Here is a 72,089-nt window from a genome sequence, read left to right as displayed (position 1 = left end):
TGATGGAGTGGTATAGCTTCCCATTGCAGTACACCACCTCCACAGCATGTGGGACTACCAACTCCACGTGGGTGCAGTCGAGGGCACCAGTTACATTGGGCATGCCTGCCAGTGCATGGAATGCTATTTTGGTGTCATTTGCCTCATGTGGTGTCGGAGGTAGGGCTATGTAGGCCCCTGGTTGCTTTAGGAGTGCATCCATCACTTGGTTTAGCACAACAGAGAAACATGGCGGAGTTTGGCAGCATAGTTGAAGCTGCAGTCTGTGGCAGTCTACCCTGTCAGAACTGAGTCTCTCTTCAGTTGCAGTCACCAGCATTTCCAGTGTGAGTGGGAGGTGCATAAAACCCCACCACAACCGCGGAGCGGCCGCGGAGTTTGGCAGCAGAGTTGAAGCTGCAGTCTGTGGCAGTCTACCCTGTCAGAACTGAGTCTCTCTTCAGTTGCAGTCACCAGCATTTCCAGTGTGAGTGGGAGGTGCATAAAACCCCACCACAACCGCGGAGTGGCCGCGGAGTTTGGCAGCAGAGTTGAAGCTGCAGTCTGTGGCAGTCTACCCTGTCAGAACTGAGTCTCTCTTCAGTTGCAGTCACCAGCATTTCCAGTGTGAGTGGGAGGTGCATAAAACCCCACCACAACCGCGGAGCGGCCGCGGAGTTTGGCAGCAGAGTTGAAGCTGCAGTCTGTGGCAGTCCGTGGACAGGACGAGCAGCACAGCAGGATGGTACCTAAACCACCGTCGGGCCGGGACCGGGAAGATGGACGAAGACTGACGAGGAGTGTGAGTGTATCGCTAAGCAAATTAGAGCCAGCCAGGGGTGCCTTATCCCGAGGCTGCCCGCCCCATACCCTATCCCTCACCAAAGACTCCAGATACGCTAATCAATCTAACTCTTCTGGAGAAATCTCGTCGGCAGACAAAACATTCACACAACTGGGGTCTCCTACCCCAGTTAATAAGTTCACTTTTCCGCAAGCTATCTCGCCTAAGCCTGTGGCCGACGACACTTACGTGAAGATGGCACCGGAGGATGTTCCTGCGCTTACAGCGTCTCCAGCATCTCCAAGCGGCGAAGCCGAGCTCACACAGCTACCACTGCCCGCAGCGGCATATACTCCCGGCTCGCCCCCAGTGCAGTCTGCCGAAGGGCTGACTGCGAGGGACTCGCCTGCCGGTTCGAGTTGCGCTGCTGAGGGGCAAGACGGTCGCCCTCGGAGAGGCGCTGGGTTCCCACTCGGCGTGCCTCGGCTGGGACCCGCGGAGTCGAGTGTCTCGACGGTGGAGGTGGTGCTCCCCACGGCCGACATCCCGCCGATGAACTCTATAGAGGAGCCGCGGGTGCCGGATACGGTGGAGGAGCCAGATTCTTCATCAGAGCTGCGGCGGATTGCCGTGTTATTCCAGGCTGCGGAAAATGCTGCCCTGCCTCCAGGGGAAGGTGGAGTCAAGAGCCACTTAGAAGAAGAGGAAAATGAAAGAGGAGGAGAGAGAGAGAAAAAACAAAATAAAATGTTTTGGTCAGCGCCGGAAGGGCAAAAGCCCCGTACTTTGATCTCGGAGTCCAGCGTCCAAATAGATGACTCCATTGTTGAAATTAATACCACGGAGGACTCTACCTCCTCCATTGTGACCCCTCCTCCAAAGAAAAAAATCAACAAAGGAAAGCAAGGGCCAAAAGTGTCTAATTCAGCAGTGCTAAAAAAAACTAAAAGCATGCAGCAAAACGCCCAAAAAAAAAACAACAATACAAAAAAGAAACCGCCTGCTCTAAAGACTATGTCGAAAGCAGTGCTATGCAACTCCCTGAAGGAATACTTCACCAGCCAAGGGAAAAGGAAATACGACGTCCTAAAAGAACTTACGGACGCAGAGATACTAGAAGTCTCTTGTGAGCATCTAACAGAACCATCTCAGAGCGTGGCTGATTCAATTGGCTTCAACAACTATAACAAAGTCCTTGGGCCGTTTAATTTTTCAAGTGTAGTAGAGGTTCCCCTGAAGGCCGTGTGCCCGATTACCTTACCGGCCCCGGCAAGTCCAGTTCTTAATGTTAACCCTACGGTTAACACCAACGACAAAACCTGTGGTCTTGTTTGTCCAGATTTTTTACCACAGATTCCGTTATCATCGCTTACTTCAACAATATTGCTGAAACCGCAATCCCTTTCGCCAAACACGTCTCAATTGGAAAGCGTGACGGATCCAGAAAGTCCAACAGATCTTTACAACGGAACCCCACTTCAAGGAAACGCTAAGAGAAACCAGACCAGTTCCCCAAGAACTTGCTCCCCACCTCAAGGGACTGTATCCCCGATAGCTAAGGCCCCGAGTTGTAGAGCGGGGAAAAAGAGTCAGGAGCAAAACCCTCAGCTTCCCTCAATTCCCCACTTAGCAACCCCAAGGAGAAAAAGTAAATCGGGAGAACAGCCTCAACAAGAAAATCAGAAAGACTAAGCGGCTGGATCTAGCAACGCTGATGTCTGCAATCACTATTGCCCTAGCCCCGTTTGGCAAACTCTACGAGGCATTAAGTGATTCATCAAAAGACCATACTACCTTACTAGCAATGATCCACACAAAACTGATTTACCTGGAAGGTTATATCGCAGCAAAGGAAAAACTGGATTCTGAACTCTTTAATAAAATCCTGCTGACATCCTCTAAAACTGTCTCGACGCCAAAACAACCAAGCCAGAGACCGATTGAAATTAAAGACTCTACAGACCAAGGTTCACAAACTGAACCTGTTCTTCAGCCGACGCATCAGTTGACAACTAACCTCTGTGGGGCGGCCAGTAACCTACCCGAGGCCAATTCTCTCGTGTCCCAGCTTAAACATAAAAAGAACACGTCCTTCTCTGTTTTGGCGGGTACAAATGATTCATTTTCGTCGGCAAACGGGGGGAGGGGTCCCTCCACCATTCAACCGCTTCCTAAAGAACGTCCTGTGAAAACGAACATCCCCAAAAAACCTATGGATACTCCGAACAGCTTGTTACTCCCTTCAACAAGGAGGGACACAGCGAAGGTCCTGGTACACAGAGATAAAAATACAGATTACCGAGAACAAGAGACCACTACTCCGCAATCACCTTTAACGGGACCTTCGACCAGGCCCAAAAATAATCACCTTAAGGTCAAAGAACTTCCATTTCGAAATTCGGCTGTAGAAAACCCAGCAATTCCATCTAATCAAAGAAAGTCCCCAATCACAACGGAAGATTTCATGAGTGACCACCACTTCATGAACCTCACCACCCATTCATCACCGGCAAGTGAAGTGGAACTACAAAATTGGCACCAGGAAAAACAGGATTTGTCACTTGAAAAGAACAAATCTGCCTCTTCCCTACCGCTAAAACGAAGAAGACGGAGTGGTACATGCATTGATGACTATCCGCGAAGATACCCAAGAGGTCCGAAGGAAGGAGGCCAAGTCCCATCTCCAACAAAACACCGCCGGAAAGAACCAGATTCAAAGGAAGACAATCGCTGCGACTCAAACAGGAGATCTTCTACTAGTCCTAGAAGATACCGCACTTCAAAAAAACAAAATAGCCCAATTAGACAAAAAGTCTTTTCAAGAGTCCATAGATCCGAAAAAAAACTTCCTCCATCTACTATCTTCAAAATTGAACAAATCCCACAAAACTCAGAAGTAATAACATTGAACAGAGGTACAATCCTAAAAATTCTGAAGCATTCCAAGATTTTAAAACACCTGACAACGGCAGACTTAACCCTAGTGGAACCCTATCATAAAGGAAACAAAGCTAAGGCTTTTTTTCATGTCAAACACCAAGCGGTAAGGAGAAGTAATAGTGACGATTCCAGCGATCTCCGCAAATGCGGGTATACCATCACTGAATGGTTATGCACAGCAGATAAAGAAACCAAGTCTGGGCAACACCGACGAGCTACTCAAGGCAAATCAGAAAGAGAAAGAAACAGGAGTACCGGTGACTACAGTAAATCTTCAGGTCAACAGACACTCTTCAGACTTGACAACGATAAAGAGGGGGGAGGCCCAAAAGAGAAAGTAAACCAAACACCTGTGGCAGTAGTAAACGATAAAAGAGAAGAACATAGTACAAGCCCAGTTCCAAAAGATTTATCGGCGACATCAAGAACCGAGATAAACACAACAGCTGAAAAGTCAAGGTCAAGGCCCCAACAAGCAGGAAACACCAAATCATCATTTGCCCCTCTAAAACAACTTCTTGCGTGGCTCCCTCAGGCACCAAAGCCATCAACGAAAAAATAGCAATCATCATCAGTGAGTCCGAGAAATAATGACTCCATCTCTCAACTACTCTCGAGAGACTCACAAGCCTTAACGCCCGAAGAACGCTCGGATATTACTCTGATGTCTTGGAACACAAGAGGATTTAACCACCTTACAAAACCTGGTGAGGTTAATCTTGCAGATTATGACATTATCACCCTGCAAGAAACATGGCTCCTAGAAAAACCAGGAATCGATGGATTCTCAGTCATGGTAGCACCAGCTAGAAAGGGTTGTGTGGGACGCCCCTCTTCCGGTCTGCTGATAGCAGTACGAAACGGAGTAGGTCTCACAATCAAGAAGCGTTTGGGAGCCACTCAAAATCATCTAGCAGTGCTTGTCGAATGGTCACAATCCTCTGAAGCAACGACTGATGAAAATAAAAATAGAAAAAACAAACAAAAAGAGACACATTGCCTCGCCATTATCACGACGTACTGGAACCCACAGTCCATTACGGACGAGAAATTCCTTAACATCATTGAAGCTGAGATAGATCGAATTCTAACAACCCAAGAAGATACGCTGATTATAATAACGGGAGACCTGAATGCAAGATGCCCAAGAAAGGGACAAGACAACATCTCCACAAAAGAAAAAATCAAGGCAGATTCTCGAGGGGATAAATGGCAGTCACTTATAAACACCAGAAACCTTCACAACATCGAGGAAGCACTCCTCCCAACGAAGTTGATCCCGTCTTGGGAAAGAGGCAGGCAAAAGGGGACAATAGATTACATTTTTACATCAGAGGCCCTGTTAGCCCGGATGACCTCGTTTGAAACTTTGCGCTCTGGGGCGAGCGACCATAACATCTTAAAAACCAGCTGGCCATCCAAGCGAGACGCAAGACTTTTTCTATCTGAAGCCTCTGAACCTACCCTGCAAGGAAACCGACTCAAACTCACGAGCGAAAGGATTAGAGAACTGACGAGTGCGTATGAAAGGCAGCAGTATAGAGAAGTGGATCCTCTAAACCATCTAGCAGACTACCAACCTCTGCTAATTCCATATTATTCTAAAACTCAAACAAAAAGAACTGCAATTAATCCTTTTCACGAGTACAACCGAGAATTAGTACTTAAAAGACGAGAGCTCCGGAAATTGAAAAGACAGGCGACAAACTGAAGAACGACTGACGCTGTGAAACTTTATATCCAAGAGCAAAAAATCTACAAAGCCTGGTTACGATTCCATCGATTTGCTTTATACCAAAAGGACGCCGAAGAAATGCTTAAGAAATTAGCAGACAAAAATTCGGGAGCGTTTTGGCAACTGATAAAAAAAAACGACGGCACCGATATGTCATCTACAACCTTAAATTGTATTGGAGAGGCAGCATGGATATCCCACTTCTCGTCCATTTTCAAACCCCCTGAGACGAATGTTAAGAACAGAATATCGCCAGTTGCAAATAACATCTGGGAGGATCTTTCTGACATTGACGACATCAGGCTAGCCATAAAAAGGCTAAAACCATCCAGAGCGCCGGGCCCCGACGGAATTACTAACATCGACCTAAAAAACCATCCCGCAGAATGGGCCTTGTTTATTAGCAAAGTGTTCAAGAACTGTACTCTGTCTAGATCAATTCCGGAGTCCTGGTCTACTTCAGTTGTTGCCCCCATATATAAGAAAGGGGACAGGTCGGCCCCGGTCAATTACCGCCCAATCGCCTTGTTGGACACTATTGGAAAGATCTACAGGTCGCTTCTCCAAAAAAGCTTTCAATCGTGGTCCAAATCAGCAGAATGTAACGATCCCTTCCAAGCGGGCTTTATGAAAAACTGCGGCACCCAAGTCAACATATTGATTCTCAGCATTTTGAAGAGCAAAGTCATCGAAGGGTCCGGGAAGATCTATTTAGCCTTCATAGACCTTACTCAGGCTTTTGACCAAGTCGATCGAGAGCTGCTATGGACCAAACTATCTGCCTGGAACAGCCCGCCATCATTATTGGCACCGATTAAAGCTCTCCATACAGCAACTTCTATGAGAGTAAAATTGAACCGTCAAGGGTTACTTTCTGAAGCCATATCGACCTTCAGAGGGGTAAAGCAGGGCTGTCCCCTTGCACCGGCCCTGTTTATCTCCTTTATGGGGGACTTCAAAGAAAGCGCAAGCCAAATAAGATCTTTTCCACCTAAAATTGGCCAAACACCTTTAGCCAGGCTTCTCTACGCCGACGATATTATCCTTCTCGATCAAACAGAAATTGGCCTACAAAGGCAACTTAACAACTTGGCCTCGTATATATCCGCTAACAACTTGGAAATCAATAAGGAGAAGACGAAAATCTTGATAATAGAAAAATGCCAGGGGAAGAAGAAAAGAAAAAAACCAAGCTGGAACATTGACAAAGTACCCTTGGAGAGTATTAAAACCTATAAATATCTCGGCGTAATGATTGACAGCTCCAAATCTGAACTCGCCATGCAGCACCATCTGTGGGACAAAACCCGAAAACTAACAACACAGGCGAGGATCATAGATAGGAAGTTCGGACGCTTCTCGTTGATACCGGTGCTCAAATTCTACAAGGGTAAGGTAGTTCGTTGCCTGGTCTACGGAGGCGATGCCCTTCCTACCCTCCCGATGGCTTTATGGGGAAAACTGGAGGGGTACTCCTGGCGGAAGGTCCTCCAGCTTCCGAACTCGGCACCGATTGCAGGTATCAGAAGGGAGCTAGGTCTTCGATCGCTGAAAGCAGCTAAAGAGGCAGGAGAAATGTCACTATTTAGGAAAATACTTATGCCCGAGTCACCTCCGCTATACAACCTGTTAAATACAGAAATGAGCAGCAACACCTGTAAGATGCTGACCACATGGGCGTCTAAACAAAGAGCTATTCTTGAGAACATCGCATGCACAGAAGAGACATTGATTGGTAACCCAGTCAAAGTAAAAAAAAAATGGACCAAGAGGACTGGGTTGAAACCCACACAATGGCCGAAAAGAACAAACTTCTAAAACATCTCACGTCTCAACCTAAAAAATTGGATGCGATTCCCGAAATAATCAAAAGATTTCCGAACAGAGCTCTCCGCACAACCCTTCTAAGGGCGAGATTGAATCTTTTGCCTACCAACGAAATACGGGCCATAAGAGGCCTTTCTGACTCAAACCTCTGTCGACTGTGTAACACACAATCCGAAAAGGAGTCAGTGAAACACCTTCTCATGAGTTGCCCTAAGACCATCAAATGGAGAAGAGCGTTTTTAGGTCCTCTATTAAAACCCGTTTAATGAGTGGCTCACGGACCACGTGGTCTATAGCAACAGCCAAAATTCTTAATGCCGCGCTGGACGAGTGCGCGAAGAAAGGTTTGGTCAACGTCAGTGAATAGTACTGAATCGAACTGAAACGAACTGCTAACTGAAAATACCCACAAACGGACGGGCTAACAAGAAATAAACAATCGAAAAAAGGAAATTAAGTGAAAAGAAATGAAACGTAACAACAATCTTGCAAAATCGTAAAAATGATAAAAGCAGCAAAAAAAAAAAAAAAAAAAAAAAAAAAAAGAAACATGGAGATGCTATGCAGCTGGCCCACTGTGTGCTGGTAGGTGCCTGTGGCCAGGAAGTGGAGCACAGATGCCACCTTCAGCAGAGGGGGCATGGCAGTGCGGATGTTGATCAGGCTGACCAAGTCTTCATGTATTAATTCCACTATGGTGGTGATGGTGTCCCTGTCCAGGCGGTACAGGGTGTGGATCTGTGTGGGGTTAAGTTGAATGGATTGGCCCTTATGTGTGGTATTGGTGGCTGCCTGTGGGGTACAACTGCCTGCACTGGTGGGATTTGCTGGCCCAGTCTCACCCTCCTTCTCCTCCTGCATCTCCTCTGTGTTACCTGTTGTACTGCCTGCTCAAGGAGTAGCAGTGCAGGCATGTCCTCCAGCTCCAGTATGGCGAGTGCAAGTGGTATCATTTTGGTCTTGGAAAGGGTGTGGTGTGTGGGTGTGCTCCTTTTGTGCAGGGCCTGGCTCCATTGCCTCCACCTGTGCTAATTGTGTGCACCTGTGGCAGTTGGGAGCACAGCAGTTTCCTATTAACGGGTAATCCGTGATGCTGGTATTGACGGCATCATTGTAGCTATTCTTACCGGCATCTGGATGCCGGTATGTGCATGTCTGTGCAACTCGTGATGTCCTCTTCCTTGTGGCATGCCAGGATTACGGACACAGCGCACGCACGCATGCCGGTACAGTGGTGCACAACCACAGCGGGTCCTTGTTGATGCCGGTAAGACCGGCATTGCGGGTCGTGAGGCCCATTGCCTGCAGCTGTGTAGTAGTCTTCCTCTCCTGAAACATTGCCTGCAGCTGCGTAGAAGGCGTCCTCTCCTGACACATTCCCTGCAGCTTTTTGCTAAAGCTTGTGATGAAAATGAATTAAGACATTTCATTAAGGTGTTTTTTCCCATTCCTGAAGAGGACATGTGCTGAAAATAAAGAAACTTATTTATAAAATGTGTATTTTTAGAGCAAACCTGCACAATTTAGGGAACTAATGAAAGACACTTTGGGCCTCATTACACGGTAGGCGGTAAGGGTTTACCGCCTTACTACGAGGTCCCTTTGCGGGACCCGACCTTAACGGCTGGTGTAGACCAGCCGTTAAAGTTGGGAACTGCGAGGGGACCTTGGTGCTAATTAAGGTACCGCAATTTGCAGTACCGTAATTAGCTCCTTCCCCATTCCCATTGAGCCCTATGGGGCAAAAATGGGAATGGGGAAGGGCCATGGAGAAAGGGGGAATTACCGCCCCGCCAACCTTGGAATGGGGTAGTAATTCCCCTTTTCTCCATGGTGGTACCTGTATGGTACCGGCGGCAACCAATAGCGCCATGGTTTACCGCATAACGTGTAATGAGGCCCTTTGTCCCTGAAAAATAAAAAATTGCCACTAAATCGACAGATTTTTAGACTCATGATTTCTTAAATTAACTAAGTTTTTCTGAAATATGATTGTGAATGTGTGGGGACATCACGTGATCGCGGGAGCGTGTTCTCGCGAGATCTCGATACACGGGATCTCGCGAGCCCACGCTCCGCGGGAAAACGTTCCCGCTTCAGAGTTGGCGCCCTGCCAGCTAGAGCGGTCGTACAGGAGCGCTGCTCCTGATTACACAAAAAGGAGAATCAACTCCAGAACCATCACTACAGCTCATAGGGCATAACGCCACAGCCACTGGAGGCTTCATGGGGGCCCTATGAGTTTACGGCGTGCCACCGGTGAGCACAACCCTTCCTCAGTGAAGTAACTGGGGAAGCACAGGACCTGGTCAGTTTAACAGTGAGTAAGCGCCCTGCGCCACCAGTCCGCCTTAAGACATTCTCCCTTGTTCTCAGTCAATAAAGACTGTCAGAAACCCTACTGCGTCCTGTCGTCCATTCAGGCCACAACATAACTGGCGACGAGGATACCTGAAGTCCCACGGACCCACCATGCAAGGCGCCACGCCACCCCCTGCGTTTCTCCCCCTGCCAGGGACACCGGCGATTCCGTGGATGCAATGGGAACCCCTTTTTTCCACCTACTTGGAAGCGGTGGGCGGCACGCGATATGCCCCCATCAGGAAGAGGGCGATGCTGTTGAATGCGCTAGGGGTTGAAGGTCAGCGTATCTTTGCAGGCCTCAAAGAAATACCGGCGGCCGACGAAGACGCCGATGACGACGACGTGTACAAAGAAGCCACGCGTCGCATCATGAAGAGGTTCACTAATAAGGAGAATATTGTACTGCATAGGTTGAGATTCTACACTCGCAAACAGGAAGGGAGCGAAACCGTGGATGACTACATCACCAGGATGAGGGAACTCGCTTCTCTGTGCGCCTTCGGAGAAAATGCAGAACAGGTCATCTGCGACATGCTCGTCGTCCACACCAACTCTAGGAAAGTGCAGGACAAATTCATCCGGGAGAAGGAGGTCACCCTCGATAAAGCCATCCAGATTGCCAGGGCGGAGGAAGAAACCTCCAGCAGACGCAAGGAGGCGGGAAGTCACCTGCCTGTGCCCGAAATGGCGGCGCTACAATGGAGAGGTCGCAGAGACAAGCAATCCCGCGACGGCCCCAAGGACAAAAGTCCCAGGAAAAAGGAGGCACCGAAATGCTACAGATGCGCCAGTCTCAAGCACATGGCGAACGACCGCGACTGTCCCGCCAGGAATAAAGAATGCTCCAAGTGCGGACGCATTGGCCACGTGGCTCCAGCATGCATGTGGCGGGAGAAAACCGTGTCCCGTGTCGACGGTGACTGCACCTCCACCGATGAGGATGAACTGCTGGACAGACCCATGGTTGTCATGGTCAATGCCCCCCATGCCAGGAGAGAAAAGCCCCACTGCACCATTAAAGTGGACGGAATGGAAACGCGCGTCATGGCTGATTCGGGATCCGACCTCACCATTCTGCCCATCGACACGTACAAGGAGATGATGGGACAAGAAAGAGTGGAGATTAGATCCACCAGGCAAAAACCCACCGTGTTTGGAGGGGCAACGGTCGACCTGTTGGGCTACATCAAGGCCCGCATCGATTTCAAGGGGAGGTCTACCACCACCAAGGTGTATTTTTCCCCCAAAGGTCCAGCCGTGCTGGGGTGGGATGACCAACACAAACTCAGCATGAAACTAGATCCCAGCACTCCGGAACAGGTGCTCATGATCTCGTCAGGAGCAGCGCAAAACTATAAGGAGATCTTTCCAAACCTGTTCTCCGAGAGACCGGGAAAAGTGAGAAACTTCGTACACAAAATTCGACTGAAACCCAACGCCACCCCAGTCAAGCACAAAGTAAGGGCGGTACCTGCCACCGCAAGACCAGCTTTGGACGCTCACCTGAGGAAGATGGTCGAGGAAGGAACCATTGAAACCGTGGAATCCTCGCAATGGCTGAGTCCGGTGGTACTAGTTAAGAAGAAGTCCAGCAACGACCTCAGGATCTGCATCGACCTGAGAAGCCTGAACTTGGAGGTGATCACGGATAGCTTCCCGCTCCCCAGCATCAATGAGATTGTCCTCATGATGAAAGAGGCGGCCATTTTCTCGAAGCTGGACATGCGTGATGCCTATCACCAGATTCCCCTACACAAGTCCTCCCGCCCCCTGACGGCGTTCATCACTCCTTTCGGCATCTTCCAATACACCCGCATGCCTTTCGGGTTATCGTCCGCAGCATCCGCATTCCAGAGGATGATGAACTCCCTATTGAAAGGCCTCACCAATGTCTCATTCTTCCAAGACGACATTCTGGTATACGCCAAGGACAGCGAGACCCATGACAAGGCGCTCAAGTCAGTCCTAAGCAGACTTCAGGAGGAAGGCATTCACCTACGCCATGAAAAGTGTGTCTTCGGGGTGAACAAAGTAGAGTATCTTGGGTACTGCATCTCGAGTGATGGAGTGAGCCCCAAAAGGAACCTCATGGAGGCCATTACTGAGGCGCCGGCGCCGATGTCTAAAGAGGAACTGCGCTCATTCTTAGGCCTAGCTGAGTACTATGCCAAATTCGTCCCCAGGTTCTCTGAGACCATGTCTCCCATGAGGGAGCTTCTGAAGAAGGGGGCAGCATACTCTTGGGGCCCAGAACAAGATGAGGCTTTCGGCGAAATCAAGAATAGGATTCTACACGCGCCGTGCCTTAAACCATACAACCCTGAATGGGACACCTACATCACCACTGACGCCAGCGCATACGGCCTAGGGGCCACCTTGACCCAGAAAAAGGGCGACACAGAGAACATTGTGGCGTTTGCATCCAAGGCATTATCCTCATCCGAGAAGAATTACTCTACGGTAGAGAAAGAGATGTTGGCATGCGCTTGGGCCGTCGACTACTTCAGATCATACGTATGGGGGACAAGATTCAAGTTGATCACCGATCACAAGCCGCTAATCCACATGCTGAGCCCGGGCGGCACCAAGACGGCCACCCCCAGACTGGCCAGGATCGCTGCGAAGCTCCAAGAGTATACCTACGAGATACAACACATTGCGGGCTGGAAAAACGCACAAGCGGACTGCATGTCCAGGCTCCTCAACCAAAGCGCCCCCGGCACCACATTCCTGGAAGACGAATGTGTCGTTGCGTCCATCGGCGACCTGAGGAACGTCGAGTACATGGAAATGAGCGAGCGCCACTGGCAAGAAGAGTTCGAGCAGGACTTGGCTCTAAGGCACGTAAGCACCTGGGTTCGAAATGGATGGCCCAACGAGAGAGCGATCCCTGAAGGCCTTCGTCCCTACTGGAAGGTGAATGAGGAAATTACCGCCATGAACGGTCTCATTCTCAGAGGTGATCAAATCATCCCACCCAGCGGAATCCGTAAAGTCATACTGTGCAGAGCACACTCGGGCCACTTAGGGTGCAACATGACCAGAAGAAGGATACGCGACGCATACTGGTGGCCAGGTATGGACCAGGACGTTCGGCAGATGGTCGATAGGTGTCACGAATGCTCCAACAGCGACAAGCGCCTAGCCGTGAGGCAAGCCCCCATGCTGCCCACCGAAGTCCCCAAAGGGGTGTGGCGAAAACTGGGGCTGTATTTCATAGGGCCGCTGGACAACATGCCCCCTGAGCACAGATACGGGATAGTCTTGGTCGACTACTTTTCCAAATGGGTGGAAGCTGACTTCACCCCGGACATCACTACGGGAACAGTCATTGAAACTCTCACCGCCATATTTCAGCGGGAGGGCCTGCCCGAAGAACTCGTCACTGACAACGGAGTCCAACTAGTATCCAGGGAAATGGAAAAATTTCTCAAGCTTAACAACATCAAACAGCAGAAAGCAAGTCTATACCACCCACAGGCAAATGGCCTAGTCGAGCGGGCCAACCGCTTCATCAAAGGGGCGCTGCAACTGGCCCACGCCTAGGGCCTAGACCCATACAAGACGGTCAAAGAAGCCGTAGCGGCTCACCGTCTCACCCCCAACGCCGTCACAAGTGTTTCTCCGTTCCATCTGCTGAGGGGGAGAAGGGCGGCATCCTCACTGGTACCACCATGGCTTCAGCAAGTGAGGGCCGACGAAGACGTCGACATGGCTGACGTAACGTGCCATATGCAGCGCAACAAAGAAGCAATGAAAGCACAGGGGGACTTGCGCCGAGCCGCTCGACACACACAAGTCAACAAAGGGGATCTGGTGAAGATACGACTTCCCCACAAGGACACCACCACAGGTTCCAGATACAGCAGTCCCATAGAAGTCATGGAGAGAGGGACAAACCACATCCGCACCAGCGATGGCAGGAGATGGAATCTAGAGAGGGTAGCCATGTACCGCAGGAAAGATGATACTGTACACTCCCCTGGAGACACTGGAGATCAGGTCTGCCAAGAGCCATACGAGAACCATCATCTCCCGAGTGGAGACATCATAGAGCCGCAACATCGCAACGACTTCGCAAGCTCCCTTTTCCCAACCACACCCAGGGGATCACAGCAAGGAGCTGGACAAAGAGATCCCGATTCACCAGCACCCTCCCAAGGACACTTCATCGATCCCGCTACATACCCGGATCCTGGCAGGCCCCAGAGAGAGAGAAGGAAGCCCGGGAAATATGCGGACTTCATCATGGAGTGACCTCCCATTCCTTTTTCCCAGCAGAGGAGGTGTGTGGGGACATCACGTGATCGCGGGAGCGTGTTCTCGCGAGATCTTGATACACGGGATCTCGCGAGCCCACGCTCCGCGGGAAAACGTTCCCGCTTCAGAGTTGGCGCCCTGCCAGCTAGAGCGGTCGTACAGGAGCGCTGCTCCTGATTACACAAAAAGGAGAATCAACTACAGAACCATCACTACAGCTCATAGGGCATAACGCCACAGCCACTGGAGGCTTCATGGGGGCCCTATGAGTTTACGGCGTGCCACCGGTGAGCACAACCCTTCCTCAGTGAAGTAACTGGGGAAGCACAGGACCTGGTCAGTTTAACAGTGAGTAAACGCCCTGCGCCACCAGTCCGCCTTAAGACATTCTCCCTTGTTCTCAGTCAATAAAGACTGTCAGAAACCCTACTGCGTCCTGTCGTCCATTCAGGCCACAACAGAATGTTTCTGCAATTGATGAGTACTTTCATATCAAATACGATTGCACATTTAATTTGGTGGGTTTCTCTTTGGTTGGTTTCTCTTGTTATCTGTACAAGGGGAGGATTTATGGGAAAACAGTGGAGGAAACTGTTATGAGGGAGAAGGAAGAGCGCAAAGGGTTAAGGAAATGTGAGGCGGGAGGAGGAGGAGGAGGATGAGCCCGCCAAGGGAAGTGAATGTTAGTTCAAGAATAAATGTTAAAAGAAGCACATGTGTCATGTCATTCATCCATCCCACGCAAGGGACATATCCTTGTAACAACTGGAAACAAGGGTAAAACGAAGAAAAACGTGTTCTCTTTTAATGCGGCATAACGCTGTTTTTTCCGTGCGTGCCACATGTATCACACCGGGATTCGGCGTCTTTTAGCCCGCAGGGCCGTCCTTATGGCCTCCGAGCCAGCCCTATCTGCAGCACCCACGAGGGGGAAAGAGACCGCAGAGGAGCAGCAGCGCCGCCCCGCGGATTCCTCATGGTGAGCAAGCCGCCCGCATGCAGGGGCCCGCGCAGCATAACTGTGGAAGCTGGCACCGGTAGCATTACAGCAATAAACCACGCTCCTGCAGGCTTGAGGCACAGTGATAAGCCCCGCCCCCACAGGCCCGAGTGAAACCGGGAAACCACCACAACAGGAACACCGTCACCGCTAGCATTGCACTGCACCCAAAGGAGCCATTCACATAGGTGGCAGATTGATCCACGGCTTGGTTGGTTGCAGGTGCACATCACCATGTCTCCTTCGCTGCGTGGCTTGTGAGCTGGCTGCTCTGCAATTGTGAGCTTGACTTTGATATATATATATATATATATATATATATATATATATATATATATATATATACATTTATATATTTTTTTGGTTTTTTGCGCCCAGCATTGGTGGGGGGTTGCCCCTCAGTCACTGGTGCTGGGGCTGACAGCTGTGCAAATGTGATCCCCGCTCAAGGGCTGGGTAAACTAAAAGGAACGGTAATCGGACTCCACATCAACAGTCAAACCAAGCCCGTCCCACAACACCCGCGCAGAGAACCATCCAAAAGGCAGCCATCGAGGCGATGCCAATCCAAAAGGCCCTATGCTGCATGCTCCGCCACTACCGAAATACACCACATTCTGTGACCAGATCGCCACCCGGGATTTGATGAGGACATACCAAGCCAAGACACGTCTACCCCAAGGGGCCATCAGGATCAGGAAGACCCCGGAAGATCGAGTAGCACTTACAAGACAAAGTCAGAGAGCGGGATGCTGCGGAATAGGAAGTAGCCAAAGAAAGGACAGACCAGACCCCGGAAGCGAAGGAGAAGATCTTTGAAGAAGGAGAAGAAGTGTTAGTGAAACAACGCATGCAGAGGAAAACAGACACACAGTACGACAGCAACCCACTATGGGTGACAGAAATAAAAAGGACCATGATAACAGCCGCCAACGCACAAAAGACCATTACAACGAATCCGTCATTCTTTAGACATTTCAAGCCTGAAGATGACACAGGGCAAGGGACGAATACATCCGTAGGTGAGATTGAAGCGGCAGAGAGAAATCCCCCGACCCCACCGGGAGTAGGGGAAGGAGACCCAGCCAAAGTCTACCCCCGGCGACTCATCAAGAGACCATGCAGACTTATCGAAGAAGTGCAACATGGACGTAAGGAGATATGTGAGGGGGAGGTGTTATGAGTGAGAAGGAAGAGCGCAAAGGGTTAAGGAAATGTGAGGCGGGAGGATGAAGAGGAGGAGGCCTCCAAGGGAAGTGAAAGTTAGTTCATGAATACATGTTAAAAGAAGCAGACGTGTGCTGTCATCCGTCTGTCCCATGCAAGGGACATATCCTTGTAACAGGAACCTTTGAGGTTGAGCATGGTATCTGCATTCTATTCATCCTGAAGTTAATGAAAGTGGGACAACATCAGGGAATGTAATCTACATGTGCCACCATGGTGAACAAAGTTTAGCCAGATTAAAGACCACCTATGGAATAGTTAATTGGCTGGAAACGATACCGCACATAACATTTTTTGTTTAAATGGACTGCTAATTTTGACAGCTTTCAAGTACTGATTAATTGTTAAAACATTATTAACAAATGGATCAAAAAATACTTACAAATTACAGAATACATTGTTTTAACCACTTTTTGTAATGGGTGTAGTCCTGACAATACCAGAGTGCAATACTGGATGGAACGTCTACTTTCTGTGTTTCACATAATGTACTGGAAAGTCACAATTTCAAATACTGGTGGGGTCAATTCATACTTTTAGTCTGCCAATTTCAGCACAGTAGTACGAATATTGCAATCTCATTGAACATTGAGTCGGCCACCTGCACGTTAAAAAGATCCCTGCATCAGGTGCTCAACCAACTGGTCTATCTTACAAAGATTTGACCCACTGCCCTGCAGATTTTTCTATCTCTCTCTCTTTTCCACTTTCTTTTATTTTGTTCCTGCAGGTGCTTAATCTAGTTAGTGATCTAAAACTCATTGAAACCTTCTATTATCCATAAGCCCATTGCTTGAAACAACTACGAGCAACTGTAATGCCCTCTCTAATCTGCTGGTGTCTTGCATGCAACACCATCATAAACTCTACTCAGTCTAAAGCTCTGTTTTAGATTTTAATTTCCAAATATACCATGCATTCATAGCTAGCTTGACATTTATGGAGAGTCGGGATCAATAGATTCTTGAACTCTGCTCATTTTCACAATTGCTGCAAAACCATACATATTACCCACTCTACGGATCATTTAGTGCTCTTAGTTCTTGCATATATCATATAGTCATTGCTCAGATATTTTGATGGTAGACATGGAGCTTGTCAGTCTAAACTATGGATATCAGTTTATGCGATAGTATCATAAACTGTACTTTGCTCTGAAATTTGTGAGGAATCAAAGGTATTCGTGCCATCCCCTCAAGGGGGACCCCGCCCGCCTCAATCTCAGACTAGGAAGGTGAGCCTGCATAGCAAAACCCTCCCTAGGGGTAGAGGCAAGTGGGACCTAACCTACAGAGATTCCCCCTTTGGGGACAAGGACTCCCATTCCTATAAGGAACTCCTTAGGCTAACTACCATAGCCACATACATGGGACTGCCTGCTAAAGTAAATAATGTGGTATCTTTGTCTTTGCCTGAAAGCAATGAAAAAAGAAACCCAACTGTGCAAGAAAAGAAAGATGTCTCTTTAACAAGAGACCCATGTCTAACTGTGTTGAGTAGGAGAGTAGAAAGAGAGCCTGATGTGCAGTGGAGTCCCCCTAACATCCTTACGCCTTGTGGGTGGAGAGCCAAAGCAAGCCGCAGAGCATGCAACTTTCAAAAAGGCAGAGAACACCAGTATGAGACGCTGTAGTCCTGGCATATGCATATGTGAGGAGAGCATTGTGAGGAACAAAGGAGGAATTAACTACCCAGTGGTGGTGTGAGCACAAGAGCAGCGTGGTGGGAAGAACACCTGAAGAACAACACCAACATCACTGGCACAGGAAGCGTGCCACTTCCAACTGTCAGCAGCTGGGTGGAGCAGGAATCAGATGAGGACCCAAGAACGGGAACCCGAGAAGCGAGAAGCCGAGCCCTGCCACCGTCCCCAGCAGAGAGAGAGGGAACGCGGGAACTGGGAGAAGAGGAAGGCTGCTGGGACATCATTATAGATCGGAAGAAATTCGTCCCAGTCCAGATTAGAAAGTAGAACTAAAATTGTGTAATTGGAGTGGTAAACGAATAACGAATAACCCAGACAGGGAAGATGGTTATTGCATGAGGAGAAAAACTCGTCCCAGTCCTAAGGATGAGAACATAGAGCCAAGACTGTATGAGTGGAGTTGTAAGCAAGTAACGAATAACCCGGTCATGGAAGACGGTTATTATATGAAGGGAAAAACTCGTCTCAGTCCACAGGACGAAATATGAAGCAGAAAACAGAGTAAGACAAGAAGTGAAAAGCCTAGAAAGGAGGCGGTGAAGTAACCCAGGTGGGGAACAAATAGAGATTGGAAACAAGTTCCCTGGGAGGAAGGGAAGAAACCACCTTCCTTTCAAGTTCAAGACGTGAGAAAGTTTAACACAGAATAATATAATGAGAGACAGCATTTGAAACCCTGAATGAACAAGCTAAAAGGAGAGGCACTGTAAGGCAGATAAGTTATAACAAGGGAAGCTTAAAGAGGGGGAAAGAGAAATCCACCTCAAGAAATCCCAGAGAGAAAGACTGGGAAGAATATATAAGTGATAACCACAGTGTGAGGACATGTCTGAGATAAAGATATCCTAAACATGGGACCACACAAGGTATGAAAGATAAGAGTATTCTTGAAGAGGTATAAGAATTGATCTCAGGGACTATCCAAGGAGATTATATTAAGAAATATCTCTACCACAGAGAAAATCTATAAATACCGTCCCCAGCAGACGGTCCCAGACGGTATAAATACCGTCCCCAGCAGAGAGAGAGGTAACGCGGGAACTGGGAGAAGAGGAAGGCTGCTGGGACATCATTATAGATCGGAAGAAATTCGTCCCAGTCCAGATTAGAAAGTAGAACTAAAATTGTGTAATTGGAGTGGTAAACGAATAACGAATAACCCAGACAGGGAAGATGGTTATTGCATGAGGAGAAAAACTCGTCCCAGTCCTAAGGATGAGAACATAGAGCCAAGACTGTATGAGTGGAGTTGTAAGCAAGTAACGAATAACCCGGTCATGGAAGACGGTTATTATATGAAGGGAAAAACTCGTCTCAGTCCACAGGACGAAATATGAAGCAGAAAACAGAGTAAGACAAGAAGTGAAAAGCCTAGAAAGGAGGCGGTGAAGTAACCCAGGTGGGGAACAAATAGAGATTGGAAACAAGTTCCCTGGGAGGAAGGGAAGAAACCACCTTCCTTTCAAGTTCAAGACGTGAGAAAGTTTAACACAGAATAATATAATGAGAGACAGCATTTGAAACCCTGAATGAACAAGCTAAAAGGAGAGGCACTGTAAGGCAGAGAAGTTATAACAAGGGAAGCTTAAAGAGGGGGAAAGAGAAACCCACCTCAAGAAATCCCAGAGAGAAAGACTGGGAAGAATATATAAGTGATAACCACAGTGTGAGGACATGTCTGAGATAAAGATATCCTAAACATGGGACCACACAAGGTATGAAAGATAAGAGTATTCTTGAAGAGGTATAAGAATTGATCTCAGGGACTATCCAAGGAGATTATATTAAGAAATATCTCTACCACAGAGAAAATCTATAAATACCGTCCCCAGCAGACGGTCCCAGACGGTATAAATACCGTCCCCAGCAGAGATAGAGGTAACGCGGGAACTGGGAGAAGAGGAAGGCTGCTGGGACATCATTATAGATCGGAAGAAATTCGTCCCAGTCCAGATTAGAAAGTAGAACTAAAATTGTGTAATTGGAGTGGTAAACGAATAACGAATAACCCAGACATGGAAGATGGTTATTGCATGAGGAGAAAAACTTGTCCCAGTCCTAAGGATGAGAACATAGAGCCAAGACTGTATGAGTGGAGTTGTAAGCAATTAACGAATAACCCGGTCATGGAAGACGGTTATTATATGAAGGGAAAAACTCGTCTCAGTCCACAGGACGAAATATGAAGCAGAAAACAGATTAAGACAAGAAGTGAAAAGCCTAGAAAGGAGGCGGTGAAGTAACCCAGGTGGGGAACAAATAGAGATTGGAAACAAGTTCCCTGGGAGGAAGGGAAGAAACCACCTTCCTTTCAAGTTCAAGACGTGAGAACGTTTAACACAGAATAATATAATGAGAGCCAGCATTTGAAACCCTGAATGAACAAGCTAAAAGGAGAGGCACTGTAAGGCAGAGAAGTTATAACAAGGGAAGCTTAAAGAGGGGGAAAGAGAAACCCACCTCAAGAAATCCCAGAGAGAAAGACTGGGAAGAATATATAAGTGATAACCACAGTGTGAGGACATGTCTGAGATAAAGATATCCTAAACATGGGACCACACAAGGTATGAAAGATAAGAGTATTCTTGAAGAGGTATAAGAATTGATCTCAGGGACTATCCAAGGAGATTATATTAAGAAATATCTGTACCACAGAGAAAATCTATAAATACAGAGACTATCAAAGAAACCGAAGAGGCCAGGCAAAGACAGGACATTCTCTTGATCTATTTAATATATTTAAATAAAGTGGTAGTGTCTGATTGGGTTTGTTTGGATGGAGGACATTTTTGCTGGGACTTCCTGATAATTAATGAGCAGCCTTAGTTTCTTTAGACAGGTAGGGTGTTCCCTCTAATAATAGGGAAAGTTAGACCTTTTACATATAAGTTTAATTAAATATCTTGAAGTATGTCTTCCACGTGTCCACCACACATTCTAAACCTGACGATAAGCAGAATTTCCAAATTCTCTCAGCACAGGCATGTGATTTATTGTCATGCTGGTTTCAGAACACAAACATGCTATTTGACCTTCAATATATGTTTTAGAAACCAGCACCATTTAGTTGAATTGAGAATAATGATAAAAGATTCTACTCATATATGTTTGATTGCGAATCAAGCTAAACATCTAATAAGTAAACCCTGCTAATTAAAAGTAATTTCTACCTTGAATGCAATATAGATGAAGATGAATCGGTGTCAATTTAGGGTATGTGAGGTACGCCTGACTCTGGAGAAAACACTTTATGCATATGGAGGTGTCCCATCTATGTGACTGATTGTGCTTCCCCCATCCAGTCTTTCAGAAATGACCTTGTCATGTAACCAGCAGTGCTCCATTACCTTCTAGATTTTCACTGGCATCATTTTTGATTCAGCCTGCCTCAGCTCAGGCAGCCTTGTAAGATATATTGTGATCAATGTATATATATGTCAGGTGGCCATTCCCAATCCAATACCCCTAATTGTACCCTTTGCACCCCACAATTCTGGGCAAAAAACAGGCAGTTTTATCAAAACTAGAATTTATTCAGATAAATTGCCCAAAGGTGAACCCAGGGCAAAGGTGGTCTCCATCTTTATGCAGAGGAATTCTGAATGGGAAGTCTCTTAGAATGATTTCATCCACAACTCTCGGATTCAGAAAAATCCTTAGGCTTCACCATTAACTGCAATATGCCCTTCCAGAAACACATAGCTAAGGAGGCCCAAATGGCTTGGCTCCAAATCTCCACCCATCACAAAATCAAAGCATCCCACTGAAGGACTTCTGGACTGAAGTGCATGCCCTTGAGGTCTCTGACATTGATTCAGGAAAAAGCGCCCCTGACAGTGCTGCAAGCTGCTTTCCTGGCACCCCGAAAAGCAGTCCACCATGTTGCAGCATGTCTTATTATGAGTGCACAGAAATGTGACTGAATTACCCCTGTTCTATGTAAACTACATTGGCTTCCTCTCCAGGCCAGGATAGTCACGAGAAGCACACCAGCGTATCTGGCGGATAGGCTTCACATGGTTGGTGACACACATGCTTTGCACAGCAAATCAACCAACTGGCTCGAATAATAACTCATCCACAAAGAGAGGACGCGCAAACAGTCCTTCACTTGTCATGCACCCACCCTCTGGAACTCGATCCCGGTATCGGCTTGGAATGGCCTCAAAATTCTACAATTTTTCAAATCTCTCAAAACAAAGGCTTTTTCTGCAACACCAGAGCAATGACTTTTCCCAATGTATGCCTAGACCACAACTCATGGCACTGCGCTACTGTTAAGACATTCCAGCCCAAACCCTGTTTATCCACATCGTAAACAGTGCTCCGCTGCTCTCGAATTACACCCACACATTAAACAATGAAATTAAAATAAAGTCACCACTATGCTACACAATCACTGACAGCTCAACTACAAAAACAAAAAATGACCTGCCTGCATTTATTTCTCTATTTCTCGCAGAAAAGTTCTAGATAACACTAAGTTTTCTAATTTCACTTCTGGCAGTTATCAGACAATATCTAGATTTCCATCAAAACATTTCCAAATTTCCCATGAAGTTACATTTGCAAATGATTCAATGCTTTGCTTTCCCCAGACACACCAATACATGCTAGAATAATAGTACTGTTTCAAGTCTCTTGCTTCCCTAGTAGATATGGTGCTGAGTACTGCAAAAATGTGTGTATAGTTAACAGTATGCTTATATTAACTTGCATTAGAATTCAGATTGTATTAAATAAATATAAATACCCCTCTGCTTTCAAATCACAAATGAACCTCACTGTGCAATTTCAGAATGTGGGGTTGCATTGGATTTACATTCCTACTATTTTTATTGGAATCGAAATGACTCCTTTAAACTTGCTCTCATCTCCAATCCCTTATTTAATAGCAGTGGCATTCACAGATTACACATTATCGAACAAATCTTCACTAGGCTCTGCTATGGAGGTTTTCATATCACAGCCCAATGTTAACTGTTTGAGGGAAAACAATTTGGGTACAATTTAATGCGATCATGTTTTTAAAGAGCTGCACTCTGAATGGCCAGTTTGACACGATACTAAGTGCACACTTTGCACTTAACCATAGTGAGAATCAAAATGCATTTCACATTATAATACTCCTGTGACCTATTTGGAATTGGCGACCCTAAACCACCCATACCTGGGAATTGCTTTACAGGATTTGTATACTTGCTTCAGGGTCATTCTTTTAGTTCATGCAGCCAGCATCAGTTAGGCACTACAAAAAGGGCAGCCAAACGCAATCCCAATACAAAACAAGTACGATTTTGCAATCCTCCAGGTTCAAATATCTCAACACCAACTAATTACAGGCCTATCACAACTGTCCCGTTCATGCTCAAACTACTTGATCGTGTGGCCTACCTGCAGATTCAAGACTATTTGGAACTTAATAACCTCCTTGGACTAAGACAATCCGGCTTCCGTCCCAGGCATGGGACCGAAACGGCTCTGATAGATTAGAAAACTCAAATCGAAGTCCTGAAAGATAATGGGAAATAAGCTTTGCTATTACTCCTAGACCTGTCTGCTGCCTTTGATCCTGTGCCAGCACCTCCGCTCTGCCGCTTACTTCTCCGATTCAGCCACTGCATGGATCATATCCTTTCTCAGCAACAGAGACATGAGAGTCTTGTCCCCTTCAGCAGCTGCTGACCCAGCCCCTATCCAATGTGGGGTCCCTCAAGGCTGGTGTGTGTCACCCACACTTTACAATGTGTTCACCAAACCACTCTTTGATGTTCTTGATTATCTGGGTGTCTCTTATACTAATTATGCGGATGACACCCAGATACTCATCCCCATCACAGGTGATCACATTGCGGACACCAAGGCATTGAATGAAGTATGTTTGGTAATCCAGGCTTGGATGGCCCAACATGAACTTTGTCTCAATGATGATAAGACGGAGCTTCTCATCTTGGGCTCCTCTTAACGGCTTAATAAATTAGATCACCTGTATCAGTCCTTCATCATTGATGGTAATGTCATTAAAGTGTCCAAGGATACTAAAACCTTGGGCATCTATCTTGACTCCACCCTGTCTCTGACAAGACAAACTAATGCCATTAGAGCTGTGTTAAATATTCCACGAAACCAACACATTTCCGACATTAGGACTAGCCTGCATTGGCTCCCTGTCAAACAGAGAATTGCGCTGAAAACAGTGGCCCTTACCCACAAATGCTTGACGAACAAGGCCCCTCTCTCCCTTTCCAACCGCCTCTCCCTCCACACTTCCTCTCGACCCCAAAGAACTGCCCAGACACACAGCTTATCCTTGCCTAGATTTAAACTCCAAAAAGCCAGGGGCGTGAGCTTCCCTGTTCTGGCCACTAAGCTTTGGAACACTCTCCCTTCCACTATCAGGACTGAGCCTTCATTCAATTCATTCAAAATGAAAACCAAATCTTGGATTGTTGCTCAAATCTAATGTAGCCTTCTGCCTGTAGTAATCACCTTGAGTTTTTCCTCTAAAATTTGCTTAGCCTAAACTATGCTCTTATGTTTTTTGCTCACGGTGATCACCTCTGTATTATACTGTAAATTTATGTTCTGTGATTTATTTTGTATATGCTGTGTATTCTATGTAAATATGCCTACCAAGTTCTTCGCGCCTGGATGCCTCAGGGTCTGGCGCGCGCTACAAATAAAACAAATACAAATATCACAGGCTACACCAGGGGTAGCGGGGGGGGGCAGCCGAAGTGGCAGTTCGGGTGAAGATTCCAGTTGCACCAGGATACTAACGAGGGCCAATGCCAAAAAACAACTGGTGACATGAACCTGCGATTTAGCGCCATTACTGAAACATTGAACAGCACTACCACTCAACCATTTTTTGGATATCGCAGTTCACCTTACTGCCATATGTCAGATTCCAACTGATGACCGCTGATCCCAAAACTACATCTGCATCTCCATCGTTCTATGTGCTAATTTCATACCAGCATTTCATATAGACATTACGCTTGCCTTGAGAACAACCCACGTGGTCGAAACAAACATGTGTCGGCTGTTCACCCTAGCATTAAATCTAGCATTAAATTCTTCTTTACGCTACCCAATAGAACTGTTTTCATGACTATATTTTTGATGGACAAGTAGATTTTAGATCATGCGCGTTGCCTGTTACTTCCAAAAACCAATCTGATAAATGTGCAACTGATCTGGGCTCTGTTAGGGGGATCCCAGTGGAAGTAATAACACAGCTGACCCTCTCCTCTCTCCACAACCCGTTACCAGAAAGTCATAGGTGGTGAAACTAGCGCACTGGTGTTCTCCAGATGATCCCTTAACTTCTCTATTTCCAGCATTAGTTAGGCATCTGGTCCCCCCTGGGTCTTTCATCCCCTCTGGCACAGGTGAAATCTGTCACCACCAGTTTCAGTCCCCCTCCTGGACAAGGATCCTCATTTCCAGATATTCCAAGCTCAACACCCTTCCAGTTAGGCAGAGAGCTTGAGCATGTTATTCATCACAAAAGGTCAATTCTTTCCAGCACCTTTATCAGTGTCTGCTCAGTGTGAGAAGTTTGTAAAGTGTCCAGAATTCCCACACTTATGTCATAATTATGTCACACTATTAGTTGACCTGATCCTTTCATTGGCTTACTCAACAGTCAGACGCTCCCATTGAACACACACCCCGATCTTCCTGGGATGATTATCATTTCTATATTTTCAACATGAAAAAGGGAGGGGGCCTATTTCACTCCCACACTGCTGAATGCCATTTTGTTTTCCATCTATAATATACGACAGTAATGTGCTAATTCAATGACATCAAGAATATTGGAATCCGGGCTTGCAGAGGCATATCTGGGTATGTGACATTGCTATTTGGCATATTTCTTCATTAAGTTATCAATTGTTCCCATTTTAATAATTTAATTGCAGATTAATGTATGAACGTCAGATTTGGTGTAAAATTAACCATTAATCATTGATCAGGCATTTTTGACAGGCCCCATTGTTCTCATTGTGCTCATTGCATTAGTCTAAGCAAATGGCTGATTGTTATATGAGAGAGCAGGCTCAAAGGGGGGCCAGCTAATTGATGAGTTTATCTTTGAGACTGGCTTGTGTACATGACCATCTGTTCACTTAAGATATTAATCTTGCGTGACACCCACAGATTTCATATTCTTGGAATGTTAAAGTATTCTTTTCTTTCATTCTTCCTTGGAAGACTCCCAAAGGAGTAAGGTCTAGAGGGCTGAAAGTTCAAATTTAGGTCAATTTGAAGTAATCACAATCTCAGGCTGAATCAAACACCAATGTTATTCAAACCAACACAAATGAATCACTGCTTTTCTACGTATTTATACTATACAATATTAGTTAAGTCTCCTATATTATTAAAAGCCTTGTACAATACTGTACCAGTTGGAGAAATAAAACATTACAAAAAGAGCCTCTAAATGGTTAATGATTCTGTTCCTTCATTTGATGTACATTAGGAAAACTGCAAGAGCGTGCCATTCAGAACATTCAACAACATCCCACCACCAGACTTTCATCATTATACTTTCCTTATAGAAAACAGCATTAGTTGGGTCTTGCCCAAATTAACGTGTAGATCATTAGCTACAGCCGTACATCCCAAGCTCGTTTATCAAACCCTTCATACCTGAAAAGGTCTAATCAACCATGACTAAATTGTCTGCATAGAACACAGAGGTCACAGTAGTAGACCCTATTTTAGGGGGGCATTTAGCATATCTCTCCAGTTGTTTCAGGAGGTCGGCTATATATAGGTTAAATAACAGGGGAGCTAGCATGCAGCCTTTCTGTTTCCTTCGATTGGCACTGACAAACTTCTCTTATTCCCCAAACGTATCCGGACATGTTATTGGTGTGCAATACAATGAAAATTTCCAGCAGCCACTCTGGACATTCCATTTCCCTTAGTTTTCTCCACAATATAGCATGATTGACCTGGTCAAACACTGCATGCAAATCCACAAAAGTGATATTAAGTGGAGCACTCTGCTTGCATCTGGATCTTAAGATAATTGCATCTAGCAATATTATGTTGTGAATTGTACTATCACCTGGGTGAAATCCCATCTAAAGGGCCCCAGTATATCATTCCTTTCCACCCAGGATTGTAATTCTACCAAAACATAAGATGCAAATAGCTTGCCTGAGATGTCCAGCATGGACAATAATCTATAATTCTCAGGTCTCAATCTATCTTCAGATTTAAATCCTGGGACCATGATGGATTTAGTCCATGAGGCCGGTATTGCTATTTATAAAAAAACCTCTTTAAACAGTTGATATAACAAGCCTGACCAGCCTTTAGGGTTGTTCTTTAATACTGCCATTGCTAGGCCATTGGGGCTAGGTGCCCCCGAACATTTCGCTCAGACAAGTCTTTCTTATTCAGCCTCAAAGACCACTTACAACAACCATTACTTGATCCCTCATTAACTGAGAATCCATCATATACATCTTCACCTGGGTGTGCTCCATCCAATCGTATTCCTCTATTGGGTTTATCGTGGAGGCACACATGGTAACCCTAGCCAATGTAAAAACCTGCCACATCTAGCGTGATCTCCTACTGAATATGGCCCCCATCAGCTTCTGACAAATCTTATTGAGCCTTGTGGCTTTATGCCGCTTTAACCAATTGTAATATTTGTTCTTAACCATTCTTGATTCCTCATGAATTAGCTTTGGGGAACCAAAAGCCAATTCAATTTGCCGCACATTTATCCCAAGTTTTAACTTTTCTATTTGAATTTCGGGATCATATATTTGCAGTTTCTGTTTTCCTGTGCTTACAATCAGCCTTCCTGTCACAATCCCAATGTTATTGGCCATATCATGTATCCACTCTTCAATCAATGTTTCTGTGGCTTTGTTTAACATTGTGGGGGTATCAAGAGTCACCTTCCGCAAAGCCATACATGCTTTTTGTATATTGGGGTGTAACCACTGAATTAGGTTGCCACTATAGTTAACTTCCACCTCCCGTATTCCCAGTGCCTTTGTCCTTCCTTGCCCCACAATCAGTTCTACACTGAGTAAGGCATGCATGGCACTCTACTGGTTTGGCAGAACTTCAAAATGAAAAACACACCCCAATAGTGCATTATTTCCCCCAGATAATTGAGGGTGGTGTGCTTAGTTCCATTTCTCCAAATAGGTTTCCCTAGGGAATCCACTCTGTTCTATGAATGATAAATCCCATTCCCAAATAAATTGGATCCACTGCAAGCCCCTCTGATTGCATATTTAATGCCCAATAATACATCTTGCAGTCACATGCTGATATTCTGCGATAGGTGGAGATTCACTGCAGTACTTAAATCTCCTCCAAGCAGGATGATTTTCGCAGCCCGGGGACGACCCCCAGGTGTCGATAATCATACCAATATATTCAAAGATATCCGCTGTTCTACCACCCGGTGGATCATATATGTTTAATACTAACATTCACTGGGCTTCCAAAACCTTATCGCAGGAAATCTTCACTGCCAATACATTTCCTTTATCATCCAGCAGGGAGTTGTACTGCATCCCAATCTAGACTTACCCTGATCATTAACCCACCTGAGTGTCAGTCTCCTGGCCCTTTAGCTGCATAAAGTTGGAAAATGTTATACCCGTATAAGTGATTTGGGAACCACATCCAGGTTTCCTGCAACATAAAGACTTGGAATCCCAATAGCAAGTTTAGTGAAGCCCCATTTACACAAAAATGAGAGTGGCCTCTGATGTTCCAGTTGGCCACCCTGCATTTTCATTATTGGCAGGGGCCCAGACTCGAGAAAATGCGTTTTAACCATCTCAGCCCCTCAATGTTGTGAAGCACCCCATTGGCTGAATTAGTCACTGAATGGGGACTTACCGGGTCATTCCAACCTTGGAGGACCAGGTAAGTCCCCATTCAGTAAACCATTCCCCATTCCCATTTGAGCCCCCATAGGACTCAATGTGAATGGGGAAGGAGCTAATAACGGGCCCGCAAATTGCGGGCCCGTTATTAGCTCCAAGGTGCCTTAACGGGTCCCGCTAAGAACGGCTGGTCAGACCAGCCGTTCCTGCTGGGACCCGCTAAGTGACCTCAGAATATGGCGGTAGGGGGTTAACTGCACTGGCATCCTTACCGGTGCTGTAAACCCCCTACCGCCATACTCGTAATGACCCCTATATCTCTCTGCACCTTATTTTGATTTTAGCACATAAGCGTCAGGTTAGGATTTTGGATACAGGACATGGAACACTTTATTTTTAGACATTCTGACACTGACATCCTTTAGTTTCGTTGAGGCTTTTAATAAATATCTATATCAATCATCATAATGCCCCTGTTTCCGACTCTTACTTCTAATACTTTGCAGTGGAAAGTACTGGAAGGCCCAATGAGTTGATTGCCATCTCTCAGGTGTGCACCTGATCATCAGCATCTCGCAGGTGCACCCTCATCATAGTAGCAAGTTGGAGGGAGCAATCGTAACCAAAATAATGCATTTTTATGGCGCCTCTCTAATTTAAATTTGAAATAGTCTCCATTGGTCTTTTATTCTCCTCTAACTGAGTCATTTGCCTCACACTTAAAAAGAGCAGCTCAGTTCACAGTTTTTCGCCATCAGTTTGCTTTAGGGAAATAATCTCAAATTACAATTTACGTTGACAGATTATCAGAGGGGATCCTGGCACACAACATTGTTTTTGTAGACATGTTACATTGCCCTTATAAGAAGACATTTTCTGACTGTAGTTTCTGTGCTTTTTGCAGAAGCAAATTGAATCATATGTTAACTTAAGGGGATGCTTTTCGCCATCAGCTGTTTGAAAATCATTCTTCATTACACAAGTAAAAACAGCTGATTTCAAAACACACTTTCACAGGTAGCAGAAGGTAATTTGCTGCACAGATTGCTTGCTTCGGGAATAAGGGTAATTAAGGTGAAAACCATCATGAATCTCACCTAAGAAAAGCCACTATTCCCAAGGAAAACATGACAAGAGAAAACAAAACAGTTCGCTCTGGAAAGCAAAACACATGCCAGGCAGTGTCATGGAAGTGCTACTAAGAGATCGGTAGCCTGGGAGCGGAGGTATCTAAGGCATATAGCCAAGGCACTAAGGGCCTCATTCATGTTCGGGGTTACAGTCAAAAAGTGGCGGTAATTCCGTAACCAGTACATATTTGTGGCGGTAATGGAAAGGCTGCGATTTTTACCATACCAGTGAATTTCCAATTTAGAGGTAATGTTGAGGATTCGACCTCCAGCAGAAAGCTTGAGTTGAATGCTCCACTTTACCTCTAAAAATCCCCGAATTACTGTGACAGATTTGCAACTCAAGAAAGCTCCTTAACGAGGTATTCATATTCATTATGTCTACTGGACATGCAAAAAAAGAGTTGCTTTATGTGGATTGTCTTGTGTTCTTAGCAAGCTGGAAGTTTGTGACACTCTCTGTATCCACTTGAACCTACTACAAAAACGATTTGATTTTCTGTCTTGAAGTGCTCAATTTACAGCGGTATGAAACATAAAATGTTTATTTATTTATTTGATTTATTTTTACATTTATAAAGCGCCCTAAACCCGGAGGCCTGAATTCGAACAGCATGTGAAACAGTATACATTTTAGGTTCATGGTCACCGGTTGGTGGATAGGACAGGGGTCAAACCCTTGGAGAAAACCAATGTCTTATGTTTTCGAAAGGCCCAGTAAGCTTCTTATGATCTTAGTGTCAGGGGTAGTGAATTCCAATTCTTGGAGGCAATGACCAGGAAGCTCAGCCCCCTGGGTCCCTTTAGTCTGAATCTTGGGGTGATAAGCCGGTAAGCTTCGGAGCAGTGGATGGGTCTTGAAAATTGCTATTTTTTGAGTTCTTGAGAGAGTTAACAGGGGGCGGAGTTCAAAAGGCATTTGTGGGTGATATCTAATGTTTTGAAGATGATACACTCGTGTATAGGTAGCCTATGAGCACTTCTGGCAGCTAAAATGTGCTCACGCCTCGGTATGTATATCACGGCCCTAAGTGCATTGTTCTCAATGACATGGAGTTTGTTGAAGTTTCGAGTGGAGGTGTCTGCACATAAAACATTACAATAATCCAGTCTGAAGCCAAAGAGCGCACGAGGAATGGTGAGGCAACGGTCAGTAGACAGGCAAGGTGTGTAGGCATTAAGCTTGGTAGCTTGATAGTGTGTGCAGCAGAGGATGCAATAGCATTGACCTGCCACTTTAGGGATAGGGTGGAATCTAAGTGAATGTCCAATGTCTTAACATCACTAGAAACTGAGATGGAGATGCCATTGATGATGAAGGACTTGTAGGCTTGGTTGAGCTTGCTGAGTAAGTCTTGCTAGCCAACCAGAAGCATGTCATCAATGAGGCAGAGTTGCTGGGAGGCCATCCAGGCCTGGATAGTTTGGTAGACTGAATGTAGAGTGTTGGAGTCAGTAGTGTAGTTTCTGGTGAGAGGGAGGAGTAGCTGTGTGTCATCAGCATAGTTGGTGTAGGATATGCCCAGGTCATCTATGAGATCAAATAGGGGTTTGGTCAAATATTGTAAAGGGTAGGGGAGACACACGTGCCTTGGGCATGCCGAAGGTGACAGGGAAAGGGGGAGTAGAGGCATTGACTGAGAATTCTCTCATGGATCTGTCGGCCGGAAAGGAGGAGATCCAGGAGATAGATTCAGTAGAGAAATGAGCTGCCGAGGTGAGGTGTTCACACAGAATTTGGTGGTTCAAAGGTCAAAGGCTGCCACCAAGTCAAGCAGAAGGAGGAGGGCTTAATTGCCAGCATCTTTGATGTCATCCAGTTGTTTTTTTAAATCCAACAAAGCAGATTCCATGCCATGGCCTGGTCAGAAGCCTGATTGGCGCAGACCTAGGATGTTGTTAGATTCAAGGTATAGGTGGATCTGGAGGTATCCCACCCGATCCAGGATTTTAAGGAGGAAGGGTACAGTGGTGATTGGGTAGTAGTTTAACTTGCAGTATTTTTCATTCTGTATCCTGATTGGTCAAAGCCTGACCTACTCCCCCGCCCCCGCCCGCCCGGCTTACCATCGAGCTGGGAGGCGCAGCCGGCAGTCATTGAAGGCCTGAATTCAAGGCCAGCTGATGGTGTCTCTGCCAGTCTTAGCCGGAGAAGCAGAATTGCTGCCACCTCCAAAGCACACCTAACCCTCACAGGTAAGTCATTCGTACCTCAGCTTTTGTATGTTACGGCTAACAATCTGTTCACACACTGTCCGCACACGTCTCATGCCACTATTCCCTTGCTCAAACCCACCCCCTTCCTCCCGCCCCCACAACAGTTAATGTATGCAGCCCAAATGCACGCACATATTGTGAGAACATGCACCCTTACCAATAGCCACCATCCCGCCATCAGACCATCCTGCACAGCAGCACCACTTTCTGCACCCAACCTGGCGCACCGACCATAGCAGCCTAACTCCATTACCACCAGGCTTCCTACCTGCACTTGGAGATCTACACATTTGTTACGCTTCGTTACTGTCCGCTAATAACAGTACGTCTAACCGGCCCAGCAAACCACTGCCACCAGTATCTCCCTTCCTCTCCACACTGCAAGACCTTCTCAACACAGGACAGAAGTCACCCCTTCACCCACCAGGAAACCGTAACACCCACGCCAAGCCCACTCCCTGTCCCATGAAGGCTTCTGCAACATTCAACATCCATTGCAATGCCCCACGGCGTCCCACCACACCTAACCCCCATAGGCATGTGTCCTCACCACCCTACAACCCACACAGTCCACCCGCGGCAAGTCTCTCCCCCCTCCACGCAGCCCATGGCCCTACCTCCTGCTATCCCTTGCCCTCACCACTTTAGCCACTGATGAGCCAACTTCCTCCATGGAATGTGCCACACATGCCACTACATGCCCCCAACACCAGCCCACGAGTACACCCCACATGACAACTCGCCCACAAACCCAGAGTGAGAGGATGGCTCAACTAGCTTCCTGCTTCTCCCAACCTCCCCACATGAACAGTTCTCCCAACACTGACAGGCGTAATCACTTCCTTAACCTATGCACCAGCACTGGATACACCCTGCTCAATATATCTCAGACCTTCCCTCCAACCCGTTCACCCACCCCGTGCGATGCGTCCTCCTCAACACTAGATCTTTGACTTCGTTTCAGACCATAACCTGGACATCCTATCACTCACTGAAACATGGCTCACCTCATCTTCGGCCCCATCCTTTCCATAGCTATCCCCATGGGCTATGCTACGAAGTGACAAACCACTCAGAAAAAGGACGAGTTGCTCTTATCTTTAAGGACTCTCTCCTACTGCATGCCATTAATTCCATTGCCCCCTCCAATTACAAACTCCTCTCTGTCAAACTCACCTGCTCACACACCGCCTCAATCACCATCCAAATCCTCTACCGCCCTCCGTGCCCAATCTTGTCTTTCGAGAATGACCTCACCCAGCTCATCTCCACTAAACTGAAGCCCTCCTCTTAACTCATACTCCTAGGCAATTTCAATCTGGGATTCAATGATCCATCTGACCATGACGCAACTACCCTCGCCCATTCACTACAAGCTTTAGGCTGCATCCAACATATCTCTAAGACCACCTATACCCCTGGTCGCATCCTATACTGGGTTGTGGACCATAACAGCAATATCAATGCCCTGCGCCTTGTCCCCTGCCCCTGGTACGACCATCACACTATCACCTTCTCCATCTCCACCCCTGCACCACCTCCCAAACCGTTATCCACCCCTGCCACTATTCTGTCCCGCTGCTCTCAAAACCTAACTTGTGACTGCCTCACCGCCCTCCTTGACCAGCCTGTCCCACCTACATCGGATACCTCTATCCTAGTGTAGCACTACAACGCTCTGTTAGGCACAGCAATCAACCACCTAGCTCCCCTCAAAACTACGAAAGCCAAGAACACGGCACACCTTAACTCCTGGTTCACCCTTGACTTCCACTCGGCTAGAGTCTCAAAAAGAGGAGTGGAGGTTTTGTGGCGCAAAGAACCAAAACATCCCTTTCCACCACATCACTTCAATTTAAACAAGTCATTATAGCCTCCAAAGCGTCATCCTACAATGACAGAATTTCCAAAGCCTCCTCCAGGTCCCGCAAGCTCCATCCTCAAAGAACTAGAGACCCCCATCTCCCCACCCACCTCCATCCTCAAGCATGACGCCTTGTGCAACTGTATCCAAAACACACTCATGGCCAAAATCGCCAAACTCCAAGATAAAATAAGACTCAAACAACAAGCCATCCTTCCGCAGGCCCCTCAACCCATGCCCAGCTTCCACATACCCAATGCTGCTCCCTGCATCCCGCCCTTTCACTTCCAACCGGTGGATAGAACCACCCTTTCCAACATCATCAAAGGCCTCAAGCCTTCCCATTGCAAGGGTGACACCAGCCCAGCAGAACCCCCGCTAATTTCCACCATCATCAACAACTCCTTTGCCTCATATACCGTCTCAAGCTCACTCAAACAATACTGGTTCTCTTCACTCATAAAACAACCTCCCCTTACCCAGCTACCCCTACCAACTACTGTCCAATTACCACAGTGCCGTTCTTGCTCAAAATTATGGACATAGTTACCTATTTACAAATACAATACATCCTAAAAACACACCATGTCTTAGGCTCCAGACAATCAGGCTTCAGCCCCAAAGATGGCACCAAAACGGCCCACTTAGATCTCAAAAACCAACTTGATGTAGTCATTGATCAGGGCACCCTCTCACTTCTTTTACCACTTGACTTCTCTGCAGCCTTTGACCTCATCAATCGCGACATCCTATGCAATGCTCTGTCTACCTCTGCACACTTCTCACCAGATGCTTCCAAATGGATCGCATCCTTCCCAGCCAACAGATCAAACCGTGTCTTCGCACGTGAGGCCACCACCCTCCCCACTCCCACTTCCTGTGGCATTCCCCAAGGCTCTTGTGTATTGCCCACGCTGTACAGCGTGTATACCAAACCCCTCTTTGACCACCTAGATACCCTTGGTATCTCATATACCAACTACATGGATGATACACAAATCCTCATACCCCTCACTGAAGACTACCCCCCCACAGAAACACTTTGCATCAATGCCATCTAGAAAACCATTCAGGCCTGGATGGCAGATCACAGCACCTGCCTCAACGATGATAAAACTGAGCTCCTCATCGTTGGTCCAGCAACACGCCTGGCCAAATTACACCATGATTTCAATACCTTCACCATTGATGGCCACAAGATATCAGTAGCAATGTCCATCAAACCCTTGGCATCTTCCTCAACTCTTCTCTAACCATGACCAGTAGGTCAACCACATTGCTGCCTCCTCAGGATACGCAATCAAATGAATCAAGGAAGCCATTCCTTTCAAAACAGAAATCGTCTAGAAATTGCACAAGCCCTAATAGCATTCAAATTGGACTATTGTGATGCCTTGTTATGTGGAACGTCAGAAAAAAATCTTCACAAACTCCTAACCACCCAAAACAATGTTCTACAGGCAGCACTAGACATAAAAAGGCAGACCCACATGTTAGGAGCCAGAAAATCAGTTCATTGTCTGCCTGTCAAGGACAGAATCAAATTCAAGACACTGTCTATCAAATTCAAATGCATTGCCAATGAGGCTTCCCAAAACCTCACAGACACCATCAAAAAACACTTGTCTTCCACATCCACCAGGTCCGCCTATAAACACTGCCTCCTCACTCCTCGCTAGAACAGGAAAAGAGCAGGGGGTGCAGCTTCCTTGCCCGTGCCCCAGCGCTCTGGAACGAATGACCTCCTTACCTACTAAACAAACCTTCGTACCATGTCTTCAGGAAACACCTAAAACGTTGCTATTCAACTAATATATGACTTTCATGTAGCTTGTTTCCACTTTACCTGGTACCTACCCTCCCCACCATCCTTTGTAACCAGCGCCTAGATGCCTGCTGGTTTTGCGCGCTCCTAAAAATGTACAAAATAAATACATTCTAGGATTGTTTGTTTTTCAGTCATGATGTGGAAATAAAGTCACAATGATATTCCTTTACAATAACATGTTCTTATAAGGATTTGCATATTGTTAGTTTGCTTTAATATGCATTTGTTTATTTTGCCAGCAATCATCATAAACCTGTTTTGTTGTAGTCCTTGAATTAAAAACCTAAATATTTGCACCAGTTAAAGACTAGAAACTATGTGGTCAAGTGCTTAAATTGCAGAGTGGGCAAACATCCTCGCTTAACTGCTTAACCAAAATTAATGATCATTTAATCTCACCATGCCTTAACTGCAAACATTGGGGCCCTCAGACTATTGTCATGATGCCTACCCCCGGAGCACCAGGACAGGCCCAGCACCCCCGGGAGCAGGCATCATGCCCTCGGGTAAAAGCCCAGCGGCCCCTAATAGGGGCTCTTTGGACTTTGTCCTGGCGCCTTTGGCACCAGGCTCATGTTGGACATCAGTCCTGGCGCCATAGGCGCCAGGCTCATAAAAGAGGGTGTTTGGTGCACTTACCTGACGCAGACCATGCTGCATGAAGCCTAAAGCCAAATGAGGTTTAGGAGGGACTATTTTATCAAAGGAACTATTTTACTTGGGTGGGGACCGTGGAAGAATACATACCTGGAACTTCTTCCAAGGCTATTTAAACCACGCCCGGACTGACACACGTGCTTCGCGTTGCTCTGCATCTAGCAGCTGAACGCTCACCGTGCCTGCTCCTGCATCTTGCCTCCAGCCACGCCCGCCTCGATCTTGGGATACCTGAAAGGAAGGAAGGGAAGAGAAAAGGTGAAAACCAAGAACTTAATCTAACTTCCTACCTGTGTCCGGAACCATCACGCCAGGGATCCTGAAGATAGACATTCTTTAAAAGCATTGCGCTACTTGTTGCAGCGCCGCGCATCACTCACCTGCCTCGTGGGCTCTTCACTATCCACCGCAACCTTCTGGGCATTCCGCCACATCTCTGCACCTGCAGGGGAGAAGAAGAGACAAAAGGTGAGCAGGGGGAACAAATGAAGAAAGCCTGATTTTCCGTCACAAGACTTACCTGGCCATATTTGACGGAACCACTCCTCATTTCGGGTCGGCGCCACTTCTTGGCCTGTACCGCACCCCGGCCCCTAAGGGGAAAAAAGAAAGACATTACTAGAGGGATTCAAAGACATTTAAAGGGATCATTTTATCACGAACTCACCTGAGTTTATCTCCGGCAATATCCCTCGAAGCTTCACTTCCACTCTGCACCTGAAAATAAGGACAGATCGCAGGTTAAGAAAAGCAAACAAAGAGAAGACTCTACTCTGGAACTTTTTAAACTGCATACTTACGGCATTTCGCCTTCCGAAACCAGTGAAGTAACTGGTCAAATACGCGCCCCTGCACCAGAAGCAGGACGGAGAGCTCATCCATTCAAACATTAAGGTGAGCCTTGATTGGGGATTTCGGAGGTGGTCAGAGAAGAGCAAAGTGGAGGTGGGACGCAATCACAATACTCTACAGACAGTTAATCCTCTTTCTCCACCTACAGAAATATTTTTCTACAGGCCAGACAAGCCAGATTTGGGGGTTCAGTTCAGTCGGCGTTTCGAATCCTGCGCATCACGCTTGAAGAGGTCACAGCAATCCAGACCAGGTCAGCGCCTCCGTGGGAGCCAGGTGAGCGTTACAGAACGCGAAGCCTTCCTACAAATTCCCACCCAGGCGCTATGGAAACTTCTGAGACTGATATGTTGGCCCAATTACTGGGGGAATTACGGGCCGAAGTACATGCCGCTCGTCAAGAGACTAATGCCCTCAGGAGGGAAATAATCGTATCTAAGGAACGAACTGATGACCTGGCTAGGCAGGTAATGCAAGGTCAAGCTGGGCAAAACCCTCTACCTGGTTCCGGGCGGAATTCTGTTCCTGTGGCTTCAAGTAACCCTGTGCAAATCAATCTACCTGGAAATATGCCGCTGGCCCCACCTGAACGCTTTGCTGGGGACCCCAAACGGTTCGCCGAATTCATGAATCAATGTCGTTTGCACTTCCTATGCAGACCTGGGGCCTTCCCTAATGACCAGACCAAGGTAGCTTTTGTGTTGTCATACCTTAGCGGCTGTGCTGCCGATTGGTCAGTACCACTGGTTACTCAAGATGACCCAATCCTCCGGGATTTCCAAGGATTTCAAGCAAGCATGGAGAGATTATTTGCTCGACATTCTCAGGGACAAGCTCTGGATGATGAACTTCTATCCCTGCGACAGGGCAACCAAGACCTCCTCTCCTACATAGCAACCTTTAACAGACTAATCGTGGAAACTGGGTGGCCAGAGGATAAAAGAATCACATTATTCTATCGGGGTCTACGCGGAGAACTTAAAGATGTCTTGGCCCAAGTTGTAAATCTGCCCCAAGAATGCACAGAATATATAGACTTAGTGTTCCAATTGGATCACAGGCTCCAAAACCGAAAAGCTGATCTGTCCAAGTTTGAAACCCGGGTGTTGGTCAAGACCCACGTCACTCCCAAGGGTGCCGATGTCTCCGAGCCTATGCAAATTGGAGGGGTTAGAGGACCTTAAACCCAAAAGGAACGTGAAAGGAGGCGGCAGTTAAAATTATGTCTTTATTGTGGGAACTCTGGACACTTTCTATGAGATTGCCCGGCAAAACCGCCCAAGAAGGTCGTAGGAGCCGCTGATAAAAACCATGAAGACTCTGTTTCGGGAAACGACTCCGCCCGACAAGCGTAGTAGTCCGCTTGCCGAGCTTGAAAACTAACTCTCAGATCTCGCATTTCATTGTGCCAATGTTTCTCGTAGATCCGGAACAGCCTAAGCGGTTGCATGCAATAAAGGCATACATCGATAGTGGGGCTATAGGAAACTATGCGGATCGTGAATTGGTCTCTAGGATTAACCTCCCTCTGCGTCCAAAATCCAGCAAAGATGTCATCACCACAGTCGATGGAACTGAAATTGCCTCAGGACCGGTAACACATTCCACTACTGAGGTGACTCTTTTTGGTCCGGACGGCCATCGGGAGGCAGTTGTGTTTGACGTAATCAAGGCCCCACAGTTTCAGGTTATTCTTGGAATTCCTTGGTTAGAGACACATAATCCTCAAATTGATTGGCGAGCAAAGAGAATAACCTTCCCAGATTGTGCACAAACCTGCTACCCAGAGAATCTGAAGATTAGTCTAGCATCTGTAACCTCTGTCTCCATGCAACTACCTTCGGAATACCAAAACTTTCAGGACGTCTTCCAAAAGGAACAGGCCAACACGTTACCCCCCCACAGATCGTACGATTGCCAAATCGATCTGGTGCCCGGTGCACAACCCCCTTGTAGCAGGATTTATGCCCTTACTGAACCTGAGAACCGGCATTTGAGACAATATTTAGATCAATACCTAGCCAATGGTTTCATTCGCCCGTCAAAGTCCCCGGCATCCTCGGCTTTGTTCTTCGTGCCCAAAAAAGAAGACGACCTTAGAACTTGTATCGACTACCGCGCATTGAACCAGATAACGGTTAAAAACCGTTACCCTCTGCCTTTGATCCCTGAACTCCTTGACCAGGTGAAGGACGCTTGCGTATACACCAAGTTAGATCTCCAGGGGGCTTATCATCTGGTGCGAGTAAAAGAAGGCGACGAATGGAAAACGGCCTTCCATACAAAATATGGTTTATTCGAATACCAGGTGATGCCTTCTGGGTTGTGCAACGCGCCTGCTGCCTTCCAATTCTTCATGAATGATGTCCTTCGGGAACTTATCGATGTTTGTGTTGTCGTATATATCGATGACATTCTTGTGTACTCCTCTTCGGAATCTGATCACAGAAAGCATGTCCGGGCCGTCCTTGAGAAATTGCGCCAGCACAAACTGTTTGCTAAGCTGGAAAAGTGTGTTTTCCATACCACCGAGGTGGAGTTTCTTGGATTCATCCTGACACCTAATGGGGTCCGAATGGACTCACGGAAAGTGGAGGCCATCCTCAAATGGCCAACTCCTAGCTCAGTAAAAGGGGTCCAAAGCATGCTTGGTTTTGCCAATTTTTATCGCAGATTTATTCCGGAATTTTCACGTGTAGTACAACCCATCACTGCACTCTTGCGGAAAAATAAACATTTCGAATGGACCAAGGAAACCGAACAGGCCTTTCAGGAATTGAAATCTAAATTCACGCCTGCACCTATTTTGAAGCACCCGCGTCCCGATCTCCCATACATAGTCGAAACTGACGCATCCAGTTTAGCCATGGGAGCTGTCCTGTCTCAGAGAGACCCTGAAATCAACCAACTGCATCCTGTACCATTTTGGTCCAGAAAGTTCTCACCGCCTGAGGTAAATTATGCAATTACCGATAAGAAATTATTAGCCATTAAGTCCGCCTTTAAGGCTTGGCAGCATTATCTTCTTGGCGCCAGGCACACCATCACCGTGATCACTGATCACCGAAATTTACAATATTTAAAGACTGCCAAGGCTCAATCATCACGTCAGCTCCGATGGGCTTTGTTCTTTGCTGAGTTTGATTTCGTAATCACTTACCGTCCCGGCTGTAAGAATGGCAAAGCAGACGCACTATCTAGAATAGGAATGGGAGAAATAGACACTAATTCAGAACCTGTGCCGATCATTCCCGAACAAAGAATTTTGGGATTAACCTCCTTATAAACCTTTGAAGACATTCAAGCACGAGTAAAACAACTCCTGGACTCTAGCGCCTTGCAGGATTGGATCCAAATGGGGTCTTACTTTTCGGTCAACGATGGCCTACCTTACTTCCAAGGACGCTTATTTCTGCCAGAAAAGGAATTACAAGAACTGGTTATTTCCCGTCATCATGATACCCTGATGGAAGGACATCCTGGCATTGCCAAAACTGAGGAAAAAATGAAACGACAATTCTGGTGGCCTTCCTGGCGAAAGGATATTAAATCTTTCGTGATGTCCTGTGGAGTTTGCGCCCAAAACAAAGGCCAAAAGACAAAACCCGCCGGTCTTCTTCAGCCTTTAGACATTCCACCAGCGCCTTGGCACACCTTGTCACTAGATTTTATCACGGACCTGCCCCCTTGTAATGGATACAATACTATTCTGGTTGTGGTGGATCTATTTTCTAAAATGGCTCATTTTATTCCGTTGAAAGCATTACCTTCAGGTTCTGTCCTTGCTAAGGAATTCCTCGAAAATATCATCCGCTTGCATGGATTCCAGTCCATATTAGTCTCCGACCGGGGAAGCCAGTTTATTTCACATTTTTGGAAAAGGTGTTGTCAACTGGCACAAATCGATGTAAGACTCTCAACCAGCCATCACCCACAGACCGATGGTCAGACGGAGAGAACGAACCAGACCCTTGAACAATAACTACGGTGTATGTTGCACCAATCGGAAGGGTAATTGGAAGGATTTGTTATGGGTGGCCGAATATGCATACAATAACTCGGTGCACTCTGGAACTGGACAAAGCCCCTTTTACACCCTATATGGACATCACCCTCGTACTTCAGACCTGGACTCTCCTCTGAGCCTTGAAATGCCCGCAGTAGACCATTTGCATTCCACTATAACTCAAGCATTCAAGAATGCAACTGCCCATTTGCAACAAGCGAAAGAGAAATACAAGAAAAATGCAGATCTGCATCGGAAGGAGGTGCCTTCATACCAAATAGGAGACCAAGTATGGTTGGCTACCAAACTTTTATTGCTCAAGGTACCTCAAACTTTTAATCCAAGGTATTTGGGCCCTTATTCGATCAAAGCTATCATTAATCCAGTGGCAGTCAAGCCCGATCTGCCAGGTAACATGCGGATTCATCCCGTTTTTCATGTGTCACTTTTGAAACCAGTGCAACCAGGAACCAGATTAATAAAGACACCAGAACCAATTCAGATAGATGGGGAGCCTGAATTTGAGGTGAAGAACATTTTGGATTCTAAAATTTCAAAATCAAAACTTTTCTATCTAATTGATTGGAAAGGGTACGGGCCTCAGGAAAGGTCTTGGGAACCCAGCGACCACGTACATGCACCTCGGCTGGTAAAAAAGTTCCATCGGGATTTCCCAAACAAACCGAAACCTCCAGAGGGAACGACCTTCGGAGGGGCCTTGGGGGGGGGGTGCTGTCATGATGCCTACCCCCGGAGCACCAGGACAGGCCCAGCACCCCCGGGAGCAGGCATCATGCCCTCGGGTAAAAGCCCAGCGGCCCCTAATAGGGTCTCTTTGGACTTTGTCCTGGCGCCTTTGGCACCAGGCTCATGTTGGACATCAGTCCTGGCGCCATAGGTGCCAGGCTCATAAAAGAGGGTGTTTGGTGCACTTACCTGATGCAGACCATGCTGCATGAAGCCTAAAGCCAAATGAGGTTTAGGAGGGACTATTTTATCAAAGGAACTATTTTACTTGGGTGGGGACCGTGGAAGAATACTTACCTGGAACTTCTTCCAAGGCTATTTAAACCATGCCCGGACTGCCACACGTGCTTCGCGTTGCTCTGCATCTAGCAGCTGAACGCTCACCGTGCCTGCTCCTGCATCTTGCCTCCAGCCACGCCCGCCTCGATCTTTGGATACCTGAAAGGAAGGAAGGGAAGAGAAAAGGTGAAAACCAAGAACTTAATCTAACTTCCTACCTGTGTCCGGAACCATCACGCCAGCGATCCTGAAGATAGACATTCTTTAAAAGCATTGCGCTACTTGTTGCAGCGCCGCGCATCACTCACCTGCCTCGTGGACTCTTCACTATCCACCGCGACCTTCTGGGCATTCCGCCACATCTCTGCACCTGCAGTGGAGAAGAAGAGACAAAAGGTGAGCAGGGGGAACAAATGAAGAAAGCCTGATTTTCCGTCACAAGACTTACCTGGCCATATTTGACGGAACCACTCCTCATTTCGGGTCGGCGCCACTTCTTGGCCTGGTACCGCACCCCGGCCCCTAAGGGGAAAAAAGAAAGACATTACTAGAGGGATTCAAAGACATTTAAAGGGATCATTTTATCACAAACTCACCTGAGTTTATCTCCGGCAATATCCCTCGAAGCTTCACTTCCACTCTGCACCTGAAAATAAGGACAGATCGCAGGTTAAGAAAAGCAAACAAAGAGAAGACTCTACTCTGGAACTTTTTAAACTGCATACTTACGGCATTTTGCCTTCCAAAACCAGTGAAGTAACTGGTCAAATACGCGCCCCTGCACCAGAAGCAGGATGGAGAGCTCATCCATTCAAACATTAAGGTGAGTCTTGATTGGGGATTTCGGAGGTGGTCAGAGAAGAGCAAAGGGGAGGTGGGAAGCAATCACAATACTCTGCAGACAGTTAATCCCCTTTCTCCACCTACAGAAAGATTTTTCTACGGGCCAGTCAAGCCAGATTTGGGGGTCCAGTTCAGTCGGTGTTTCGAATCCTGCGCATCACGCTTGAAGAGGTCACAGCAATCCAGACCAGGTCAGCGCCTCCGTGGGAGCCAGGTGAGCGTTACAACTATTCAAAGAAAATCTTCTTTTCCACAGGGAAGATTTAATGATTTCAGGGAAAAAAGGCAACCCCTCTTGCTCTTCTGTTTGTGGTACATGAGACTATTACCTCAAATTTCATTATTGTTGTACAGGCTCTCCCTCTGCCCCATAACAATTGATTTGACAGGCAGGTTGAGGTGCTGGAAATGCCTTATGGAGGGACAGGGCCTCCTAGTCTTAGTCCTACCACTTCTCTCTGTGTGTTTTTTCTATGTTTTCTGCCACCAAGGTCCATCCTGGACCCCTGGCAGTGCAGCTCTTCGTTTTACCTTTTGGTGAATAACACCCATGTAATACCTTTATAGCCCCAATGGGTGAGGGTATACCCTTGTACCCCTTATGTGTATTTTTGGGCACCTGTGTGTTGTCCACAGAGCAGGGTATGCGATGGTGGCAGCTACATGCTGACTTGACAGTGGCTTTGAGTAGCCTCCATTTTGGGATACCCAGTCCCTGTCATAGGAATCAATGGATTCCTGACAGAAGGCAGGATGGCCCCTGTGTCCTCTTGGTTTCTATTCCCTTTTACCTTGTTTCCCAAAGTCCTTTGAATCCCTGACTCTGTCCCTTCCTCCTGAATGGCGGTTGGGTGGAAACACCATATATGTCTCTGTTGTTCCCTTTACCCCTGACTGGCTGTTGGGTGTAAATACCATATATGGCTCTGGGGCTGCCTCCTGTCAGACTGACTGGCGCCTCCCCAGGTGTTATATGTTGTGGGTACACCCTAGGGGTGGGACCTGTGTGAATGGAGTCTGAAGTGAACTCACATTCCCTATTGTGGGTGTATTGTTTCTGTGTGTGACACAATGAAGGAGATAGCTCTGGCTAGAAATGACATGAATGCAGTGTATTGTGCTGAAAGGCTGGGCAGCTGCTCCAATCCACATTCCTTTGTTATGGGTGTCTGGTTGGAGTGTATGGCCTGAATGCCTGTGAGCCTGATTGGCTGCCTGCCTGCATGGATGCCCTACTATGTAATTGGCTAACTGACCCTGCCTCAGGCAGAGTGAATGAGGGACAGATGTGTATATCTGGGGACCTCTCACTTACCAATTTGTTCAGTAGCTGAAGTTGAAGCTTAGCAAGCAGAAACTGCTCCTTGAAGCCCAGCTGGAATGGAAGTCCACAGCTGCATTTCTTCAACAATCCGAACGTTGTTGTGTCTCCCAAGGACTGATCCAGAGAGGACCTACAAAGGAGACCTTTCCTCGAGCTACAGGGGGCCATTGTGCAAAACCTCTACTCTTCATTGAAGTATCCTGGAAGGCAGTCCTGTGTGCCTGCCATCCGGAGAAGGGGTCTTCGAAGTCCAGAAGAAGAGTGCTGGACATCTCAAGTCCATTGGTATCACCACGGGCCTGGAGATGCATTTCGTGACCGCTGGAAGCTGTTGCTGTCTACTGCCCAGAAGAGGGGTACCCTGGCGTAGTGCTGCTGGACACTGTTAAGATGTGCGTCACGTAGACGCTGCGTACCTGTGTTCCCAGGAAAAGTCTGTACCAGGGTAGCCAGACTGTTGGATCCGTTGGCAGGGTGATGAAAGGCAACGCAAGGAACCAGCCCTAATTCCTCCCTGACGACACAGGGTTGAAAGGGGACCAGCTCCTGACACCACGGATAAACTCTTCTCTGCGGATTAACGTGACACCAGGACAGAGCAAGCACTGACAGGGAAGGTTGACAGCTGTTGGTACTCTGGTCAGGATATGAGGTGAGGTCCAAGTTCACAGAGCTGTAGGTAGGAATGTCCACAAGGTGCAGAGGTCCAGGAAAGGGATAAAGGCTGAAGAGTAGAGGAGGTCCACCGGTTGCTGGTACCCTAGCAAGGCAGGAGGCAGGCGAGGCAGTTCAAGGGAGGAAGGACTTCAAGGTAAGTCTGACGGGAGAAGAGGGAAGAGTTCCAGCCAAACGGGAAACAGGACCCAGTCACCCCAAAACCAAAAAAGGAAGATAAAGGACAAGGCCAGCTGGGAGATCAGGGAACCAGGACCCAGAAGGGAAAAACAAGAGAGACCCAGGAATGGAGAAGGAAGGAGGAAACAGGGAGCCAAGGTCAGGCGATGGCAAGGAGTCAGAAAACTGGAAAACGGCAAGCCGAACTTTCCGGGAGCACTGCAGTGGTTCAGGAACCAACCGTGTTGAGGCGCAGTTGATTCCAGACCCAACTGCTGTTTAAATTACTCGGCCTGAAACCGAGGCTTGGCACGCTAACCTTGCCCACGCATGCGCATTGCCCGAGCGGAAGCGAGAACGAGGCTTTAAATGCAAGCTCGTCTTATTGCAACCCGCGAAGCCAGTGCATGCACACAAGCCCGTGAGCGAACAGGGTGTGTGTCTGCAAATGGGGGAGCGCATTTCCCCCAATAGCGAAATCGCGGGTACAGCTGCCATGACCCGGCAACATCGCACGGGACTAACCCAGGTAGGTGTCCTAACACCATGCCCTCCCTTAGAAAGAACAGGAGCTCCCGGCTTCCAAGGATGACGGGAATAAAATTCTCGTACCAAGCAAGGGGCATTTCCCACTGGTTCCCAGGTGCGATCACAAGCAGGATAACCCTTCCAGTCTACCAAAAATTGCAATTTCCCCCGAAAGAAACGAGAATCACATATTTCCTGCACTTCGAACTCAGGTGTACCCTCAATATCAATGGCAGCAGGACGGAGGCATGAGCGACCATAGGGATCAGACAGGTAAGCTTTCAATAAGGAAACATGAAAAACAGGATGAACCGGCCAGGACAAAGGCAAACGCAACTTAAAAGCTACTGGGGATACCTGTTTCGTTATCTGAAAAGGCCCAAGAAATCTAGGAGCAAGTTTCATGGGCAGGTTCCGGGCAGGTAAATATTTGGAGGAGAGCCACACCAAATCCCCCACCTGAAAAGGGGGCTCAAGACTCTGTCTCTTGTCTGCTTGGTTTTTCATGCTCTCACGTGCCTCAACCAAGGTACCAGCGGCTCGATCTTGGAGTTCTTGGATGTCGGCGACCAGATGATCAGCAGAAAGAACAGTGCTGGGTAGGATAGGATGAATAGGCAACAACTTGGGATGGCAACCAGAAGAACATAAAAAGGGACTGAGTCCAGTTGCGGTATGTACAGAGTTGTTATACGCCACTTCGGCCAGGTCTAGATGCGACATCCAATTGGTTTGGGAAGCATTGGTGAAACAGCGCAGATACTGCTCCAGGGTCTGATTTGTTCGTTCAGTCTGTCTGTTGGTTTGTGGATGATGGCCAGAACTGAGAGCCCGATGGATGCCAAGGTGGCGACAAAGCTGACTCCAGAAGGAGGAGATAAACTGAGACCCACGATCTGAGATAATCTTTTCAGGCAACCCATGTAAGCGAAAAATGTTATGCAAGAAAGCCTGTGCCATCTGAACCGCTGTGGGAATTTTAGTAAAGGGGACGAAATGGGCCAATTTCGTGAAGCAATCAACGACGACCATGATGCAGGTGTAGCCTTCAGAAGGCGGAAGTTCAACAATGAAATCTGCAGCGATAGTGTGCCAGGGATAAGGCGGTATTTCATTGGGTTTCAGCAGACCTAAAGGTTTCGTGCGTGGAGTCTTGACCTGAGCGCAGATGGGCAGCACTCTATGTATCGTTTGACTTGATTGGCCCAGCCTGGTCACCAGAATTGTCTGGCAATGAGTTCTTGAGTGGAATGGATGCCACAGTGCCCCCCAATCTTAGAGTCGTGAAGGCCCTGCAGTATCGCCTTGCGGAGATCTTCTATGGGAAGGTACAATCTGTTCTGGAAAAAGAGCAGGCCGTTGTTCTCTTTTACTTGGGGACGTTTCACCAATGCCTCTGACATAGATCCGTTATGGTCTCTTGTGCTACAGTTTGTAGGTAGGTTGAGAGTGCCAGTAGGAAATGTTTCGTGGTGATCAAAGGCGGATCCCTACCATCTTGCTTGATGTCGTCATCTAAGGAACGAGACAAGGCATCGGCTTTCTGATTTTGTGCGTTTGGAATATAGATGATGTTGAAGTCATAGTGAGAAAAGAAAAAGGCCCACCGAGCCTGGCGAGAGGTTCGACAGTGAAAAGAACGTAGGAATTGCAAATTTCAATGGTCAGTACGAACTTCCACTGGAAACCGACCCCCCAGAAGGTGATGTCACCATTCTTCAAAGGCAGTCTTAATGGCCAAAAGCTCCTTTTCAATGACCAAATAATTCTGTTTACTGGACGTGAGTTTCCTGGAATAGTACACCACAGGGAATTCCATCCCTAACTCCGGATCTTTCTGTAGCAGAACTGATCCGGACCCGACCGCTGTTTAAATTACTCAGCCTGAAACTGAGACTTGGCCCACAAACCTTGCCCACACATGCGTGTTGGCCCAGCGGAAGCGAGAATGAGGCTTGAAATGCAAGCTCGTTTCATTGCGACCCGCGAGGCCAGTGCATGCGCACAAGCCCATGAGCGAACAGGGCGTGAGTCTGCAAATCGGGGAGCGCATTTCCCCCAATAGCGAAATTGCGGGTACAGCTGCCAGACCCGGGAACATCGCACGGGGCCCACCCAGGTAGGTGTCCTAAGAGACACCCAGAGCTGTGAAAGTTCCAAACTGCCTAAGAATATTTGAAAGGACATCATTGCATTCACCACTGACCACTTTTTCCCACTGAAGAAAGCCCAGAGTTGTTAGGTGCAGTGGAAGCTCCACCGGTTGTTTTCCCACCATCCGAAGCTAACTAAGACATCTAGAGGGTCCAGACTTGACGAGGGTCAGGGGTCCACTCCAGGGGTTGAGGCCAGGTTGCCAGATGCCGTCCAGAGGTCCGTGATGTGGCTGCAGCACCAAATGAACCAAAGGTCAGAAAACCAAAATATTCTGAAACCTGACACCAAAAGTGACCTATGCACCTGTCACCACCAGAACTCATTGAGGGTCCCCAGGATTCTTATCTTTATCCACCAAGTCTTTTAGGAGACCACAGCAAGTTTCACCTTCCCAGGAGTCGGAGAACTCATCGACCAAAGGAGAGAACCGCGAAGAGCCAAACTGCTGCCTTTCCCAAAGGCTTTGGTTCCCTTTTTATTCTTGGACTCAGTATCCTAGCGGCTCCTTCTTCCAAAGGGAGTCCATCCTCAGTAGGAATTGTTGAATAAAGCCAAGAAACTCTGCCACTTCGCCTGCCAAGGTACAATGTTACTGTGACGAGGAAGAGCCTCTTCTAGTCGTCCAGAGGTCCCAGAGTCATCTTGGATCCTGTTTTCCTGTGGCCTCTCAGGTACTTTGGGGAGGTAGAACCTTTTAAAGAAAGCACAATGTTGTTGAACAATATTGGACTGGGCTGTAAAAGACAACTTTTTGCCCAGGTGGGCGGATCCTCACTCAGAATTATTTATCTAAGCTAAAGAAAGTATTCTGCCACTTTTCACAACTAACCGGCCTTTCTTCTTTATTTTAAGTTGTTACACCTAACCTAAGAATCCACCTGCTTATTTAACACTGTCTGTAGTTACTGCATCTATTACTGGATTTAAGTCTTGTGTGGTACCACAATAGAGTGTATATATTTACCATTCTTTGAATCAGTATTCCAAGTACAAAGTGTTATTATTTATATTTATATATATTCCTGAACACTTATTTTATATAAAGAAGCTGTGTTATCACCTAACATAGTGTGTGGACATTCCTTTGTGGGGGCTTTGGGGATTCACTGTTTTGAAGAACCTGACTGCATCACCTCCTGAAAGCTTAAGCCTGGCTGCTCGCCCATAGCTACTAAATTGAGAGCCTTGCTGGGGTTGTTCTGTACCTTTACCCTACCATATAGGGGGCAGAAGTACAGATACCTCCCTACAGTCTTTACACGGGTGGTTCAGCGGTGGGATCACTGGTTTTAAGAAACAGTGTTTAACTTAGCCAATACAAAATAGCTACATATCTTTATTGATTTAGGCTTTTATTGAGTGTATACTGATAACTACACTAAAAACCATGGAAGCTATTGCAAATGGTAAATTAATAAGGATGAGCTTAGTGGCTCTCCAGAGTGCTTGTCAAGAGAGATTAATTGATTTGGAAGATAAGTCTAGGGTTGAGCATATAGCTGCCCTTGTGGATTACCAGACAGATTGTGACACTCATGATGAAAACGGGGGTGGGGGGCCGGCTCTGATGTTGTCCTTACCCTAGTGACGTCACATATGTTGCCACAGGGATTGCCACCTCTCCTGTCACTTCTATTCCAAAACCCAGCATTGTTTCTCCAGGGAATGCTTTTGAACTTGAGTTATTAAGGATGCAATTGGCCTTTGAATACAAAAAGTTAGAGACTGAAGCTGTGTTGAAGAAAGAGGAGTTGGCACAGCAAGTAATACTCAAAGACAGGGATCTTGAACTCAAAAACAGAAACACTGAATGTCAGGGAATCCAGCTAGAGAAAGCTGGAGTGGAGACTTCAGCCGAACCAGTTAAGAGTGCCAGGTCCCCAGCAACTACGTTTTTGAAAGATGTAGTTGGTATTTATGTGGCGGGTTCTGATATCCTCCAGTGGATAGAAGCATTTGAAATGGCTTGTGGTATACATGATGTTGATAATAGACATTGGGCTAAGTGTTTTGTTAATTAGAGTACCCCAGTCTGGTTATGACTGTATTCTGAAACTGAGTGTGGAAGAAAGAGGCCAGTATGAGTGCATGAGAACTGCTTTGATTGCCAAGTTGATTGGGTGAGTGCTTCATATATGAACATGATGTAATGGGTTGATGGTTAGAAAGCCAAGCCTTTTGTTGAATTGTCACTCCTCCTTGTTTTATAAAATAAAATCTGAAGCATTTTCCCCAGAGCTGTGTCAGTACATTGCTGACCAGAATATTTTGGATCCTTTCAAGTTAGCCAAGTTGGCTGATAAGTGGGTCTCCCAAAGGGTGTCCCCTAAGGATCCCAGTTGGAAGGACAAGGACAAGGAAAAGGGGACCCATCAGAAGGCTGAGGAGTCCAACAAGCAGCCACATCCAAATAAACCTAAACATTCTCCCTCTAAGGTCCAAAAATCTAGTGCGGATAAGTCTCATGGGGGTGAAGTAAGAGTAGTGGTACTCCTACTACAAATCAGGCTCCCAATGAATCCAGTTCAGTCCCTCGCATTCCTGGCACCTGTTGGGGCTGTGGGGCCTTGTACCACAGAAAAGGTGACCCCAAGTGTAAAGGTAAGGCACTTGGTGTCCAGTCTGTCAGCCTGACATACCCTTACTCCATTACTGTGGTAGAGGCCACTGTCTTCCCCTCCTCTTTTTTTGAATGCAGGTTTTTGAGGGTAAAGGTTTACTTTCTTGTACAGTTGCCTGCTGATTGTGGACTAAAATGCCGGCGAGGCCTCTGACTCAGCTTCCGTACATAGTTATGCCTCGTTAGGGCAGGGCAGCCCACCGGACCACCTTAAGTAAGAGATACAGATCACACGACCGACCAGGCAATAAGCGATAAAAAAGGCGAGGGCTCGAGGTCCTCTCACAAGGACCGGCCATCTTCGAATGTCGGTACCCAAGGAGAGACAGGGTGGAAAAAGGGCCGGAACCCTTTCCATTGAACCAAAGAGGCATCTGCTTCGAGGTGAAGCTCAAAGTCTGGTCAGAATTCCTCTCCAACCTTATCACAGTCAGCTACGAAGCCGCCTTCATTGCACTCCAGGTCACTAATGCCGAACTCAACAACTGCAGCTTCCTTGTTGGCAAAGCCGGCAACATCTGTGGACTTCTCATCATCATCATCATCAACGACAAAAATATTGTCGATGACAAAATCATCTATTTTAATGAAACTGTCGACACCAGCACTGTCATCGAGCGAGATGACAAAACCATCATCGACTTCAACCTCGACGACTACAACCACGAGCACTTCGTTGACCACACTATTGTCGACAGCACCGTTGTTGACAGCACCGTCAACTAGTCAAAAATCTCACCAATCCGTTGTCACTGCAGCAGTTGGCCTTGAGACCAACACCAGAACAGAAGAAGCACGGCCAGAATGTCCAAGAACTGTCTTTCCAAACCTCAGGGTGGCTCTATTAGCAGGGGGCCTCAGTCCCAGAACCAAGCCTTTCACAGTCAGAAGAGGAGGAAGCTGTTGTGTCACAGCAGTCATCTCCCTCTAGGGCATTGCCACTGAGGAGTCCATCTCGGGGTGAAGCAATTAGCCCACCACCTTTGAACCCCTTGCCGTCACCAGGGGTGGTGTAGCCTCTACAACTTTTGCCCCAATGGGATCCTATGCTGTCAACAGCAGGCCAGCATCAGCAGCCATGCCCTGAAAGGAACGTTTCATTGAACCTTTTGTCAACACTGATAACATTGGTGGCAACCTTGCATGCACTGCCTTTGAGACCACCGGTTGCCGGCATTAACAAACAAATGCCGTCTGAGGCCCCAGGACCCGCCAGAGAGGGATAAGAGATTCCTCACCCCTGCCAAGCCACGAAGACGCCAGCCAGTGCAGGAGGTTCTAATCGATGCAGGGGCGGAAATGGAGCCGGAAGAGGTCATGTCCGCCACCCATTCCTATATGGATGAGTTTGACGACTTCATCACTGAGTATGGTGAGCCAGATGAGGTGCCCTTCATGGATTCTCACCCTGATGAAATAGGCACTTTCCATGCACTCATGTCAGGGAGTCCACAATGTTCAGCTTAGCACCAGAGGAGCAAAGGAAGAAGAGCATTTATATCAACGCAGAGAGTAGGGCAGGAAGTCCATCATGGCAATACCTCTACTGGAGGACATCTGGGAAGACGTTCTGGTTGTCATGGCACACCCAGAAACTGCACCTCCAAAAAAGGATTGCTTTGACAAAAAGTACAGGGCTCCAGAGAGCGCTGCTGCCTGTCTCTGCACACAGCCTATTCCAGACTCTGTAGTCTCTGCGGCAGCCAGGAAGAGTTCGGCCAACCCATCTTCATCCCGCTCAGTGCCCCCAGACAAGGAGGGAAAACGCCTTGACTCCTTTAGCAAGAGAATCGTCACCACAGGTACTTACGACTATCAAGGCGGATAGCGCTATGGCCATACTCACCAGCTTTGATCGCCTGTTATGGTGCAAGTTGGGGGCCCTGTTGGAATTCTTGCCTGAGGACAAGAAGCAGGAGGCACTGGACTTTTTCCATGAGTGTGAGATTGCATCTGATCATGCTATCACTGTTTCCATCGACATCGCCGACACAGGCTATCGCCAGATGGGAAATGGAGTGGTCCTACGCCAACAAGGTTGACTTAAAGTCACATACTTTTGACCGGCTGTCCAATCCCGTGTTATGGACATGCCTTTCAATGGCACAGCCTTGTTTGGGAAAAAGGTGAATGGAGCCCTATAGGCCATAAAGACAGACACTGAAAATGTCTGCTCCCTGGGCACATTGCAACACAAGCGCCAATCCTTTTGTTCAGGAAAAGGGCGTTATAACAGAACTTCACGGGACAACCGCAGTACGTACCAGTCATCCTCATTTTACAAGAGCCCTTATCCATGAGGGGATCAGTACAGGAAGCAAACCCAGGCCTACAAGTGTTCCCAACAAAGCCAGGGCTTTTCCCAGGCTAGGGGCCAGTCCAGCAAGCAAGCATGACCAGCTGAGAGCCAGGGCCCCCCACTTCAGCAACCCAATGGGTGGTCATCTATCACACTTCATTGACGAATGGTCCCGTCAAACATCAAACGAAAGGGTGCTATCCCTCTTCCATCAGGGGCATTCACTGGAGTTTGTAAAATACACTCCAGACATTCTTCCTGTACGAAGACCAGAAAAATGCAGCCTGTCCTGATCCAAGAAGTGCAGTCTCTGCAACGGAAAGGGGCTGTGGAAAAGGTCCCCAGAAACGAGATACAGAAAGGAGTGTATTCCTGCTATTTCCTGGTAATAAGAAAGGGATTGCTGAACAAATCAGAGGGTTGGAGACCCATTCTAGACCTAAGCGTGCCCAACAAGTTTCTGAAAGCACAAACCTTTTTCACAGGTACCTCCCAGCTGCAGCAAGGGGATTTCCTTGGATCTCTCGATCTCGAAGACACATACTTTCACATTCCTATCCACCCTTCACATCGGCACTACCTTCGTTTTGTGGTGGCAGGGGAGCACTATCAGTTTAAAGCTCCTACTTTTGGCCTTAGATCGGCCCTTTGGGGGTTTGCCAAATGCCTCACATCAGTGGTGGTTCACCTCCAGCCTTCAGGGAGGGCCTGCTCTGGTGGTCAGTGAGGGAACACATCCTACATCCTACAAGGTGCCCCCTTCAGGCTCCCGGGCCATCAGATCACTGTCGCTACGGATGCTTCCCTGGAGGGCTCGGGAGGCCACTGCCAAGATCAGCACACCAGGGGTTTGTGGTCAGAGATGGAAGAGACCCAGCACATCAACCTGCTGGAACTACGGCGATATTCTGGGCTCTGAAGTCCTTCCTCCCCATCTCAGATGGAAAGTGGTTCCGATTTAGACAGACATACAACGTCCATGTTTTATATCCGCAAGCAAGGGGGGGTCCAGGTCCCCACAGCTTTCCATGGAGACCCAAACGCTCTTGCAATGGGCCCTGCAACAGAACATATTCTACCGGGGATCCACAACACTCTGGCAGACTCATGGAGTTGCGCTCTTGTCATGAATGGGAGTTGCACAAAGATCAGCTACATTTTTTGTTTCTGGAGTGTGGCATCCTGGAGATGGACCTGTTTGCCACATGTGATAACAGCCGCTGCAAGATCTTTGCCAGATGATTTACTCACCCAGAGAGTTTGGGGGACACCTTTGCGTTCCCATAGGAGGGGGCATTTCTGTTTGCTTTTCCCCCAATTCCTCTTGTGCCTCGAGTCCTACACACTTTCAAACAGTTTCAGTGCAGACTGATATTAGTGGCCCCTATATGGCCGAGGCAGTATTGGTACTCAGAGCTCCTGGCTCTCTCAGCGACAGCTCAAATCAGACTTCCTCCGCACCTGTCGCTCCTGTCCAGGAAACAGGGAGCGGTTCTGCACCACAACCCGGCCTCACTCAATCTGATGGTCCGGCTCCTGTGTTCTTAGAATTTGGAACGCTTTCCCTTCTGCAGTCCTGCCAGGAGGTGTTGGCTAAGGCAATAGCCCTGGCCACTCTGAAATTATCTGTGGTGTAGAAGATATCACCTGCCACCCCAGGCCATCAACCCAGAAGAACTGCTTCCTTACCTCTTATCGCTGGTGGAGTCGGGTTTGAAACACACCTCCATTAAGGTGCACCTGGCCGCAATATACAGATAGTGCTGGTCCTCGGGAAAGCATTCCCTTTGGTCTCATTGGCTAGTGAAAGAATTCTTACCAGGACTGTTTAGTTAATTCCCTCCAAGTCCGCCACCCCGCACCAACCTAGGAACTCAAAGTGCTGCTCATGAGCCTTAAGAGACCACCTTTTGAGCCCATGCACCGGGCATCCATTAAACACCTGTCATGGAAGACGGCTTTTCTGGTACTTTGGCGAGGCGGGTGGGAGAGATACAGGCATTTTCCTCAATACCGCCTTATTTTACTTTCCACAAGGACAAGGCTGTATTGCGAACTGATCCAAAGTTCATTCCTAAGGTACCTTCATCCTTCCATCTTAACCAGCAGGTGGTCTTGCCAGTGTTCTTTGGCTATTCTGCATCTCCAGCAGAATGCACCCTGCACATGCTGGATGTGGTGCGTGCCCTCAAGTATTATGAAGCCTGCACAAAGTCAGTCCATGTAACGGATCAACTGTTTGTCGCATTTGGGCCTACAGGACCCAGCAAAGATGTCTCCAAATTTTCAATTGCAAGATGGATTGCAACCTGCATCTCTTTCTGCAATCAGCAGGTGGACAGACAGCTCCTGGGCAGACCCTGGGCGCTTGCCACTAGAGCAGTGGCTGTGACCACTGCATTTCTCTCTGGGATCCCGCTGCCAGACATCTGCTGTGCAGCCACCTGCTGATCAGTGCACACATTCACCAGATTCTAGTGCATCGAAAGAGATTCTTCAGAGGAGTCTAGAGTTGCCCAGGCAGTTCTACGAAACCTGTTTGCATAAGGTTGGTAAATCTCCTGTGATAAGTGATATGGGGAGCTCCTCCACCCTTGTGCATTGGTTATTTGTACTGCTTTGTAATCTATTCACAGCATGTGAATCTATGAAAGTTCCAATACTGGAGAGGGAATAAGTTATTTACCTGTAACACCTGTTCTCCAGTATTGGTATCTTTCATAGATTCACAATGCGACCCTCCCTCCATCCCCTCATAGCTCGTCATTTGGCTTTTATTGTCACTCACGTACGCTTGCCAAATCTGACGATGGCCTGTAGGGGAGGAACTAAGGGAGTATTCCCTATTGGTTACAGGCCGTACGACCCAAAATGAGAATGATAGAGCACTATACTGACTGAAGTTTCAGTTTAATTTTAAGCTGCTCTATTTTACCAAGGATTCCGAACCTGATGACGGGGAAAATTCAGAGCATGTGAATCTAAGAAAGATACTTATGCTGGTGAACAGGAGTTACAAGTAAATAATGTATTCCTTATTTTAGATGAATTATTTGAAATTAGAGGTTTATGCTGCAATTTTGGAGAAATGTTTTTGACAGGGAGCACAGGTGTTTTTCTCTTTGGAAAAACACCATTAATTAGTCATGTAAGGAAATAGCAATGATAAATATTCCAAGACTTTTTTAATTTTAATAGAGGTGAAGAGTATTTCTCTGATTGAAAATATATGTGTTGGTTATATATTGGTAAAAGAATACAAAGGCTCTTTGTCCACTCGCTCCTGTCCAGGAACCAGGGAATGGTTCTGCAACGCGACCCGGCCTCTCTCAATCTGATGGCCTGGCTGCTGTGTTCCTAGAATTTGGAACCCTTTCCCTTCCACAGTCTTGCCAGGAGGTGTTGGCTAAGGCAAAGGCCCGACCACTCCGAAATGCTACAATAGAAAGTGGAAGCATTTCCAGGTGTGGTGTAGAAGTCATCACCTGCCACCCCCGGCCATCAACCCAGAAGAACTGCTTCCTTACCTCTTATTGCTGGCGGAGTCGGGTTTGACACACTCCTCATTAAGGTGCACCTGGCCGCAATCTCCAGATACTGCCAGTTCTCGGAAAAGCCTTCCCTTTGGTCTCAGTGGCTAGTGAAAGAATTCCTACGAGGACTGTTTTGTTCATTCCCTTCAGTACGCCACCCTCACCAACCTGGAAACACAACATACTGCTCACAAGCCTTAAGAGACCCCCTTTTGAGCCGATGCACCAGGCATCCATCAAACACCTGTCGTGGTAGCGATTACTTCGGCGAGATGGGTGGGAGAAATACAGGCATTTTCTTCAAAACTGCCTTATTTGATGTTCCACAAGGACAAGGCTGTATTGGAAACAACTCCAAAGTTCATTCCTAAGGTACTTTAATCCTTCCATTTTAACCATCACGTGGTGTTGCCAGTGTTCTTTGGCTCTCCTGCATCTCCGGCGGAGCGCACCCTGCACACGCTGGATGTGGGCGTGCTCTCAAGTATTATGTGGCCTTTCTGTGTAACAGATCAACTGTTTGTCGCATTTGGGCCTACAGGACCCAGCAAGGCTGTCTCCAAATCTTCAATTGCAAGATGGATTGCAGCCTGCATCTCTTTCTGCCATCAGCAGACGGACAGACTGCTCCCTGGCAGACCCAGGGTGCATTCCACTAGAGCAGTGACCGCGGCCGCTGCCTTCCTCTCTGGGATCCCGCTGCCAGAAATCTGCAGTGCAGCCACCTGGAGATCGGTGCAGACATTCACCAGATTGTACTGCATCGACAGAGATTCTGCTGAGAAGTCTAGAGTCAGCTAGGCAGTTCTACGAACCCTGTTTGAATAAGGTTGGTAAGTCTCCTGTGGTAAGTGACACAGGGAGCTCCTTCACCCTTGTGTATTGATTATTTTTACTGCTTTGTAATCTAGTCACAGCATGTGAATCTATGAAAGTTCCAATGCTGGAAAGGAAATAAGTTACCTGTAACACCTGTTCTCTAGTATTGGCATCTTTCATGGATTCACAATGTGACCCTCCCTCCATCCCCTCATGGCTGGTCATTTAGCTTTTACTGTCACTCACGTATGCTTGCCAAATCTGATGATGGCCGATAGGGGAGGAGCTAAGGCAGTATTCCCTATTGGTTACAACGACAACGATAGAGCACTAAAATGACTTGAGTTTAGTTTAATTTTAAACTGCTCTATTTTACTGAGGATTACCAACCTAATGACAGGGAATATTCACAGCAGGTGACTCTAGGAAAGATACCAATGCTGGCGAACAGGAGTTACAAGTAACGTATTTCTTATTTTAGATTTATTATTTGAAATTAGAGGTTATGCTCCAATTGTGGAGAAATATTTTTGCCAGGGAGCACATGTGTTTTTCTCTTTGGAAAAAGATAATTAATTAGTCATGTAAGGAAATAGCAATGATAAATATTCCAAGACTTTTTGAATTGTAATAGAGGTGAAGAGTATTTCTCTGATTGAAAATATATGTGCTGGTTATATATTGGTAAAAGAATACAAAGGCTCTTTGTCCAGTCGCTCCTGTCTAGGAACCGGGGAATGGTTCTGCATCGCAACCCGACCTCTCTCAATCTGATGGCCTGGCTCCTGTGATCCTAGAGGGCCCAGCCACTCTGAAATGCTACAAGAGCAAGTGGAAGCATTTCCGGGTGTGGTGTAGAAGTCATCACCTGCCACCCCCGGCCATCAACCCAGAAGAACTGCTTCCTTATCTCTTATTGCTGGCAGAGTCGGGTTTGACACACTCCTCCATTAAGGTTGGTGCAGCTGCAGCTACAACTATCGCCTTAGCCAGGGTTATAGCAATACCAATTTCTGTACATTGATCATGATATTTCATGGATTTTAAACTACACAATTTTGCCTATGTTTCTGAATCTATGCCCTCATGTGTACCTTTGCGTGATTTGAATTTTTACACATTGTTAATATGTCTGTTTGAATCTGTAAAAATGTTACGGATAGCTGCATCGCTGTCAGTGCTCCAATTTGACATTGTGCATTATGGCTAGCTTTTGCAGCAGCAGGTATGAACCTGCTGTTACAACCCGTGGCTACAACTGTTTGTATTTTTGTCCAGTGATCATATTATTTTATGGATGTTTTACCACTGAGTTTTACATGCCTTTCTGTTTGGATGTTCTCACATCAAGGCATGTGTGATGTAAACCTTTGCAAAATGTATTTTTCTCAATGTATGGAATAAATGTGCATGTACCCACAGCTATGGGTCGGTCCTCTAAGTGTAACCGGGTTTATAACTATGGCTATGGAATTTGTCTAATTTAAAAAAAAAAATGTGGTTTTGTTTATTTGTCTTTCTACATGTGCTACAAAGTATTCTTTGGTAGGATTGTTTTGGGTTCATTGACTGTCATAGGTTGTATTAAAAATGTGTTGGCCATTTTGCTTGTTTGCTTTGTACACTCCTCTTTTTGTGCTATTGATTTCTGAAAACTATGAAAGTGACCTTTTTGTGAACCTTTGGAATTCTGAGTGCAGAACCCAGAGTGTGCAGATGTTCTGTGTTTGGCTATTTGGAGAAGCTGAAGGTCAGTGATTGTGTGTTTTTATATATTTATATATAGTATGAATTGTTTATATAAAATATATTAAGTATGGTTAGATTTGTAATTTAGTGCAGTTTATAGGTATTATTTGGAAAGTAGGGCTTTCCATATTTTATTTCAGTGTTTTCAGAAAGGTGATGAAGCAGTAGTACATGCAATGCTATGGTTATGGGTGAGAAAAATATATTTCTCATTAAAGGTTCTTTCTCACTGTTTTGTTGAAGATGTATTTGATAATTTGCTGATAATATGACTTTGGGAATTTTTTGTTCTATCTTTCTTATTTGTTAAAGATAATGTGCTGTTTGTCTGTATCTAAGAAATATACGATCAGAACTCTTAGAAGCTATTTTTAAGGGACGAAAATGCATTTGGGTTGCAAAAAGTAGTGTGTTTTTTCTGAGTTTCATTGTATTATGTACCTTAGCTATCCAGAATGTCCTTACTAGGAATATATGTCAAATTGAGTGTAGCATTTCTGTCACAGATTTGAATGTACATTGCATACCTGCATTGCATCTCGAAAACCATGGGTACCATACTTTACAGCACCATTGCATGCACATGAGCATGTGCGCACTAGACAGAACTAAATGCTGGTAGTAATTCATAAAGAATAAACAGCAACCATATTAGGCACTTTCACAATCTGCTTGGGAATGGTTTGCATTGGAAGGGCAGGGACCCACTTGGGTTCCATGCTATGTGATCACATATGTTGTTGTAAAATGCACAGACATAGGAAGAAGTTAAATGAATGGGGTGCATAGCAACCCCTACAATTAAACAAGCAGCATACCTCTACCCTTGAAAGATATTGCAGCTATGTATGTGCTTTGTAGTTGATATTAAGCTCTTCCCTCAGACCCTATATTAGTGACTCATCATTGTGTCAGCGTTGTGGAAGTGTTGCCTTAAAATATGACAAATACTGTAATGGAGTGCATCGGATCAATGCTAACTTGATTATGATATTGACAAATGTTCTTTTGATTATTTGTGGACATTCCTGGATTCTGCCAGCTTACAGGGAAAGTTAATTACCACTGAAAGGTTCCTAGTGAACATTTCTTCTCTTACAAAGTGATTTGGGAATTGTACACTGAGGTTATGGCTACAGTATGCCGGGTACTACAAAAGTAGTTTGGGTTTCAGGCCAAATGCACCAGGCAAATGGTTTCTGAGAAAATGTGAATCAAAGTGAAGGAGGTGAAACACAGTGGTTAAGTCCTCATAGTTTGCATTTCAGTATTTCTGCAGTAATCCATCAAATGTCCTTGACTCATTTTGTATAGGTATGACCTTGCAAATACCATGGTTTGTGCATTTCTTTCACCTCATATGTGCATGCTTTATCATGAATTCTTAAGCTGTGAAAGAAATGGTCACTGTGGTCTATCAGATTAGCTCATTGTTCATTCAGGCTTAGCATCCCTAAAATGTACTGTGCCAACCACATATGTATAACAACCTGACAAACTCAGTTGCCACCCATTGAAACTCTACTTTGCTCATCTTCTTTATGCTATATGAGCTGTGCAATACATCCCAGATTACTCCAGGACTCAGAACAGAGCTCTATGCGGGGAATTCTTTTAAACTGCAGCACTTGCTCTCTAATCTAATCTTTGCATTATGTACCTCAGCTATGCACAGTTTCCTAACATCACCAAAATATATGTGAAATTGAGTCCATCATTTATGTCATAGATTTGAAAGTATATTGCATCACTGCATTGCATCCCGAACACTATGGGTAGCACACTTTTCAGTACCATTGCATGTACATGAGCCCAACCTGCGTTTTTGACACAACAACATGTTGATAGTAATTCATGAAGAATGAACAGCAAGCATATTTTGCACTTACACAATCTGATTGGATATGGTGTGCTTTGGGAGGACAGGGACCCACTTTCGTTCCATGGTGTCTGATCACACATGGTGTTATACAATGCACAGACATAGGAAGAAGTCAAATGAATAGGGGTGCAAAGCAACCCGCACCATCAAACAAGCAGCACACCTCTACCCCTGAAAAGTATTGCAGCTGTTTACTTGCTTCGTAGTTTGAGATCAAGCTCTTCCCTCTGACCCTATATTAGTGACTCCCAATTGTGTCAGATTTGTGGAAGTGTTTGAATATTTGCCTTAAATATGACAAGCCCTATGATGGAGTGTACCTGGTCTTTGCTAACCTGATTATGATGTTGGCAAATGTTATTTTGCTTATTTGTGGACATTCCTGGATTCTGACAGTTTAGAGGGAAAGTTAATCACTGCTGGTACGTTCCCAGTGAACATTTCTTCTCTTCCAAAGTGGGTTGGGAATTATACACTGAGGTTATGTCTACAGTATGCCAGGTACTACAAAAGTCGTTTGGGGTTTCATGCCAAATGCACCAGGTAAATGACATCTGAGAAATTGTGAAGCAGAGTGAAGGAGGTGAAAGCACAGTGGCTAAGGCCTCATAGTTTGCATTTGGGCTTTTCTGTAGTAATGCATCAATGGTCCTTGCCTCATTTTGTGTAGTTATGACATTGCAAATCCCATGGCGTGTGCATATCTTTCACTTCACATGTGCGTGCTTTATCATGTATTCATAATATGTGAACGAAAAGGTGACTGTGGTCTACAAGTTCCGCTCACTTTTCATTCAGGACTAGTATCCCAAACATGTACTGTACTGAACCACAGATGCATCACAACCTGACAATCTCAGTGCTCACCCATTGCTCATCTTATTTATGCTATACGAGCTGCGCAATACCATCCTAGATTATTCCAGTACTCAGAGCAGAGCTTTATATGGGGCATTTTTTAACACTTGCTGTCTAATATCTGATCCATGCTACAACATTTTGAGGCGGCCTTCAAGTTCACCCTTTAAGGATCTTCAGTTCTCCCACAGAGTTCAGCCACTGATTACAGTTCTTGAGTTCTACCACAGGGCAACGTCACCCACTTAGATTTGTGGGTTCTCCCGCAGGGCCCAGCGATCAATTACAATTCTCATATTTAATGTCTTTAGAAATGGGCTAGTATTCAGATATGCACACAGAACCAGCATTAGAATGCTCTCCGTAGTGAAAATAATTCCCCCCCCCCAATTTCCCAAGAAAACAGGTACACTATGGGTCTCAGGATTACATTATAGTCCACATTTAACAGTTTTTTACTAGACTAGGGGTCTCATTACGAGGTTTGTGGTAATCCGCTGGTGCCACCAGTAGGTTGTCCCCAACCCCGTAACACTGAATCTGGCGCCTGACTTCTCGGTACCACCGTAACAATACAAGTCCGGGTGGAACAGGAATTCATGGCGCCGGATTTCATAAGTCCCCATTCCCATAGAGTCCTATATGACTCTACGGGAGTGGGGAGATGGAAGTATCAGCACCATTGCTAATGGTACCGGTTCTTCCGTGAAGGCTCTGCCTACCATGGCCACTGGGACTGCCAGAGTGAGACCTGTCGGGTGCAGTGGCCCTGGGAGGCAGACTCATAGTGTGGCAGTCCGGAAACAAGTGTGCCACTTGTAATGAGGCCCTAGGTGCATTTTTCTAAGATGCATACAAGAAAGCAACACTGTGCTTGAAGGAAGGATAATTTGCTGGGAAGTAAAGTTTCCCAATATAATATTTTAAAAAGCAGTGTTCTGGGTGGTGTGTCTAGGCAGCACGCCATGCGGTTTTGTTTGCTGTGAGCTCCACTACAGGTCACCCGAATTGTAAGATGCTGGCGTTTTAAGACAAGATTTTTCCCTGTTTCAACACCTCTGCCTCCCCAAGACATGCAGCGGCTCCGGGGCTGAAAACCTCAATTGAATTGCCCACGGCATGATGGAAATCCCCAGCGACTAGCCCGCCGTCTTTCTGAATAAAATGGCGATGCGCGCCAACGTGGGCAAGATGGTGATTCTCTACAGGAGGCAAGCCGGGACCCTGGCGAGACAGAACACCCTGAGCCGCACGTAACGGTTGCGGCTGATCTGTCTCCCTGAAGTCAGCAGCAGGGAAACTGATGCGCGCCGGCTCTGGACCCGCGGCTGGTGGGGGCTGGGAGACCCAACGTTGGCTGTGCCGGACATTGGAAATAGGGAGCTGGGACAAGAGGCGAACTGGCCGGGAGGCGAAGAACCGGTGTGCCCCTATCACAGCCTCTTGACTGCTCTGTGCGGCTTTCCCGACCTCAGTGCCTGCTGGAAGGAGTGGCAGTGGTACCGAGCTATGGTGAGTGTATGGGGGAGTGAGCGCACTGGAAGCACCGGACCCTTACCGGTCCTCCCTGTGGATCGCCTGCTGACATTGAAAGACGTGTAAGACCTTGAACAACCGAGAGGACATATGGCTGAAGCTGAGTCAGATGGAATAGAGCACCCAGTGATGGTGCATTGATAACCACGGCCCCTCCGTTCCCCTGAGACTGAAGTATTGCGACCCCTAACTTACTGGCCGTATGGAGCGGCGGAGGTATGGAGCGGGTCTGCAGACCTGGGAGGGAGGCGGAGGACTGTGCTGTGCAGACCGTCCCACCCTGGCTCCCTGTGGGGGTGAGCTGCAGGAATGGTGAGTGGTAACTGGCAGACAGAGGAAGAGCACACTTACAGGGCTGCATGGTGAAGCATGTGGGCCGCCCTTTGTAGCTCCCCGCCGGCCACCTAACTGCTGCTGGGCCTGCCGTGGGACCCTTGTTCGACCCCCACTCTGTGTCCTCGCTGCTCGCCCCTCTGGACTTCCAAAGCTCCACAGAGAGAGAGAAGGGCCAATTACGCTACACTATGAAACCAATGGGACACTTAACTGCATGTGGATATATAGTTTGAAGCAAAAAGAGGGAGTGACAGTGTCTCTCCAACCCCGGACAGTTTGAGCCCCCTCCATCAGAGGCCGGAACAGTGTGCTGTAGGGCATTAAATTGAGTGGACCACAAGACACAGAGAGAGTGGCCCCACCCTCTGGGCAACTTAGATTGGGAGGATCCCCTGTCAGGATACAAGATGAACTTTGTGAAATTCCCACAGCTCAGCGGCCGGCGCCGTTCAACCTTCAGCATTTCTAGGTCCTCCATATGAGGGCTTGCTTGCGCATAGGCCCCTGTGGATGCGCTGAGCCTACTGCGAACATAAGATCCAAGGGGAGGGAAGCTCCTTATCACCTGGAGTTGTTTGGAATATCTGGGAGCAACAATATAAGTGGGCTAGGTGCAGGTAATACTTACAGGGTGCCTTAACAGGTCAGTCCAACCCTCTCCTACACTGCCCCTAAATAACAGGTAGGTGTGCCACGGGCGTGTAAAACTATCAGCATCTGAGCTGTCGGCAATGCCCAAAGCTGCAGGGAAGCGGAAATCACACAATATCAAGGCCTTCTTAACACCACAGCCGACAACTGCCCCGCAGACGCAAATAGTGGCAGCAGACATCCATCCAATCCCGGCGGCGCTAGAGCTCCCAGACATGGCGTTCTCCAGAAGTGACTTTGAAGAGATGCTGAAAGCCCTCAAGCAGGACATCACCCAAGAAATGAAATCAGAAATCAAAACTTCAAAGGACTCTCAGGCCTGATCACTCGCCGACCTAACTGCCCATTTTGGAGGCCTTGAAGCTAGGGTCAACGAGCTGGAAAATATAACATGCAAACAGACGCACGATAGTGAGGTACTCACGGAAAGAGTGAGGGTCATTGAGGAACATTTAGAAGACATCTGGGCAAAGCAGGCTGACCTCTAAAATAGGTCAAGGAGGAATAACGTGCGTCTCCGTGGTATCCCTCCGCAAATCTTGGATCAAGAACTGCCTGACTATGTAGGTGCCCTGTTTAGATCCCTACTGGGCCTCTCGCCCACCGAGGCACTGGTTCTGGATAGGACACATTGTGTATACTCCTCGGCCCAGCAGAGGAGGAACCAGCTCCCGGATGTCCGTACCGGGTGCACTTCTTCCGCCAGAAAGAAGAGATAATGGCGGCGTCCAGGAAGCCTGACTCAGTACAATTCCGGGGATCAACATTACAGCTCTTCCAGGACCTCTCCCCATACACCCTTGCAAGTCGCAGACGTCTACAGAGGGTGACGGCCTGGCTGCAAGCCAAAAAGTTTTGCTACCGTTGGGGATTTCCGTGTAAGCTAATTTTCGACTTCCATAATCAGCACTACGTGATCTCTTCAGAGGACGACTCAAAGGATTTAATGGCTGGAGCAAACAGTGAGGCTACCTCGGAGCCTTGCACCCAACAGTTGATAAATCCAAACTTAGGCCCCACACCAAAATATAAGCAGAGAAGGCCCAGGGGCTGGCACCGACTAGGACAGCCCACACATCAGGAAACGGAAACCACGGAAGACATGGACATATGGCGAATGCCGGATGTCCCCCCTCATCGGAAGATGATAACCACAGTGTTAGCTGAGCCCTGGGATTGCCTCGCTGGCTGGTAGTAATTAATAAAGCCAAAGCAGGAGAGCCCCATATGGCTATTTCAGAGCGGGAAAAACAGTGAGCTTTTATGACTGCAGCACTCTAAGGCCCGTGGTCGCCTTTACACGCGAAATCCGAAGTTGGGGGATATCATCGGCCTGACGTCCTGCTATCACCTTGCTTCATCCCTAAGCCTTGACGCTGTATGGTCTATCATTGTCTTTCTGGAGTGCCATGACAGTGCCCACTCATGAACTAGGCACGGAGCCAGAAGGCAGCCATCGATGAAGCACGTTGTCCTGAACGACAGACAAAAACTTGAACTTTTGGGGATTAAAGATTTCGTAGGATAGCGGATTTGGGCGCCTTGTGCAGATGGCGCCCATTACTGTTGACAGGTTGTTAATGTTGGTTAGGAACTCGAGGCGGCTACGAGCCTCAATTGTATTGATTCACATGTTTTTTTCTGACTGTTTTTTTCTTATGTTTTTTTAACACGCTAACAATGGGCCTTTTTTATGGCCCCATACATCCATTGCCACTTATGGGTCACGGAGCAACTCTTGCCCCCTGGGGGGAGTCATCATCTGGCCCCCTTGACTCCCGCTCAGGTCACGCTACATTGCTACACACATGTAGGGGGTAAACTTGGGGAGGTCGGGGGAGAACAGCGACCTCATCGGGGAGGAATACTGTCACTTAAAATATCACAAAAGCCTGAGCGATCTCAGAATGGCGACATTACCCTCAATGTTCAAGGCTTAAACTCTCCTCTAAAACTCAACGCTTTGTTTCATTGATTAGCAACCCTAGGTGCTGCTCCCCTGTTCCTCCAGGAAACCCACCTTCAACCCGCTGACGAGGTCCGTCTTAATAACAAGCTCTATCCCACAAAATGTTTAGCTTCCAGCGGCTTGAAGAAATGTGGGGTCGCCATTCTAGTGCGCAAGGGCATTCCTCCAAAAGCATAGAAGGTGGTGCAGGATGGGGAGGGAAGTTTTCTCTTGGTAGTGTCAATGCTAGGGGGGCACAGAGTGACCCTGGTCTCACCATATGCTCCGAATACTAATCAGGATTTGTTTTTTGCAATGCTATCTAAATCTCTGATGAACATACAGAAGGTGAAATCATTTTAGGCAGTGATTTTAACGCTCTGATCAACCTCTTAGTGAATAAGACACTGCCCCCGACGGCCAATGACAAGAAACATTTCCTAGCCCTCACCACATTGCAGCGGGAGCACTCACTTATTGAGGTATGGCGTTTCCACCATCAGGAAGAACGGGATTATACTTATTTCTCAGCAGTGCACAAGGGGTTCTCTAGATTAGACATGTTCCTTATTTCTGATACGCTAATCCCCCTGGCGATAGATACGGAAATACTTCCAGAAGCTCTCTCGGATCATGCCCCATTGAGATTAACACTTTCCCCCCTCCAAGCAACCCCACCCCGGAAGCTGCCCTGGCGACTAAATGATCTCTTATTAGAGTACCTCTTGATTCAAACTCACATAGCGGAAATTATAAAGTTCTACTTTAGGGAGAACGATACTGGCAATGTGGGCTGCGATATAGTGTGGGATGCCGGCAAGACAGTAATTATGGGGCACCTGATTGAACAAGCCGCTCAGAGGGGGAGAGCCAGAAGGCTGCTGCAGGCTCAACTAGAGGGAGAAACCCACATGCAAGGGGTTGCAACGTTCTCTGAGAGATTTACTAATAGCTAAGAAAGCCTTGGAGGCACACCATACGGCTAGGGCAGCGCATCATATGATGCTTACTGAGCAATATTTCTATACGAAATGGAATAAAGCGAACAAATTATTGGCAGCTAAATTGAAAAAACAAGCAAAACGGAATAGGATAGACACCTTGCGAGACGACCCAGGCAGACACGTCTCCTCGGAGGACGGCAAACTGCAGATTATTGAGAATTTCTGTAGGGGACATGCAGCCCCGCATGCAGGAGACCTACAAGCTACTAAAAACTTTAAAGTAAATGCACAACATTCTCAAGTCCCACAAACCCTATGCGGCCCCTTAGAAGAACCAATCACCAAGGCTCGCTCCTGCCCACCACAGCAGCAACACTCCGATGTTGGGACAAGGCCTGTACACAAAGAGGCTTTACTTTGGCCCTCGGCCCATTTTCCCCCATTACACAGAATCTGTCCTGGGCTCCAACCCAATTCCTACCATCTCTGTTCAAGCGGGAAGCCATTGAGACTACGAGACTTTTATGTTAACAACTTGCCCCTGACTTTCAACCAGTGCAAAGAAAAATTCAAGCTCCCTGAAATGGAAAGATTCAGATACATACAGCTACGTTACTGGGTAACTAACCCGATCATAATACAGGCAGCTACTAGGCCCCCGCATGGGAATGGAACTAACAGTCTTAGAGAGCCAACATTCCCACAAAATAGCCACCTGCTACTGTCACCTGGAGAATGTCCCTATGGATGAGAAACTCCCCTACATGTTAGTGTGGGAGAGAGAGTTTGGGGGTGAGGATGTCTCAGGAATGCTGGCAAAAGATATAGGGTAGGGCCCACAGGACCTCACAATGCACTACGGTAAGAGAGGGGGCCCTTAAACACTGCTACCGCTGGTACTTGTCCCCACATAAACTACACACAATGAACCCAGACTTCCCGACACATGCTGGCACTGCTGTTGGGGAGAGGCAACCTGGGCCACCTATGGTGGTACTGCCCTACCATACAATCCTTTTGGCTAGAGATAAGATCGAGGATCAGAGAGATTTGTGGCACCTCGCTTCCTATGGACCCACAAATAATGTTGTTGGGCGATGCTCCAGAAAATGGGTCCTACCCGATGTCGGGCCCTAGAGCCGACATCTCAGCTACTGTCACGATGCCTGCCCCCAGACATCAGGAGCAGACCGGTCTGCCCAGAGTACTGGCACCCATGGGGACCTGTAAGGCCCAAAGGAGTGCCTAAATGCTTCCTTGACTCAGTCCTGGCGCCGTTGGCGCCAGGCTCATATTGTCTTGTCAGGCAAATCAAGTCATCAAGTGCTGAAACCATGCACATGCCACCTTTGGGCTGTTTGGAGGGATTACTTTATTTAAGGGACTATTTCATTGGGTGTGGTGCAGTGACTACTTTACCTGGGAACTACTTCTGGGAGGCTATTTAAACCACGCCCGGAGAACAGAACACGCTTCGCGTTATTCTGCACTCCTGCAGCGTAACGCTCACCGTGCCTGCAGTTCCAGTCCAGTCTTCAGCCATGCCCGTCCTGTTCTTCATGATCTGAACCTGCAGAGGAAGGAAAGGAAAAACAGATTAGAACAAGAGCCTTACCATTCTCCATCGCAATCATCTGGGAGTCGCCGCACCTGCAAGAAAAGGAACACCAGTTACCCGCGCCATACAAGATAGCATAAGCAGCGCATGATACTCACCGATGCTCCGTTCGTCCATGCGATCCAGTGAGGTACTCTAACGTGATCGCCGCCCGGAGCAGCCGCATCTGCAAAAGACAAGAAAAGATAACAGGTGAGTTGCGCCTCTCTAAAAGACATTCAATCTCACGATGCAAGATACTTACCCGAGGCAATATTCACTCGTGGTCTCGCGAATCACCATCACACGAACTTCGCTCCAGGGAAGTGCCGCACCTGCAGAATAAAGAGAGGACAATTGATTAATCACACGAATGAACAACATTGCATGCCTAGACCTTTTTCTTCGCTTGGTGCAAATACTGATCTTACCTGGGCATTTACTTTGTTTCTCTCGAAGAAGAGACATCTGTCTTTGGCAATTCTGCAAGGAAAAAAAACTATAAAGAAATGGTACAAGAGTGGACTACAAGACAACCAGAACTCTAATGCTACTTAGGATTGGCATAAGACTTACCTCAGAGTCATTGTTGTCTAGAACTCTGCCATAAAATTACGGGATCAGTGAATTTAACTGGATACCCAAGTCTCAACGCACTCCTGCATTCAGACGCAGGATGGAGAGCCCATCCTTCTTAAAAATAAGGTGACGCACAATAAAGAGAATGCAAGGTGGTTACGGAAGCAGAAATTAAACCTTCTCCTATCAGTCAACTAACTTGCCATTTGCGCCACTCTAGGAAAATCTTCCTACGTGCCAGACAGACGAAACTAAGTGGGCAGGTGCAGTTGCTCATCACTTCACTACGAGTCACGCTGGTGGAGACCGTTGCAGTCCAGCTTCGTTCGGCGACCCTCTGGAATCCAGGTGAGCATAATAGCTACTTACGGCAGCTTGACTCACACAAGCCCGCTTCTGGAAAGAGGTGGAGGGCTAATGTATAGCGTACTGGTGGGTGAAAGTCTGGGAACTGCTGAGAAGGGAAAAACTTACAGCCACAATCGAAGGGAAGATGCATAAATTCTCTCGCATTTGGGGGCCATTTTTGGAATATGTAGCCAAAAGGAACACATGTTTTTTCAGCCAAGAGTGGTTAAATATCTTCTGAATCCATGACAATGCTTCGGATGTGTGGGACCTAGGCAGAGTGTACGTAAAGTTGTATGGAGAATGTTTTCATAGGGTGTGTGTGTTTTTTTATTTAATTTATTTTAATTAAAATGTTCCCCTTTTATTCTCCCATCTTTCTGTTCTTTCCTCTTCTCCTAAATTTCAGACTAATGGTAATCCCTTCTAACCTGTGAGCGTGACAATGGTATTATGAGCAACAGGTATACGGTTACTTAGTTAAAATGAAGTTTTGATGCAATGTCACTCGTCGGTTGTTACTGCTTTATTATTGTTTTACATTATGTGATGAATTTCATGTTGATCGAAATTTCAATAAAAAATAAGTTGGTAAAAAAAAAGCAGTGTTCCCAAAACTGTCCATATAATAGTGCAGATAATACAATGATACCTGTTATTGATAACACTTTTGAAAATGTGAAATTTCAGATAGGAGATGTGCCAACTGAAGAAATTAATGGAACCCTGAATATTTCAAGTGAAACAATAAGAGAAAAAATGTGTCAAATCTGTTAGTACCTAGTAAGAAAACAAATATCTTTAAGCAAGTCTGCTATCAATTTGAAACATGCAAATAAAAATATTTATAGGAAAATGTTCCACTCTCAAGTTTTTACAAATCTTTGGAGAAGTGTGAAACCAAAATCTACATATAACCAAGATGGTCCAAAGGCCTATGTGAACGACCAGCGCAACTGCACAAGAGTTAGAAGTTTAAAAAGGCAGCGTTCAACATGAGAGTGTGAGGGAACCCGGACCAAGGACCCTCGATAAGAAGTAAATTAGATATAAGCAGTGAACTGCGCCAATTGACAATAATACAATAATAATTGAATTATGTTTTTAATTCCATTCCACAGCCTGACACGTGTTTCGAGCAAAGCTCTTTTTCAAAGGCTGTACATAGTAACAATTATACAACCAGTAACCCATTCATTAGTGATATACATCATGTCAATTGGGCAAACATCAAGGGGTAGCAAGGGAGATGGCCAGAAGAAATCAGGACATCATGGCATTAAATTAAAAGGAACATAGTATAATATAAGTCATTTTACATACAACATTTACCGTTTAAGCAGATGATCCATCCGGTTACAAACCCAAAAAAAAGAAGAAAAAGAAACATAACATAATAAGATAATAAGAGATTAGGTGTGTGCGGTGGAAAATCAACCATAGATAACATAATTTGTAAATCAACTCAAGGACGACTGACTGGATAATTACCGTTGAACCTTGTCCAAAGGAAACTATACGGCAAAAAAGATAAATTAACAAGGATTATCTAATGTCATGTGCATTCAAACGCCAACAATTATCCCACAGTAGATATAAAATTTAGGTATAATTACCTTAATATTACTTGCGGTTGCAATAACCATTAATTAATTACTGCAAAAAGTCCACAGCCAAAAAGGAAAAGTTGCGCGTAGATAACACCAACCAACCAATTCAGGACGAGTCACGTATCCAATACCAATATTAAATTGGACAATTTACCAAAAGAAAAAGAGAGGAAACCGGCTCTTAGTTAAATAAAATTAATTAATTACAACATAGGGATCATATCGAAAGAGCACAAAAGTTTCTTACCAGCCTTCCGGCAACAACAATGTACAAAGAGAGAGTGCGCGCGCGCAATGCATCTCGTAGTAGTTAAAAAGAGAAATAGATCGCATAGGCAGCAACAGCACAAGGCATACCGCGGCGGCCATGTTAGGTGAGGGAAAGAGCCGGTTATTGATTAGATCAATAAGGCCAAGTTATGTATAAAGCACACAATCTATCGGTGCTATACACCTGAACATCATAATTTAGTCGAAAATAAAATTAAAGGTGAGCAATACATAGAGCGCACTTGTTAAGCTGATGATGAAAAGATTAATCTTGGTAATGTATAAGAATATGTTATCACAGGTTGTGTATTCAGCCGCACACATCCATTAATACATCAAGAAAATATACAAACAATTAGGTATTCAGAAACGAAATTAAATAATTTTTAATTTCGTTTCTGAATACCTAATTGTTTGTATATTTTCTTGATGTATTAATGGATGTGTGCGGCTGAATACACAACCTGTGATAACATATTCTTATACATTACCAAGATTAATCTTTTCATCATCAGCTTAACAAGTGCGCTCTATGTATTGCTC

The sequence above is a fragment of the Ambystoma mexicanum genome, chromosome 4p (genome assembly GCF_040938575.1).
Source record: "Ambystoma mexicanum isolate Mex_15411 chromosome 4p, UKY_AmexF1_1, whole genome shotgun sequence".
In the NCBI taxonomy this organism is placed as follows: domain Eukaryota; kingdom Metazoa; phylum Chordata; class Amphibia; order Caudata; family Ambystomatidae; genus Ambystoma; species Ambystoma mexicanum.
This window is presented reverse-complemented; position numbering follows the sequence as displayed.